Source organism: Choloepus didactylus, chromosome 1, assembly GCF_015220235.1.
Source record: "Choloepus didactylus isolate mChoDid1 chromosome 1, mChoDid1.pri, whole genome shotgun sequence".
NCBI classification, from domain to species: domain Eukaryota; kingdom Metazoa; phylum Chordata; class Mammalia; order Pilosa; family Megalonychidae; genus Choloepus; species Choloepus didactylus.
Genome location: NC_051307.1, coordinates 83,553,547 through 83,625,635, shown reverse-complemented (window position 1 = coordinate 83,625,635; position 72,089 = coordinate 83,553,547). Strand labels below are relative to the sequence as shown.

The 72,089-nt window shown below is 36.7% G+C and overlaps 1 long non-coding RNA gene and 1 other non-coding gene across 2 annotated transcripts; one reads left to right on the top strand and one right to left on the bottom strand.

Annotated features, from left to right (window-relative positions):
• Positions 1-17,951: 17,951 nt before the first annotated feature.
• LOC119533964 lies at positions 17,952-42,394 on the bottom strand. The gene is made up of 3 exons (XR_005216933.1): positions 42,335-42,394; positions 40,425-40,576; positions 17,952-23,439 (listed from the first exon to the last, which is right to left on the bottom strand). It is a non-coding gene; the product is annotated as an uncharacterized LOC119533964 (long non-coding RNA).
• Positions 40,417-40,579, top strand: LOC119510495. Its single transcript, XR_005211950.1, has one exon. It is a non-coding gene; the product is annotated as a U1 spliceosomal RNA (small nuclear RNA).
• Positions 42,395-72,089: the final 29,695 nt, after the last annotated feature.

Here is a 72,089-nt window from a genome sequence, read left to right as displayed (position 1 = left end):
CAGAAGGTTTAAACAGGATACAAAGTCTTAAATTGTAATACCCCAAGTTTCTAGTTTCCAATCACTAATCATATGAGGAAGAACCAAGAAAATCTCAACTGGAATTTCTTTAAAAAAGCAATCAATGGATGCCAATACCAAGATGATGGAGGTGTAAAAATCATCTGACAAAAATTTTAAAGCAGCCATAATAAAAATACTTCAATAATCAATTAGAAAGAAACTTGAAACCCATGGAAAACTAGAAAGTCTCAGCAAAGAAATGGAAGATTTAAATAAGATCCAGAAGATATACAAAGAACCAAATGGAAATTTTAGAACTCAAAGACACAATAACCAAAATTGAAAAAAAAGAACAAAAATCAGTGAGTGAGCTCAACAGCGGAATATAGTGGAATGGAGGAAAGAATCAGTGAATTGAAGATTGGACAATAAAAGTTGCCTAGTCTGAACAATAGAAAGAAAATACACCAGAGAAAAAGATAAAAGAAAAAAAAAAAAAAGAAAAGAGTCTCAGATGCCTGTAGGACTGGCTTTAATAGTCATGCCATTAGGGTCCCAGAATGAAAAGATCTAGGTGGCATGGCAGAAAAAGTACTCAAAGAAATAGGACTGGAAACTTACCAAATTTGGCAAAAAATATAAATATTAAGATTAAAAAAATATGAAAAATCCATAGGATAAACCCACAGAAATCAACACTAAGGCACATCATGGTCCAACTTCAGAAAACTTAAAAGAAAAAATCTGTAAAGCAGTGAGAGAGAAATGACCCCTTATGTGGAAGGGAAAACAAATCAAATTACAGTGAATTTTTCACTAGAAACCACAGAGGCCAGAAAGAAGTAGCATACAATTTTTAAAGTGCTAAATAAAAGAAAAAGAAAAAAAAAAACCTGTCAAATAATAATTTAATATATAGTGAAAATATCCTCAGGGATGAAACAAAATTCTACATTTTTCCAGTTGAAGGAAAAATAAGAGAATTTGTGGCCAAAAGACCTACCCTAAAATACTGACTAAAGAAGTTTCTTTAAACAGAAAAGAAATGATAAAAGAAGGGATTTGGGGACATAAGGAAGGGAAAATAAACAACAGAAGAAAGAGTAAAAATATGGATAAATACAATATATTTTCCTCCTCCTCTCACATTTTCAAAATCATGTTTAATGGTTGAAGCAAAAATTATAACACTATATGATGTGGTTCAAAATGTATGTGAGGGAAATATTTATAATACCTATATTATTAATGGGAAGGGTAAAAGGATGTAAAAAAGTCTGTACTTCACTAAAACAGGTGAAATATCAGCAACAGTAGACTGTGGTAACTTATGCATAAATTATAAAATACCTAGAGCAACCAATAAAATAGTTCTACAAAGAGATAAACTCAAAACCCCTATGGATAAATCAAAATTGAATTCTCAAAAATTGATTCAGTAACCCAACAGGAAGACAAAAATGAAAGAAAGCAAAACAAAACAAAACATAGAAACAAAAAGAGAGAACAAAAAGAAACAAACAAACAAAAATAATAAAATAGCACATTTAAACCCTAACATATTAACAATTACATTAAGTGTAAATGGTCTAAATTTACTAATTAAAAGACAGATATTGGCAGAGTGGACTAAGAAATATGAGCCAAATATATGCTGTCTAAAAGAAACTCACTGCAAATATAATGATACAGAAAGAATGAAAGTAAAACAATGGAAAAAAGATATGCAAATATTAATCAAAAGAAGCTATGAGTAGCTATATTAATATTAAATAAGGCAGACTCTAAAACAAAGAAAAGTACAGAGACAGGGAGGGACATTATATAATGTTAAAAGGGTTATCCACCAAGAAGACATAGCAATTCTAAATGTGTTTGCACCCCCCCCCAAAAGGTGCAAAATATGTGAAGTAAAACTTGATAGTAGTGAAAGGAGAAATAGACAAATCCACAGTTATAATTGGAGACTTCAACATCCCTCACCCAACAATTGGAAGAACAATCAGCCTAAGAAATCAGCAGTGATATAGAACTCAGAAACACCATCAATCAACAGGATCTAAATGACATGCATAGCACACTCCATTCAAGAAAAGTAAAATACACACTCTTTTTAAGTGCCCACAGGACACTTACCAATATGAAGCATATCTTGGACTACAAAATGAACTTCAACAATTTTAAAATAATTGAAATCATGCAGAGTGTGTTCTCTGACCACAGAAGAATCAAATTAGAGACTTAAAAAAGCAAAGATAATGGGAAAACCTCCAAACACTTGGACACAAAACATTTCTAAATTATCCATGAGTCAAAGAGGATGTCTTAAAAGAAATGCTTTAAAAATTACATTGAATTGAATAGAAATGAAAATGCAGCATATATAAATTTGTGGAACATGGATAAAGCAGCGCTGAAAAGGAAATTTATAACACTACATGCTTATATTAGACAATGGTAAAAAATCTGAAGTCAATAATCTAAGTTCCCATCTCAAGAACCTAGTAAAAGAGGAGCAAAATAAACCTAAAGCAAACAGAAAGAAGGAAATAATAAAGAGAAGAACAGAAATCAATGAAATTGATTACAAGAACAATAAAGAAAATCAATGAAGCAAAAGCTGTTTTTTTTGACAAACACCTAGTAAGACTGACCAAAAATAACAAGAGAGAGAAGAAACAAATTTTCTACAACACAAATGAAACAGAAGACTGAATACCCTGCATATATCAAAAGGATAATAAAGAAATACCCTGAAAACTCTACACATGAAAATTTAACAACTTAGATGAAATGAACCAATCTCTGATAGTGCTGAAACTACCACAATTCACCCAATAGATAATTTGAATAGAAAATTTGAATAGACCTATAGCTATTAAATTTGAATTTGTAATTTTTAAAAATCTTCCAAATAAATCTCCAGGACAAGATGGTTTCATAGGAAAATTCTATACTTGTTTAAAGAAGAATTAGCACCAATTTTACACAATCTCTTCTGGAAATCAGAAGAGGAAGGAATAATACTTAATTCATTTTATGAAACTAGTATTACCCCAGTACCAAAGCCAAACAAAAACAGTATAAAAATGAAAACTACAGAACAATATCCCTTATGAATTCAGCAATATAAAAAGAATTATAATCTTGACCAAGTGGGGTTATTCCAGGGATACAAAGTCAGTTCCATATTTGAAAATCAATTTATGTAATCCACCATATTAACAGGCTAAAGAAGAAAAATCATATGATCATATCAATTGCAGTAAAATGATTTAACAAAGTTCCATACCCATTTATGATAAAAACTCTTAGATAACTAACAATAGAGAGGAATTTCCTCAACTTAATTAATGGCATCTACAGAAAGCCTTACAACTAACATTATGTTAGTTGAAAAACTGAATGGTTTCCCCCAAATATTGAGAACAAGACAAGGATGTCTACTCTTACCAATGTTATTTGAATAGTACTAGAAACTATAACCAGTGCAAAAGCAAAAAAAAAAAAAAAAAAAAGAAAGAAAAGGAAACAAAGGCACAAAGGAAGAAATAAAACTCTCTATGTTGGCAGATGACATGATTGTATGCAGAACCAAAGAATCTACAAGAAAACTCCTAGAACTAATGAACAGGTACAGCAAGGTAGAAGGATACAAGGTAAACATTAAAAAATAAATAATATTTCTATATATTAGCAATGTATACATGGATACCAAAAGTAAAAATTTAATACCATTTATAATTGCTCAAAAATTCAATACTTACATGTAAATATAACAAAACATGTACATAATTTATATGCTGAAAACTACAAAACACAGCATAGTGAAGTTAAAGAATACCTAAATAAATAGACATGTTCATGGATTAGAAGACTCAACACAATAAAGATGTTAATTCTCCCCAAATTCATACACTAATTTATTGCAAGTCCTAGAAAATTCCCAGAAAGATATTTTTTGTAGAGATAGACATGATTATTTAAAAATTTATATGGAAAATCAAAGTACCTAGAGTCCCTAAAACAATTTTGAAAAAGAATAAAGTGGCAGGATTCAGCCTACCTATTTTCATGACTCATTATATAACTACGTTTATCAGGACTATTTGGTATTGACTTAGCAGTAAAAAAAAAAAGATAAACTGGACTTCATCAAAATTAGGACGTTTTTTCTGCAAATGACCCTTTTAAGAGGATGAAAAGTCAGGTTACCCAGATGGCAAAAAATTTTTCAAAGCATATATTCTACCAAGGAATGCTGTCTAGAATAAATACAGAACTTCCCCAAATTCAAAAGTAAAAAAATAAAAAAATCCTATTAGAGAATGGACAAAAAACATGGGCAGACATTTCACAGAAGAAAATATGCAGATGGAACATAAGTACATGTTCAATATAATCAACCATTAAAGAAATGCAAATAAAAATCATTATACACCTATAAGAATGGCCTTTTAATTTACTGTTATTATTTTTTAATGTGACAATACCAAATGGTCATGAGGATGTGGAGAAACTGGATCACTCATATCTGACTGGTAGGAATGCAAAATGGTACTGCCTCCTCCCCTCTATGTGGGATCAGACACCCAGGGGAGTGAATCTCCCTGGCAACATGGAATATGACTCCCAGGGAGGAATCTAGACCCAGCATCATGGGATGGAGAACATATTCTTGACCAAAAGCGGGATGTGAATGGAAATGAAATAAGCTTCAGTGGCAGAGAGATTCCAAAAGGAGCCGAGAGGTCACTCTGGTGGGCACTCTTATGCACAATATAGACAACCCTTTTTAGGTTCTAATGAATTGGGGTATCTGGTGGTAGATACCTGAAAACTATCAAACTACAACCCAGAACCCATGAATCTTGAAGGCAATTGTATAAAAATGTAGCTTACGAGGGGGGACAGTGGGATTGGGGGGGCCATGGGGATCACACTCCCCTTTGTCTAGTTTGTGGATGGATGAGTGGAAAGGTGGGGGAAGGAAACAAACAAACAAACAAACAGACAAGGGCACCCAGTGTTCTTTTTTACTTTAGTTGCTCTTTTTCACTTTAATTATTATTCTGGTTATTTTTGTGAGTGTGGTAATAAGGGTGTTGGGGATTGATTTTGGTGATGAATGTACAACTATGTAATGGTACTGTGAACAATCGAATGTATGATTTGTTTTGTATGACTGATGGTATGTGAATATATATCAATAAAATGAATATAAAAAAAAATGGTACGGCCTCTCTGGAAAGCAGTTTGATAGGTTTTTGTTTCTATTTTTGCTTTTTAAACTAAATATAAAAGTATCATATGACACAGTAATTGCACTTATCCCAGAGAAGTAAAATCTTATATTCACACAAAAACCAGTACACAGTGCAGTAGCTTCATTTGTAATAGCCAAAAACTGGAAATGATTCAGATGTTCTTCAATGGGTGAAAGATACATCCATGCCATGGAATACTTAGTCAGGATGCAACAACCCAGATGAATCTGCGGAGAATTATGTGGCATGAAAGGAGCTAATCCCAGGAGATTACATACTATATGATTCCATTATATGACGTTCTTAAAATGGCAACATTATTGAAATGGGCATAAGGACAGTGTGTTGGGGGCAGGAGAGTACAGGAAGGAGGTGGGTGTGGTTATAAAAGGGAATCATGGTTTACCCTTGTGGTGATGCAAATGTATCATGATTTTATCAATGTCGATATCCTGGTTGTGATATTGTATTATAATTTTTCAAGTTTAACCATTGGAGAAAACTGGGTAAAGTGTACACAGAATCTCTTTGAATTCTTTTTTACAACTGTAGGTGAATCTACAAGTACTTCAAAATTTAAAAAAAAAATAGTAATTTAATATAGGATACAGTAATTCAAAGTAAAACAATTATTTAAACATATAATTATCAAAATAAAAAGTTATGATATGCACATAAATTTGCCCTTTATTAAATTGAACTACTAAATAAGATCTAGAAGTAAGGTCAATTATAGTACAGCTTCAAAGTAGGGAGGACTGTTAATTATATTTTGAGAAACCTGCAACATCTAAAGTAATATAATATGAAAATATCAATTATTCCTGTTGGGGATATCATAGGTCTTTTTAATATTACCCATGGTTTGTTGCATACTTTCATAATTGAAGGAAATGCTAAATTCAGTTAGAGTTTAGTGTACTGTTTTCTATGTATATTATGTCCCCCAGAAAAAGCCATATTCTTTAATGCAATCTTATGTGGGCAGACATATTAGTGTTGATTAGATTGTAATTCTTTGAGTTTTTCCATGGAGATGCAACCCACCCAACTGTAGGTGATAACTCCAGATAATTTCCATGGAGGTGTGGCCCTGTCCATTCAGCATGGGCCTTGATTAGTTTACTAGAGCACTATATAAGCTCAGACAGGAGTGAGCTTGCTACAGCCAAGAGGGACACTTTGAAGAATGCACAGGAGCTGAGAGAGGAGCTGCAGCTTATAGAGCAACATTTGGAGATGGCCTTTGAAAGCAGACTTTTGCTCTGGAGAAGCCAAGAGAGGACAAACGCCCCAAGAGCAAGTGAGAGTGACATTTTGGAGCAGCTGCAGCTAAGAGAGGACAAATGCCCCAAGAGCAACATTTTGGAGAATGCCATTTTGAAATGCAACCTGGGAGCAAGCAGATGCCAGCTATGTGCCTTCCCAGCTGACAGAGGTTTTCCAGAAACCAATGGCCATCTTCCAGCAAAGGTACCTGATTGTTGTGCATTACCTTGGACACTTTATGGCCTTAAGACTGTAACTGTGTAACCAAATAACCCCCCTTTTATAAAAGCCAATCCATTTCTGGTGTTTTACAAACAAGCAGCATTAGCAAACCAGAACAGTTAGTGAAAACAATGGTCTCCTTTTTTTTCCCTACCCAGGTCCAAAGATCTCCAGTTAAAAACTCAAGTGTAGAAGGCATTTCAGTAGACCAGGAAACTTCCTGGAAGACCTATTGCTCCATTCATAGTGTTTATTTAGCAATCCAATTTAGTTGTCCCAGTCTGTCTCTATTATTTGGATGCTGTAGGATTTTGTTTCCTTTTGTGAAAGTTTATTTCCACAAACTTAGGAAATAAGCTTTGCCTGAATGGCCCCTTCTCTTCCCAAGACCAGTATCTTATACTCATCTCCCCACTCTCTGTTCCTATGTTGAAGTGTGCGGCACATTTTCTAGAATGATGGTGGCTGCTTCATGTGTGATTTTATCATCTCCCAGGCAAGGACTGAGGCCTGATTCAATTGGGTCCTGACCAGCTTGATTATTATATTAATAGATTCTAAACTTGAATGAAGAAAAGTTGGTAATATTTTGGCAATGAGAGGATACTTTTTTGTTAGTGTTGTTGTTATCATTATTATTATTATTAATGGGGACTGACTTAATCATATTTAAAAGCTGATATGTGGATTCAAATAAAAGGAAGAGGGTGGGTGTACATGCATTACATCGTGGAAAAATCACTGGAATAGTTAAGTCAGAAGACTAGGTTCAAATCACAGCTACTCCTCCACTAATATATGGCATGACTTTGGGCAAATTCTCTAACGCCCCTGGGCTTCATTTTTCACAAAAGTAAAAGGAGGGGATTGAGTGTTCTCTGAAGGCTCTCCACTTCTAACTTTCTAAATTCTACAATTTAAATTTTAGTGGTAGAAATATTGCAACAACATTTGTAATGCTTCACATCTGTAGTTATTCTTTTCATCTTTTTGAGCACATAAACATTATGTCAAAAACTCCCACTTTTCATTTTGAATTTGGAATTGGCTTATTTTTCTTCTAATACTTCAGGACTTTGGATTATCTCCTTTCAAAAGGTTTGTGACTGTACCTGTCATAGATTATACTGGTCTTCTGAAAAACGATAGAATCAATACCTTCCTTTATAATTGATTCATTCCACCCACTATTTTTGTCCATAGTCTTAGCATTAGATGGATGCTTTCCTCTGATTATCAGCTAGTGTTTGATATTTGGCTTTGACTTAACTATAAGATTATTGTGCATATAAAGATAACTACTGTGAGTGTGTGTGTATTTAAGTTTTCTTATCGATCCATGTGGCGTTACTTGTGTGATAGAGATTCTCTAGCATAGTTAGAAGGAGAAGTGGTTTAGCATATTATACCAGGTGTATCTCTCAGTACCAGTTTCCAAAGCATTTTCTAATTACATAAGAATTCAAATAGGAATCATCAAATTTTAGAGGCAGTAACAGATGGGCAAAGCATATCACAGAACTTCAGAAACCAGAGGTGTCATTGCTGCCACACATTTTCAGCTGGATTAGCTATTTTGTCTCATTTTCTACCTGTGTGTTTCACACCATTTGAGAGACTTTCCATTTTGAGGAAATTGGAAGCAATAAGAAATCCCCTTCCTCAGTCAGAGCATTACCTGACCCACACTTCCTTGTTTGTTCTCCTCCTATCTTATTAATGCAGCTGTGAGTACATTTCCAGAACTCTTCACCTGCCACAGTGATGAGGGATCAGGTGCCAGGTAGGATAATCAATCTGGAGGGCTTTTAGCAGCGCATCCTGCCACTGTTTGACAGCACGTCTCCGTCAAGGAGAATGTCTTCCTTAGATCAATAAATCAATCTGTTCTTTTTACATCTTATGAAGCACTCCTCACACCCTGTGTCACTCACACTGCACCACACACCGATGGAGAAGCAGCATTGAAGTCGGCCCAGCCATCCCCATTCACAATCTATTCCATAATCGCATATCCTTCCCCAAAATCAATTCCCAGCACAGTGGTAATGGATCAAAGTCCAGTTCTTCATTCTGCTGAAGAGTAAATCTGTCTAAAGCGCTGGATATTTTAGTATGTTTAAAACCTGTAATTCAAAGGAGACTAATTGCAAAGTTTATGATTCGAACGGTTCAAAGGCGACAACAGAGATACTGCTTTTTAAAAAAGTATATTCCTTACAATTGCTCAGAGAAATCTAAGAGCTGCCGTAGGCTATTAAAGTAGTGAAGCGCCTAAGACTAAGAGATCATGTAGTGGAGCTAAGCCAGTTGTTTGCTCCTGTGCTTTGAGAAGTCCCCATCTGCCTTGTTGGCATGGGGTGGGATGAAGAGTGGTAGTGAATTCCCTGTCAGCCAGAGCAAGCCATCTGCATGTGTTTCATATGTTGGGTTTCTGCCTAAGATATTATTTAAACAATGGATTCTACTGGTTAGGCAAAAAAAAAATTGAAAAAAAAAATTGAAAAACAATCATTTAACTCATGTATTATGCTCTCATATTACAAATGCAGAAATTGAAACTGAGCTATGTTGTGTAGTTCAGTCGAGACCACGCAGCTGCTAAGCAGCAGAGCTGGGATGAGACATCCCAACACCCACCCATGCTAATTCCCTTTTAGAAAGTGACTTTGGCTGTTCTGCGAGTTTTTCTAAGCAGAAATGTTTTCCCTTTCAGAGACACATCACAGCCATGGTTGTTCAACAGTTCTGGGTGTAGAGTGGGGTATGTCAGGAGGAGGGATTTGGCTCGTGTTTATGGTTATTCTGTGCCCAAACATCCCATTTCTTCATTATTGGAAGGAAGCTTGACCTAATGGGTAAAAGCATGAGTGTTGGAGCCAAACAGATATAGAACTCAAGCCTGTCGCCCCTCCAATACAAACATCTTTACAATAGGAGAAGTTAATGGTTAATAGAATCAGCTGGAGTCAGGCTGTTGAAGCACACATTTGGCCTCACACTTAACTGGGCAACCTTGGGAAAATTGCTTACTTTCTTGGTCTGTTTCTTCATCTGCCAAGCTGTGAGGATTACAAAAGCTAATGTGCATAAAGATAGCACAGAGCCACCCCCATGGCAGGCTCTGAATTAATGCTACTTCCCTTTGCCTCATCCTTGTTGTCTGTGAGTGCTGTTATTTCCTCAATATCTCTAACTTGGTGCCAAGATGCCAGTTATGAGCTGAGGCTTTCGTATCAGCCTCACGTTTCTTAAACCCCAAATCTCCAAGTTGCAAATTCGAAAATTAAAAGAAAATACAAACTTAAACACAATCTCTTCCCCTATCATCTATAAGCCAGGCCATCCTTTCTCCCAAAGAAAAAATGCAGCTTCAGGCTTGCACTGAAAGCAGTAAGAAATAGCCAGTGAATTGGATGACTACAGGTAGCTTATAATTAATCAAGCTACTGATGCACAATTCCAGCCAATTGCTGTTCTTTATTAATAGTTGTGAGACCCTGAAAGAGATACAGATAACTCAGCATTACAGAGACTCAGAACTCATCTCGTCCTACCCCCTTTGGGAAAAAAACAAAAACAAAACAAAACAAAACCAACCAACCAAACAAACAAAAAAAACAAGAGAAGTATTACATTAAAAATACTTAGCATGTTTGTTTAAAAGTTTACTTGAAACTTATTTTCTTTAGGCAGTTTCCTTGCTCCTTTTGTAATAGGTTGTGGTATATCATGAAGGTTAAAACCAGAGCTGGAAAAGGGAAGAAGATGACTTGCTATCCCTTTCATTCAGGAGAAAGCAGTTAGATCTGGACTAAAAATCCAGAAACAAGACAAGGGGTTATTTGCGTAATAACCTGGGGGGAAATAAAGATGCAGTTCCTATCGAAAAGGGTAAAAGTAACTTTCCTACAGAGGATACTACCGAACTTCAGGACTAGAAGGGATTTTGGAGGTCATCTGATCCCTTCCTTTTCTCCCTGCCCACCTCTGCCCAGAATGGAGACGCGCATATTACTTACGTATTAAAGACAGAACTAGACCTTGATTCCCCTGATTCTCAGCCAAGGGTTCTTTTCAATATTCTATTTTATCTCTTCAAGGAGACATTTGTCCACATATCCATTAAGGCTATCGAATTCCCTACTGTGGAGACAGACCTGCTGGAATTGGCATCAAAACTGATAACAATAGTTCATTTCATATGGTTCATAAAGTAACAGTGATTGTCTTTAGCTTCTTGGTTGAAGCTGGACCGATTATCTCAAGATGAATAGCTTTGTGTGAGTTTTACCAATCTCCCGAGCAAACCATTCTCCTTTGTTCCTCCACTCAGGAACAGCATATGCTTAATTTACAGACTAATGAAATGATTTCAAGGAGCTAAGTATGTATGGTGTATTTAGTCAATTGTTATTAAGTGGCTCCGTACAATCCTGATGTTACATATCTGCCTCCCTATGTTTCAATTTCTAAATGCACATCCTTAATAAATCACACCTGGTCAACATTGCATCAGGTTTCCATTGTATTCCCCTTGCATACCACAACTGCTAAATAAATTATTTTATCAATCCTCCAAACACCTTTTATAAAACAAATGATATATAGGTTTTGGCACCCAGTTCCTCTATAGTTAAAAGTAGGCAAATCACAGTCAATACTTGGAGTACTTTGACATATAGAATATTAGATCTATGTAGACACATGTTCATGGAACAAATTCCCTGCAATACTATTAAACATAGGTTAAAGTTATTTAGTTTTAGTTTCTTCAGCCACTTTAAGGAGGTGTCTTCAGCTTAATTGTTCCATAGGTCGTTATTTTGATCACTTTGTATTTCTACCTGTCTTTATAAGGGTTTGAAAGGTAACCTGAAAATTCTGTTTCTTAAAACAATGACAATATTTACTTTACTATATAATATTAAATTTATTTTTGTGTGTGTTTTATGATATTATAACATGATTTTCATGTGCTTAAATGCAAACAGGCTTAAAAATAAATTGTTTTAATAAGTACCTAGAGGGCAATGTCTTGTTTTTACTTACCTTGATTAAAAACTAACACATGCCAGGGATGAGTAATTTTTGAAGCCATTCAACAGGGACAACTTAAGGCTTTACTACTCCACATGTCTAAGAGAGCTGTATACTGTGTGCATGTACAAGGACGAGATTTCAAACATGGTTCCTGCCTTCGGAGAACTTACCAATGAACAAAAAATAGAATGAGAAAAAGTAAATGCAACAAGCAGGAAATTATTTTAAAATATTGCAAGATAATATGTTACAAAAAATTGCTTTATGCATAGTCTAGGAAAACCATGCTAAAGAATATTAAAAAAGTTAGTGAGGTTGCAATGAGCAAAATTAATAGTGGAACTTCGGCTGAGAGTTTCTAAGTGCGTAAGGTTGATAGAGAGGAGTAGACTGTACTGTGTTCCCAAAATATTCACTGTCCTTTGCTGGAGGACTGTATTATCCTGGCCTATTGGCATCAGCTTGGCCATATGGTTTACTGTGGCCAATGAAACTTGTGCAGAGAAAACTTTATGGATCAGTGCATGCTTTATTATGACCTCCTTTCTTTCTGCCACACACCTTACAATATTCCAGATAAAGGCTTCTCTGTGGAATAGAACCACAGCCAACTCATAATGGACTTTTACCAAAAGAAGAAATAAACCTTTGCTGTTGTAAGCCACTGAAATTTGAAGTCATTTGTTAATGCAATATAAGGCTAATCTACCCTGACTGATATAGATAGGCAGAAGCAGGCATTCAAGAAAAGGGAAAAAATGAGAGTTAAGCAATTAGCATAGTACTCTTTGAGTAGAATGAAGAGACACATCTAACTTTAGGGAGGGTGTTTCTTCAAAAATAATGGTAAATAATATTTAATAGCTAAAATAGGACCACTAAAGACAGAGACTAATTTTTACTTTGAAACCAAGATAGAGCCTGTTCTGGTTTGCTAAGGCTGCCGTTATGCAAAATGCTGGAAATGGACTGGCTTTTATAAAGGGGATTTATTAAGTTACAAATTTGCAGTTCTAAGGCCATAAAAGTGTCCAAACTAAGATGTCAATAAGAGGATACTTTCACTGAAGAAAGGCCAATAGCTTCTGGAACACCTCTGTCAGCTGGGAAGGCACATGGCTGCCATCTGCAGGTCCTTTTCTCCCAGGATGCATTTCAAAATGGCTTTCTCCAAAATGTCTCTGGGCTTCTGTCTCTCTTAGCTTTACTCAGTACTCTGCCTGTTTCTCCTGGGGTGCTTCTCTCTAAGCATCTGGGAGTCCTCTCTTAGCTTCTCTGGGGCAAACCCTGGGCTTCATCTCTTAGCTTAGCAACTCCAAACAACTCTCTGTCTGTATCTCCAAGTGTCTGGGTCTGTGTCAGCAATTCTTCTGGGGGCAAACTCTAGATTACATATCTTACCTCTTCTCCCGAACATCTCTCTCAGCTTCTCTGAGTTCCTTCTCTCCGTGAGCTCTCTTAAAGGATTCCAGTCATCTAATGAAGGCCCACCCTGAATGGGCACGGTAACACCTCCATGGAAATAATCTAATCAAAAGGTTTCACCCATAGTTGGGTGAGTCACATCTCCTTGGAAACAGTCAATCAAAAGTTCCATACTAATCACAAAACTAGTAAGTCTGCCCCCACAAGATTGCATTAAAGAGCATGGCTTTTGTGGGGGGCATAATAAATACAAACCAGCACAGAGTCCAAGTCTTAAAGGCCAAGACTGTTGTTTTTCTTTTTCACTTTCCCATTCCATGGAATATGCTGGCTATTCAGCAATCTCTTGCTGAATTTATAGGCTAGACTCAACTGACACAGTCACCTGCAGTTAAAACTGAGTTTGTAAAAGACCATGAAGGGGGAAAAAAAAATACAAAACTGTGGCCTTACATTGCAGCCTAAGGAAAAGAGTGGTAACAATTTGTAGAATGACAATCGTAGGTTATAATTAGTAAGATTTTATAAGTGAATATGCTGGAATTCCCATCTGTATGAGAGTTTGTAATTATTATTAGACTGTAAAATTTCTACTGACAATAAGTAAAATAATTCCACCTTTGCTGAGTGATTTATTATATCATTTCTTGGCAAAAATGGCAAATATAAGTATAGTACAAAGATTTGTCTCCATTATAGAATTTAAAGAGTTATCAAGCCTATTAAGAGACAATCCTAATCAAAATATGACACATACTTAAATGAGGTTCTCCAACTGGCTAATCTGTCAGTCTTCAATGCCAAGCCATTGAGCTTCCAGCTGTCATTCCCTACTCCTTGTGGTTTATGGTCATTTCTGCTATGTGGTAAGAATGGTTAGGAATCACTCAGTCCTTCTTCCTCTAGTCTTTTCAAATCTATACTTTGACCTTACAACTATGGTAAAAATTCTGGGTAATATTCACCCAATCCCAACTTTTTTTCCCTTCAATCTGTCACTTAACTTAATAAATTCTGATGCTCTGGTTCTGGCCTGCATAAGTTCTGAGCACACACAAATATAATTTCCTTTATGTTCACAGTGCATTCCTTATTAAGGAGATATTAGACTCAGGAACTCATAACATTGCACTTAAGTCAGCATCTGCTTCATTTCACACTGTGCCGTGCTGGCATGTCAAAAGTAAATTAATGCAATTTAGAATTCAATTCAGTAGCCAACAGCTACGTTACATGAACTCCATTAGCAGCAAGAAATGCCACTCCAGCTCAGACACTGCTTTGCCAGAGAGTACTAATATCAAACAGCCAGGCAGATTTCTGGTGTGTGCCTATGTGCTGTTTCTGCTATTGATTCCTTTCATCCCTGCATTAGTTTCTTCCTTGAACACATAGGGGAAACAAATGGATTGAGTTCTTCAGAGAAGGATCCTGATTTATTAATATTACATGTTGCACAGGTACAAGTCTTAAGGGCAGGAAGTATGTTTTCATATGGGGTGGCGTGGGGAATAGGGAATTGAGTACAAACTGTCCTTTAGCACCAAAAGAGAAATGCAAGCAACGGCTTTCAGCCTGCACCTGGAACATCTACCTGTGGGATGATTGCTAAGTGTCCCTGTAAAAAGGTCACGTGGCTGAGGATGGAAACCCTGATGCTGATTGGCTGGATAGTCATGTGAGGATGCAGAAGCCTTGGCTTGGAATTCTCCTTTTAGACTTGAGATATTGTGTTGGTGTGTGCTTTCTCCAATTTCTGGCAGCCTGGTCTTTAATAGCAATGGTTTAGGTTTCTTTGCTTTTCTTTGTGCTGACCAGCTCAGAGAATGAAATGGGTATTCATGATGTTCAGGGAAATGCATCTGGGATTCCAGACAGTTCTCCAGAGGCTGTGGCGGTGCCCATAAGCCACACTTGGAATGTGAGCAGGACAGTGAGAAAGAGTGCCTAAAAAGTCTCCTTTCCTTCCCCCTTAAACCTCTATTTGGTGCCTTCAGCAAATAAAATCTTATAGTTGAGAGACAATGAGAAGAGAAGAAAGGAGGAAGAAACACGTATTAGGTCTGTGCATCCCAGACCTGTTGTTAGATCTATCTATGTTCTACAGTCATATTTTTATTTGTTTACTTGTAGAAATTCATCTGTAGTGTCCAGCACAAAAACAAAACAAAACAACAAAACAGTGTTCTGTAGTGCCCTTGATCTTTGAAAAGAGCAGTAAACTTAGACAAATCCTGATTATGGTTTCTGCTTTATCGTTCAGTAGCAATGTTGCTTAAGTTATAGTATCTATTTTTGATCCTGTAGTTGTAAACATTTTATCTCCACCACTTAAATAAAGGGTTATTGTCAAAAGTAATTGTCATGCTGTACATGTTGTAAATGCTGTGTAAGTATAGCTCATAAAGACGAGACTATGTATACATATTGGGGTGGGGACACTTTGTAGAGTGTAAATTGTCTACTAGCACCAAAAAAAAAAAAAAATGCAAGCAGCTACACAAGTAACATTGCAGATTAGTTGGGTATTAGTGTGAAGCTATGCTGAAGGGCCTCTCTAGTGTTGGACACACAGTAGGTGCACAAAAATACTAATTTTCTTCCCTTTTTTAAAATGTTTTTTCCTAATTTTCCATCACAGCCCTTTTTATCCTCCAAAAGCCACTTTGTTTAACCAACATTTCCCTTTTGTTAACCCTAAGAAAAATATAGGAAAGTTCACAGAATGATATTTTCAAGAAAACAGCATTGCCTTTTTATTTTAGAAAGCTTCCTCCTTTAAAGAGAACAATGCTAACTTTTAGTTTAATTTTATATATCATTGCTCATATTCCTGACAAGCCAACATGAAGCAAAACCACTCTGATAAGCACATAAACAGTAGGATTTTATTAAAATTATGAAAAGTGTGTGGGCTAGGGATAGGGAAGATGATGATAAAACATATTCAATAATTCAGTTTTTCAAAAATGTTTCTCCTCTAAGAAATGGAAACTATGGTGTTTAATATGAGCATTTAAAAGTTATCCAGTGAGCATTTCATAATGTTCTGCACTGCTGACAGGCAGTACAATATAGAGCAGTGGTTTTTAAAGTGTGGTCCTCAGCCAGCAGCAGCAACATCACCTGGGAACTTGCAAATTCCCAGATCCCATCCACACTAGATCTTTGGAATCACAAACTCTGGGGACAAGTCCCAGCAATCTGTGTTTCAATAAGCCTTCCAAGTTTTTATGATACAACTTAAAATCTGAGAACCACTGATGCAGAGGAAGGTGTGCTTGGCACTAACTTAACTCGGTTAATCAGGCCTTCTTTCCCTACTGGTAAATGAGAAATTTGGACTAGATGTTGAATCTATTGTCTTGTTAGCACTCTGTGATCCTCTGCAGTATGTGGATATTAAATATATGGTTCATGAGTGGTGGAAAGATTCCTCCAGGCTGTGGAAATGTTCTGTACATGTGTACCTCCACCCCTAGAAAATATCTGGACTTTTAAAAGGTCATTATGAGTATTTGTGCCATGGATTAAATCCTGCGTAGGCCAGTAAAGGCGACTCAAGTCCTTCCCACCAACTATGTTCCTGACCCCACCAGATGTGTCCCCAAAGAAAACCAGTTTACTTATGAATGAATGAGGACATACATGCATGCTTTTAGCTACCAGGAACTCGATGGAGAGGCAGTCAGCTAAAGCCTGTCTTAGTTTCTCCAGGAAAGCTCTATCAATGTCCCCTGGAGAGTTAGTAACAACTAGAAAGCTCTAGACCACCTGGAGTTTAAAGACAGTTTATGAAGTAGTTCGGGTGTTTGGGGTCCTGTTTTTCCCCTTCTCTTTAGTTGAAAGGATATTTCTGTGGGCTGTTTGGATGGGTATTATAGCAGGAAAGAGTAATGGGAACACTTGTTTGCTTAGAGGAGAGGAAGCAGAAGGGAAAGGCAGAAGAGGCTAGGAAGGGAAACTGGAGGGGTAAAGCTGGGCTGAAACTCACAAGAGAGTCAACAAAACGGAGTCAGAAGCCATAGCCTTTCCCACATATGAGTTCTTGTATCAGCATGTCACTGAACGCATGTTAACATTTGTGGAGCACAACTGCACAACTTCAGTGAAACACTGGCCTTTTCTTTTTTATTTTCTTTATTTGAAAGGCCTTCGACTTTACAACTAAATCACTACAGAAACTTGGTTTGGTGTAAAACCAGAGCTATATTCTCAAACTTAAAATGAGTTTGGTAATATGTATACCTTGGGTTTGAGTCTCTCATAAAGGCCATTATAATGAGGAGGAGGAGGGCGATGATCAAGGTGTTAATGATGCACCTATTTTCAGGATCCAACTATGTTCAGGCCTTGTGCCAACAGTTCTGTGTAATGGGTAATTTACAGATAAAGAAACGGAATCAGAGACCTTAAGCCACCCGGCCAGTGTCACATACCACCGATGTCTGGCCAGATAGTGCCACAGCCAGATTTCAAATGGAAGGCTGGCTCCATAGCTTAAGATTTTACTGGTACAGCATGCTGCCTCACTCGAAGAAAAGGTGCTTCCTAAATTAAAATATGAGGCTTTACATTCATTTTTGTTGTTTTGGTTACAACAGAACATGGGAATAAAATGGTCCATAACAAGCGCATGGGTTTCAGCTGAATGAATTGAGCAGAAATGTAGTAGTGCCATTAAGCAACATTTTTAGAAACTTTATTTCAATGAAAGAGCTTCTTAATTGAGACAAATTCAAATCAGCATAGTCATTGTGATACAGTGGTTTGACTATATTAGTCTTTTACATATAATTATTGTTTTTAAGGTCTTTGCTTGTCTTCTACTGAACAGACATTATTCAAGGCATCTGATCCCATGCTAAGGATATTTATAGCCTGTATCATTTGGGCATTTTTCCCTGCAATTTCTCCTTAACTCCCACGGGTCCAGAGCAATCATTCTCAAACATATAGTTTTACCAACTCAATTTTGCAAATGCTGAACATTTAGTATGTAGGAGAGACTGGGTTCTACTTATGTGATTTCCTAGTCCACATATTATCAGTGATGGTATATATTTCCTCTGGTAGAAAAGGTCAATTCCTCTGCTTGACTACCAAAACTGACCCACACTTTCCACAAGTCCCCAGCATGCATCGTTCGCTCTAATTAAGCAAGTTTTCTCTACATTTATTTAAGATGCATGTTTATTTCTATCTTCCCTTTGTATTTGCCTAAAAATCATCACCACACTCCAAGATGATGGCTTGCTTCTGTCTCCTAATTCTAGATAATTTTTAACAGACAGTTCAAATCATACTTCCTTCATTTGACCTGCTCCGACCTTTTTTGAAGATCATTGATTATCTTGTTTAAATTAATATCCTACCATTTATACTGCCTACTACCACTAGTTTTTGCTTCATGGTTTTAATATCAGTATTATTTCCAAACTAGGTTGTTAAGCTATTTGAAGACAGATCCTACATCTTATAATATAGCATCATATGAATCACCTTAAAAAAGCACACTCTCATTCATTCAGTCTAGGGCGAGGCCAAAGATTATACATTTCTAACAACTTCCCAGGTGATACCGAGGCTACTTGTCCACAGACCACACGTTGAGTCTCAGGATCTGGTACCATTTTGTATCCGTGAACATGGCGAACGCAAACTGCCTTTGTGAATAGTAGGTGCTATTGTGATCAGACACCTGTGAGGGTTTTCCTCTTAAAAACAAACTGGTAGACAAGAACTAGTATTGTGATTTCATGTTAGGGAAATCAATGACACAGAAGGCTCCAGAAAATTTGCTTCTCAGAATAAATTTGGCTCCAGTTGTCAAAAATGGCAATGTGACAATGAGTTGACACATAATAAATAAATCTTGTGTCTCCTCTCCCTCCTAAAGAAGGCACTTTAAAGCAAACTTTGGAAAAAGCACATGGCAAACTCTCAGCAACTCACCACACCAAAATCAGTCAAGTTAGAAAGAATTGGGGGAATGCCTCCTTGCTTGCTCATCATCCAACAGCTCCTTAGTACCCCCTTCTGTTGCTGCTGCTTTTCTGCATTGCCATTTCCCGCCACTTAGCCACCTGAATGCTCTCTAGGACCAGCCTCTTCAGTCATTTTTTTAAAAGAATTAGACATTTCCTCCTTCGTCTTCCCACCTGTGGCTTCCGTGAAACATCGTTCCCTAAGGTCCTAGTGTGCGCCAAATCTTTGACGCAGAAATTGAACCCACTATGCATACAGATACTGAGAGCTAAGGAGCAATGCATCTGTTCTCCTTATCATCCCTCAAAGCAAAACAAAGAGGCCCTTCAAATTATGCTATGCTTTTATTATTTCTACCATATTACCTTGCATTATTATGCAGTTAATAATTCCTTTAAATAGACTATTTTTTACTTAAATGTATTTTTAAGAAACATGTTATTACCACCATGAATAAAAAACCAATATAATGTGCCATAATAGAGGAAAATGTTAAAAAACAATGAAGTCTATGAAAACAAAATGTTACTAATTTTTATTTACATCTGGGTTCCCTCAGAAGACTCTGAGCCTAAGGACTGCTTTATTTGTTAAAAAGGAAGATTGGCAACTGGAAGTGATGTTAAACCTGTAAGGTACCGAAAAGACTTTCTCCTGGACTCCATCAAAGGATTCAAAGAGACATAAAAAGAGAATAAGTTTCACACTATATGATTCAATGATGTTTTAGGCTGTGATGTTGCATCATCTTCAGTCATCTCTCTTACAGGTATTACACTTTGGGAAACACACTACTAGATCCCAGGGATCAGCTAGTCTGTGGGAAATAATAAAGAGGAATAAACAATGGATATACTTGCTAGGGGATATCTGATCTAGAATTAAAAAAAAAATACTCCTCTTGTAAATTCAGGTTTAGCCAGGTTGATGGCTTACCAGGCCTAATAATATTATAGGTTCAGTCACATTCTATAGTAGGAAGCAAAATATACATTAAAAGTTACATAATGTCAGTAGTACACAAAAATAGAAAGATGACCTACCTCCATTACTCTTGGGAATATATTTCTCCTGAAATGTGTAAAATATAAAGAATAGAAAATTTAAAATCCTACAAAAAGTTTTGCTCTGGTATCAGTCATAAATGAATATTCCACAGGAAAAAGGAATCAGAGCAAAGGGGATGCAGTCTCAGGCTTTCTTTCCTTACTTTTCTGAATAGTTTCTATCCCATTATTTCCCAGTGGATACGTATTTAAATTTCTGCCTCTGTTTTCCTGGTTCCTATTTGTGTCCATGACTTCATTAACACTTAAAATACTAAGGATTCTGCTTTTGTTTCAGTCTTGACCAACTACTTATGGAATGCTTATTTAAAGAGGCAGGCTTGTTTCCTTTTCCTTTTCTTCTCTTCCTTCTTTTTTTTCCCTTGCAGGCATAGCCAGACAGGTTTTGAAGTACTAATGATGATTAGTTCATTTAAGCCAGCACAGACCAACAATGGGTTTGAAATGTTAATCAGATGAAGGGCTTATTGCTAAACAGCCTACAGAATAGCAAATGAACCAGGAAAGGAAAGCAAGGAGAAAGAGGCTGAGTGGAGATTTGACACAAGCATTTTCAGCTGCTGGGGCTCTTTGATGTGTGAGTGGGACAGATGCACTGCTCTTCTCCTGAGAGAACCCTCTTGGTACACAATAGTGTGCTGATTAATATCACTCCACTCTTCCCTTGAGAGGAGCAAGGCTGGCTCTTCGTCATTCTCTCATTGGGCATCATCGGACCCTCTTCTACTTCCTGCTGGTAGGGAACTGACATTCAGTTTCTCTCCTCTTTTTCTAAAAGCCGAGACTCACAGAAAAACCATCTCCCTCCTGTCGTTACAGCTCCAAGCGTGTATCGCATGATGAGGTCATTAAAATCCTCCTTATATGTGAGGGATGCAGCAGATTAAACGATTGATGCCAAGTGGACGCAGCTATGGGAATACCACTTTAGAACCCACAGGGGTGAGGGGAAACCTGTTAGGTCCAGACAACATGTTTTCTATCCCCTCCTGAATTTTTCTGCTGAGCTCTATTGCAGGGTTGTCCAACAGAGCTTTCTGTAATGATGGGGATGTTCTAGGTCTGCATTAATGAGCACTTGAAATATGGATAGTGCAACATAATAAATGAACTTTTAATTTTATTTAACTTGAATTAATTTAAACTTAAATAGCCACATGTTGGAGCCATCATATTGGATAATGCACCTGTAGAGTGTCTAAAGGCTTCCTACTCAAAGTTTGGCCCAAAGACCAGTAGCACTGACGTTATCTGGGAGCTTGTCAGTCATGCCAAATCTCAGGATCCACCCCAGACTTACTGTGTAAGAGTCTGTATTAAGAATATTCCTCTCCAGTGATTTGTGGACACATTAAATTTTGAGAAGCCTTACTTTAGAGCATAAGTTGAAAGCTGGATATACTACATCTGATGTTTTTCACCAAATTGCACAACAGTGATTCTAAACTGTCTGGTTTTCTACTTCCTTAAAAATGCTTTTCTTAAAATATGGTGAAGTGATTCCTGGTTTCTGGGTTCATGCAAACCTTAGATGACAAATGGGGTCTGGTGTCTGAGGAAGCAGTTGTGTTGGCACTCCAAAGAAAATGGAAATCTGTTAGGGAAAGTGTGGTATGTTGAGGATTTGTTAAGCCCCTGAAATCACATCAGTCAACTAACATTTCTAACAGTCCTTTACCATTTACAAAGTACTTTCATGTTATGTTAGATGCATATATATTTTTTATGCCCGTTTGATGTGTGAGGAAAATGGTCTCTGAGAGTTTACCAATTGAGGATCATTACTGAGCACAGTTACAGAACTAGTAAACACCAGATTTATGGTCCAACTCCAGAACTTCTGCTTCCTGTATCTTTTCACTTATAGCAAAATAAGACAAGCCCACATTTCTTTGAGAAACTCATGGTGACAGAATTTAGGAACTATTTGCATGTGAGAATTTTAAGCCTGTGTCTAGGCCATAAAACAAAACAAAAGACTATTGGTCTGTCTTTCTTCTCTCAAGATAAAGTATCTTCTGTGAAATAGCTGCTATAGACATTTGGGATTCATATCTCATTTACATATAATCAATTATATGTCACTTTTCTCTCTCTTATTAAAAGAATAATATATAGTGATTTTTTTAACAACACTAAATGTTATTGCAAAAGTCAATTGTATTTTATTCAACAGATATTTCAATTATTTTCCAATCAAGAAAAACTCAGGCGGCTATAATTCTAGTTTACCAAGTCATGAAAGGTCAGTGTTAATGCATTAAATTTCAGGAAAATGAGAGCTGGACAGTCTTCTTAAGTATAAAAGGGGAAATTTATAGGTCTATACTTACATAAATATTAATAAGTTTACAAAATGTATTACCTCAAGAGAATATATAGGCTGATATGATAATAGCAATTATACATGTTTGTATAAATTCATGGATGACAAATCAGGATTTACTTTAAATGAGTCTGGCAGTATTTGGAAACATGCCTCACATTCAAATGCTAATGTGATAGGGCAAGAATTCTTTTCTATAAATCCTGTATCGCCTCTGGCAAGTTTAAATATTTGGCCAAATATACCACAGATCTGACACTGCCATACTTCTTATGGTCTCAGTAAAGATCTATGAAAATTAGCTATTTTATTATTTTTATTTATGCCAGAGAATTACATTTATTAAGCTCATGAAACAGTTGCTGATTTTTATTCCTGCCATCAAAATTCATGTTGGCAAGCACAGAGTTCTCAATATTTTTCCATACCATTGAAGTCCTACATCAGATTGGGATAGGGATGTGGAAATTGATGAGAATTATTTCATTTTTATTTATGGACTTTCTTAAATCTCTCACTGACCTTCTTTTGTTTCCATACCACCTTTTGATTAACTTATCACTCACTGCCATGCGTAGGGGTTCCCTCACCCCAGTACAGAGAAGGTATCACCCACCAACACAGCAGGATTTCAACGAAGCAGAATGAGGCCTTAATTACAGATTTAATGAGGAGAAAGCCCGATCTTCATTCCTTGCTGATTTTCCAGCTGTAGGATGATGTCTGATTATTTCCAATGTGCCAATGGTTTACTATCCATCTGCTGCTGTCACCATCATCACTTTTCTTGGGCAGCTCTCTGCTGGTCATCATTTTTGGCATGCCGACTCTAAGAAAATGAAAATGTCAAACTCAGGTATCCTTTCTGTTTTTGCTAGAGAAAAGTATCCCAAGAGATATGGCAAATGACTCACTGGATAATTGGGGTTAAAAATGAAATCTATTTCTGATTTCCTAAAGGAACACTGATGTATCTATTACTCATTTCTCTTGGAGTATCAAAGGGGGTTACATTCAGCTTTTTATGTTCCTCTGTTTTCACCTGGTTATAAATTTTGAAAAGATTTCAGGGGATTAAAATTAGCATTTCCTTTCTTTCTCTACAATACAAAAAATCAGGCATCTTTAAGGTTTGAAGTTGGGTTAATAAAGCAAAAGTAAAATAGCTGTGCAAACAGGTAATTGACTTAACCTTACTGTGCCTCAGTTTCCTCATCTGTAAAATGGAGACAATAGTAGTGTCTACCACATAGGTATGTTGGGAGGATTAAATGAAATTAATCCATAGAAATTGCTTGTCATAGTTCCTACCATATAGCAAGTCCCCAGTAAATTCATTTATCATTATTTAGAGTATTACTAAATACTATTCTCTAGTAATAGATTGTTCATTCAATTTTGGAGAACATGAATTTTATGCCTAAGTTACTGTGGGAAGTTTTGTTAAAAAAAAAAAATCCTAAAGGGACTGAAAGAAATTGTATTTTAGCATGTTCAGTTGGTAAATAATCAGACTTTGAAAAACCTTAAGAAAACCATGTCTCACCAAGAGAATCAGCTGAGGAGCAGAAGCAGAAGCTGCAATTCCAGGCTTTATATGGAACACAATGACCTTCAAGCCAACAAATGCATTTTTTGAGACAAACATTTTACACTAGCTATCTCTTATATTAGTAAATACCTGGATAGAGTACAGCAAAATAAAATCTAATACTGGATCAGGGTTATAATTTCAGAACGTAAGTCTTAAATGGATGTTTACAAAGCCAATGTATTCTGTTGTTCTTGAATTCAATAAGGTGATAAACAGTGAATTTCTATGACTTGTTTTATAAATTAAATATACTGGGTTTTCAAATGCTCCAGTTTTGAAATATTATTATTCTTGAAATCCTAAACACTTGAGATCAGAGACTGGAATCCTATTTATCCTTTTATTGAAACCCCACCAAGCACAGATGCATGGACATGCACACACATGCACGCACACATGTGAGTACAACACTGCATAATACATGCATTTGGTGCTGAGGAAATATTTATTGAATGTTGGGATTATCTTTTGCATTAGTGAGTATGTTTTTCATTACTTTTATTTAATCAATCTCTTCCGTTTTCCTTATTGTTCATTCAATAAACATTTACTCAGCACCTACCATATGTAATGTAGATAGCCAAACTGTTTTCTTGTTCTTTTATTTTTTAATTAAATAATACTAGAATAGACCATACACTCACGTCTGCCTTTGGTCTTGACCCTTTTTGAGTTTGCCAAAAGTGGCTTCAGCACTTCTGTCTGACCTTGCCACTTAAGGCACTGGTAAGAATAGACCCTCCTGCTATTTGGCTTCTATATTCTGTCCTTTTCTCACTCTCAACCCTGTCTTCTTTTTCCTGATAACTAAGAGTTCTAGAAGTACCTCCCACTGACCATCCTGCCTTGTTCTGTTAGGCTCAAATATTCAGTGAGGCCTTGCCTGGATCAATAATGTACCTCTTGTGGCCCAAGTTACTTTCTACTTCTGCTCTTTCTCAGGATCTAATGCATTGTAGGCACCCAACTGCTGTTAACAAGAATGAAACTCGCAAAGCAAACAAAAATTGTTCAATCTTTGTGTATTTCATCCTTTCCACATTATTTGACTAAATAGTTGGTTTCACTTTATTTTCAAAAGAACTTTCCATTTGTTTTTTGGACCTAGTGCGCTACTTAGATTCACAAAGCTGACAAGAAAGAATCATCAAGAACCAATTACCTTTAATTAAAAAAATAAAAACAGAAGAAATTTGATTCTTAATATATATAGCAAATATTTTTAATTCTTGCACTCTTTCTATGAACTAGGGTCTTTACAAAAAAGCAGATTATTTCATTCAATCTTGACAACAACTCCATAAAGCAGATATTATTAATCCCATTTTACAGATGAGGAAGTCAAAGCTCAGGGAATGGAGCCGAGATGCAGCTTGAATTTTAGCCAATTCTAGCTTCAAAACTCTATTCCAGTGGTTCTCAAAGTTTAGTGTCTTAGTCTCCTAAGGTCCATTTGAAATTGTAGACTCTCAGTCCCCACCTGTAGGAGATTATGATTCAACATGTCTTGAGTAAAATCTTAGGACTTTGAGAAGCCCAACTCCCTTTTTTAGATTATGAGTTTGAAGAAAAACCCAAGGAATTTGACTGAATATGTATTTGACAAATATGTATATTTGACTGTAATATAATTTGAGAATGTTCAGCTCCTCACCCAGTAATTCCTGTAATGTACTATGTTAAACAAGTCCAAAAATATCATCCTGTTGAAGAATATGTGTTCTTGCCATTTACCCAGTCAAGCACGGAGAATCATTCTGCATGTCATTGCCTAAGCTCTGTTCAGTTTTAAAAGTGCATTTTAAAAAGTATGCCTGTTATCTCTACTAATGATTTATTTTAATATATACCAATAACAAAGGGCATAGATAGAATATCATATTGTAATGCCACTCATGTAAATGGGAAAGTCAAAAGTGGCCAGTATTAGGGTTATAGTATAAAAGAGGAAAGAAAGATGAAATAAAGTGAGAAGTTGTAAGCCCCCCTCTCCCAGAAAAAGGTATTTTGCCTTTAGCAAAAGAAGAATTAAAAAAGTCATTATGTATCAGGTTAAGGATGAACAAATGGGTCAGAACACCAAAAACAAACAAACAAGCAAACACACACGAGGTATTAACCCATGCTTGCCAAGCTCCTAGCTTTATGTCTGGCATATAGACATAAATTCATTTCATGAATGAATGAATTAAGGCAAATTTTGAAAGAAGATGAAAGGAGAGGCAGAATGACTGGGAATCTAAAAAGAAAAGAAGGTATCATGGAGGGGTTTAAGATACTTGGTGGTCATGGAAGAAGGGATTACCTTGAGTGGACAGAGAGAAGGAAGCAAAATAAAAGTCCTGGTAGAGATGCTTCCTTTTTGGATGTGCTATGGACAGGATGCTTTTACATTCTATAGCAGCACTTCAGTAACAGTGTTTTGCATATGAAAATCTAGTTAAGCTAACGAGGTCCTTAATTAGGGCTTTTATTATCCTTTAATTCCTTGCTTAAAGGAAAATGATTACAAAGCTCATCTTTATGATTTAGGAAACTAATCTTTCATTTCTGAAGTGTTTCTTTCCTTCCCTCGTCACCCACATTAGAAGAAAGAGCAAACACAGGGAATGCTGCAAAACCATGCAGTAGTAATAAAGAGAAGTAGTGGAGCCTGTGTATTAGAGTGATCAGGCACTACATTCAGAGCCACCTCCTGTTTTAGAAGTGACTTATTCTCTAGTTCTTAAATTGATAAGGACCTATAATGACTCTGCATTAAAAAAACAAAACAAACAAACACTACTACTAAAAATGTCTCTGCAAACCTAGCTTCTTCTACATGTATTCTTAAATATGTAATTGCAGGAATGCCCATGGGTCTCTCTGTCATCCTAATGGAAAACACTTTTGTTCTTCTATATCTGAAGCAGAGAATCTACATTTATCCAATTGAGGACCAACCCTGTCCATCATTTGGGGGCATGAGTCAGATCATATAACCCTTATGACACCCATCTCACCCAGCAGTATTATCCAGATAAAGGTCAAATCAAAATAAACACCAAAGGATGGCCTGGAAGGGAAAAATGATCCCAAAGCATAATTTAATTGGTATATATAGCAGCAGTTTGAGGATTGCCTGTTAAAAGTACGGACAATTATAACACCTTTGCTTTTTTAATTCATTAGATAAGTTATGAGCATCTAATAGATATCAGCCAATCTACTAAAATTTTGGGGTAAAACTATGAATAAAAATTATTTGGGGAAACATAAATAAATAATTGCCAAACAGTGGGAGTAAGGGCGTTGGTTAGGAGCACTGAGGAGTCCAGTCAGAGGGTTTAAGGAAGCCTTCCTGGAGGAGTTGGTGCCCAGGTAGTAGGGAACCTGATGGATTTAAGAAGAGCAAAACTGGACATCAGGAAGGCTGGCTAAGGAAATACCAGCTCTGACTACTAAGGAGAGATTTGAATCCTAAAAGTAGTTTGGGACAATAAAGTTTCAGAGGAGGTGATGGATACAAAGGATCAGCAGGTGCCACTGGCAAGAATTAGTGTTACTTATATGCAGATGTGGAGGACGAAGAGGCTAGCAGAGATTCCAGGTTTTCTGGTTTGTATGGCTGGATAGAACGCAATGAGCTTATGAATATATAGGAACTTCTGAATGTTCTGCATATTGATCAGGATGTCGGTTACATAGATATTGTCAACTTCTTAAAATTCAAGCCATGCACTTCTGATTTGTACGGTTTTCTCCATGAATACTTAAATTAAAACATTAATAAAATAAAGAGCTCCAAGAGGAAGAGCTTTGATAATGTTAGATGGCTTGTGTGTGTGTGTGTGTGTGTGTGTGTGCGTGCACGTGCACATGTGTTGTATTTTAATAGTGATTTGCTCTTTTTGAGCCCCAGGACACTTTCACTATCTTCCTCCCTGAATCACCATGAAGGAACAGTTACTAGGGATGGTTAGTACTGGACCTTCATTCACATTTTTAAAAAACTGACTATGTTGCATAACATAATTATAGTTAATGAGTTTTCAAACTTTCTTCAAAGAATATTGGTCAAATGAATAAATGATGACTCTGGAGCTTGCCTAAGAGAGTAACCATGGATGTCCAGATGGTTCCCATTCAGCAAGATCAACATGCAAAAATGGATTGTGTTCCTATACACCAACAATAGCCAATTGAAAATGTAGTCGATTAAAAAGATAACATTCACAATCAAAACAAAAAGCAAGTCTACTGGAAATAATTAGAAATAAACACAATGTTTACGAAGAAAAATTTCCAAAGGACATAAAAGACAACCTAAAATGGTGCAATAAGCCATGTTTGTGGTTAGGAAATCTCAAAATCTTAAGTTTTTTAAAAAAGCTCTCCATAAAAATTTAAATTCAATGCAATTTAAATTAAAATCCCAGTATGTCTTGAACGCTGACAAACTGGTGTAACATTGAAACTAATGGTCAGGTTTTAAACAAAACCACACTCAAAAAATGTTTGTTTGATTATACCACTCAATACTTAACAGCCACTATTTTCCTTTGTGAAATGTAATTTTTTTTTTTTTAAATAAGTATACTTGTAGAACTGTTTACTGACTATGTAACTCTGGGAAAGTGACTTGGCTTCTTTTGCCTTCATTTCCTCAAAGGAGGGGAAACGTACCTACTGTAAAGGGTTGGTAAAAAAACTCACATGAGAGAAAACTGGAAAGTACTCATTAAGTACAAGTTACTATAATTGAAGAAATAAAAATGTATTGATCCTAAAGTCTTCATTCCTTTCAATGGAATGCAAATTCCTATTTCATCTTTACTTCATCAGTAGTTTTACACAAATTATACCAAACAAATGCATGTTGATTGGAAGCATATTGTTGTTAGCACAAACTTCCAGTTTACAAAATTGGATACATTTTTTAACCACCCCTTTCTCCCAGACCCATGTCTAGATGATTCCTTTCTTCCTTTATTTTACAGTTTAGTTGACAGACTTCTATTTCCTTAACCAAAACCATCTTGGCCCATAATCTCATCTTCTTATTCTTGCACTACTGTTTAATTTCTTTGGATTTTTTGCTTTGTTTTGTTTTCATTTGTTTTACCATTTGCCCTGCTTCCTAGTATTTGTTCAAGCTTCTGCTTTTCCAATCAATGTAAAATTTCAGATCATGAACTGTCAGTCTTCCTAACAGATTTTCCTTAAGTAATTTCCATTTCCTCTTATCTCCAAGTTCAGGCAAACAAAATGACCTGTTGTCCCCTTGCTTGTTTATAAGCATAGAGTTCATTCAAATTTGAAAAGTAAGTGCCACAGACCAGACGTTTACTTTAATTGTCACCACTGCATTTGTAATAGTGCTATAAGGGAAAAAGAATGATGTATGATAAAACGATGGGATTAATTAAAGTGATGCCCAGGGTCCAACCCATTACGATATTTTGCAAAAGAAAGGCAGGTTTTGCCTTGAAGTAGTATATATTAGATTTAATATCAGAATGAGATGAGTTAATATGTCAAAATTTGCCAATCCATTGCAGTTTATGAGGCACTCTCATTCCACATTATTACTTCAGTACACTTAGACAATTTTGATTTCTCTTCAGCAGTTACCAATTATTACTTAATATAATCAAACCCTTGGATTCCTTCCCAGGCCTAAATTACAATTTACTCTTAAATTTATGTGAAAGCCAACAGCCACTGGACTATGTCATTGACAGTGAGACATCCAACCTAGTTCACGTTTTACTTGGAAATCCACACCAGCTGTTCTGGTTGATGCCGGGTTAACTGCCTTAATTACCTTTCTTACAATAGCCTTCTTAATCAGTCCTTACGAGGATGTCTTAAACTCTTAAGGTGGTTGCTTTCTCAGTAAGTACTGACCTTTAAAAAATATCCATTCAGTCTTTTTGCACAACTGCTCTTGAGGTCTAAAATGAAAGATATAAAAAAGCAAAGGAGGGAGGTGACACACCTCCGCTCATTGGTTTTTCTGTATTCCTCCCCCAAAACTGTGTTCTTTAACTTCTAATCAGGACAGGTTATTCTGACTTTCTGAATTACTAACAGGGCTAGATGTTCCTCTTTCTCCTTTCTTCTGCCACAGCTCTCTTAGCCTTCTTTTCTAATGAATGCTTAATTAACATTGATAGCCGTTCTTGCTGATGAAGCTTGCAGTTTTCACATTTTGCAGCCTGCTGCAATCCTCCCCTTAAAGAGGCTCAACTTTCAGTTATGAAACTTGAAAACTTTTGGATATTGTTAAAAGGATAGAGCAAGGTAATTTTAAATTTTAGTTTTCTTTGTAGATTTTCATGCAAGCCAAGATCTTGACCATACCAAGAGAGCTCATCTCTGCCACTCTCCTGTAACACTGATTTGTCATTCATTGAAAATGATTAAATTAATCCCACAAGACTTGATTTTCATAAACAAGCCATTCTTGCTATTTACCAGTAATGCCTTTTGCCCTGCAAGATGCATGTTATTTGATATTTTGATTTATTCTAAATCTTTATACTGCTTCAACAATATTTGAGTAACCTATATAAATAATGCTGGTTTGTGTGTGTGTGTTTTTACTGTATGTGTATGTGTTTGTGTGTGCACACTATTCTGGATGTATGTAAGGAATATGGATAAATAAAAACAGCATTACCCTGTGTCAGTTAACTGAGAAAAAGAAAGAGACAGAAAGAGTGAAAAAGTTGACAGTAAGCATGCATATAAATTAATCTCTGGGTAAATAATTATACTGGTGTTAATTACATGTGATGCTTTGACTTCATTGAAATATATCACTTTTTATTATTTATTTGATCGATTTCCAGGATCATGGAACTATTCACCAATATTTGTCATAATCAGTCTTTTTTCTCCCTACCTACTCTTCATTACTTTCTAAAGAAAAAAGTTTGATTTGATATAGAGTGGGTTAGTTTTTTAGCAATCCCTAGGGCAGAGGAGCTGAGGGGTTACAGGTCTATGGAAAAAATAAGGTGGAGGATAGCTTTTTGAGGACAAGGTGGGAAAGAGAGGTAGGAAGTATTACAAATTACAATGAGGAACCGTGAGGAAGTTAAAATTTGCATTCCTTGGCTCTGACTGTTTCAATATATACTAGACTTCAAACAAGTTCTAGATTCTATGTAGTACTCTTGAAAGCCACAGACTTTATGATTCATTAAACTTGAAAGAGTAAATCAAAGTACACCATTCATATTTCCTCCAAAATTTGCTTAGAATTTTGCAAAGTCCAAGAGTCAGCCTCATGATTGATACATGTGAATAAGGGAAGAAACAACTAGAAACAAATGAAGCGAAGCCATTGAGGAAGCAGGAAGATCCTGATACTTTGCATCATCATTATTATTATTGCATGTTATTTATGGTTTGCTGTGTATCCTCTTGTTCCCCTCTGAATTGCAAATTAAATTTAAAAACTCAGAAGCTTGAACTTAAAACAGTTTTTTCTATTTTTTTAAAATACATGTTAATATATGTAAATATAGCTCTTATCTAAAACATCACCTATCCATAAAGAAAGCAAAAATAAAATCTAAGAAAAACAACTAATTGTACTACCTAGGGGACTGATACGAACATTCCTTGTTAACTTGTGTATACCATAAGAGGTGATTATACTCCTCCTACCCTCTTTGCACACCAGAGTGTTAACTATAATTGTCATTTAGGATCCCCCTAGCTCAGTCATTGACAATAGTGTTATAATAATACCTGGTGGGAACCCTCAATTTAGGTACTTACAGAGAATAAATGCACACTATGGAATGAAGTTTCAATATAATTTACTACACCATTAATTTAAGCATAATGGAATGCGATAAGCAATATATAATATGCAGTGGGTTTTGATATTCTAATTTCTTCTCACTCAATCTGACATGGCTACAGGGAACTGTGTCTGTTGTGTTCCTGCCTTCCCTGTTCTTTTCATCATGTCAGTTGTGCTGATTCTCTTTCTTTTCTCCTGGAATATGGCCAGGACTATTGCTAGCTTGAGTTAGGAATCTTATTATTAATGGCAGAAAAATCTAATCCTTAGCTTGAGCAATTACTCAAGAGTTCCAATCTTTTAAAGAGTCATCACCAGATGTAGAGAAAGAAGGGTTACTTTGTGCTTAGATATCATTGATGATTTCCCTTTATTTGGTGGAGCAGCAATTCTCTGACTCCTTTGGAACATTCTCTGAGATATATCTTTGTTGCACAAAATATTTTGTTCAGCATTGCTTCTTTCTGATCTGTTTATGAAACTCTCCCCTAGTGTTTCATTTTACCCATGAGAGTGATGGGGTAGGAGTAGCCACACTGTCAGTGCAAAAGTTGATTATCCCTTTGAGTACAGGCTGAACAGGATTTCCCATTGACTCTGTGATATCTGAGGAACAATATGGCCATTTTAGCTGTTAACTACAAGGATCTTTTTCATACACATAGTCATACATGCTACCCATGTATCAAAGTGCAGGGTCTTTTCCCCCTCAAACTCTGTTTCAGAGCTTATTACTTTTACTTAGAATGATTTGTTTAGTCTTAGTTACCAGGTTTTTCAGCCCATGGCTTTTCCCTTGCTGTCAGGTCACTTACTGTCAACAGAAACAAGCACTTAAAGTTCGTCATAGTGCAGACCCATTTGGAATAGATCTAGTCACCTTACATACCACTGCAGACCTGGTTCTTAAAATGGTTAAACTTCAATACTGCAGAAAATTTCATTTATGTATAATACCTCCTTTTCTGATGATGTCGAATAAGTGAGTTTTCGGCAAATGGTAATATTTTAAAAATTATGTTGGCTTTTGGCAAGAATAACCTGTAGTAGATAAGTTAACCTGTACCTATTGTTGAAAATTTGTACTGACAACCAGAATTATCCCTCCAGAAATATCCCTAAGGAACTCCATGGCCCATTTCAAGAAACAGTTATTGTGTAAGGGGATTCCCAGAAGACTGGATGTGTCATTTTAATTATTTAAATATTTTCTATTCAGAAGGTCACAGAGAGCCAGGACTGACCCCTGCTCTTCTACCTCTATGTCTCTGTGAATCTTATTTCTGTTTGCTCCTGTTCAATATAACCACAAAGTCTCCAAGAGTCATTCCAGCCATCTGTACTTGTTTTTCTACTACCCAAGATCCACTTTGTAAAGATGTTTCCTTAGTTTTAAGGGTGGTAATTAAATGGGATCTAGGTATCTGAGGGATTACTACAAGATCCTCTTTGTGAAAACAGAGTTAAGTCTAGTTATAGTAGTTTAAATCTTAAATATGAAATTCCCTGCCCTTTTAGTATTAGATAATCCTACACATCCAATATCCCACAAGGAAATGAAAATATTTTATGAAGAAGCCTAAAATATTAAATATGTTAATGATTACACCTTAGTTCTTTAGTGATTCGTGGTGATGCACACACACAGACAACACATGTGTGTGTGTATGATTTATTTGACATTCTTGGGAATTCTGTCAGGTACACACACATGGTAGGTATTAGTTACACTTGAAAGATAAGGGAAAAAACATATTTCTGCACTTTAAATAACTTGCCTAAGGTGTTCACATTCCAACTTAAATATGCCCAAACATTCCCAATCTCTAGCATGTATACTATTGTGCATTAATATTCTTGAAAAATTTAAGAGAATTTTTAGGATATCAGAAATCATTGCTCTCTTTACACAATGAGCGCTACTAAAAGTAGTGGAGTTAGAAGAAATAGTTTACAATAAGGAATTGGATTAGAAGCAAGAGGAAGGAGGAGGAGGAAGAGGAAAAAGAGGAAAAAGAGGAGGAGGGAAAGGAGAAAGAAAAGGTGAAAGTGAGAAGAAAAAAGACAGGAATAGGTTTCTCATCAACCAAGATGGTGCTGTAAGATTCTCCAGGGTGCTGTTTCCCCACAGAATCTTTGAACAACTAGGAAAAATTGGCAGACCCATCTTCCTCAAAACTTTGGAAAACTGTTAAAAGTTTGCAGTAACTGGACAAGTGTTAAATCAAGAACTCGGCTTTAAAAATGGTAGGAGAAGCTCCTGGCACTCTTGCTGACACAGCCCCCATGCCCTTCCAGCACAGTGTAGAGCCAGTCTGTGCAACCATTATGAGTTCTTGGCCATGATCTGGAAGGAGCAGAGGAATCCCTATGTGCATGCTTAGATGTGCTAGTTGTTCAACGATTCTGTGGGGAAACAACACTGGAGAATCTTACAGCACCATCTTGGTTGATGAGAAACCTATTCCTGTCTTTTTCCTTCTCACTTTCACCTTTTCTTTCTCCTTTCCCTCCTCCTCTTCTTCCTCTTTTTCCTTTTCCTCCTCCTCCTTCTTCTTGCTTCTAATCCAATTCCTTATTGTAAACTATTTCTTCTAACTCCACTACTTTTAGTAGTGCTCATTGTGTAAAGAGATCAATGATTTCTGATCTCCCTATGTGCATGCTTGGATGCCTTGCCTGTTGGTCAGTGCCAATCTATTGGGTGGCAGCGTGAAAGACTAACCAGGAAACTTGCCTGGGTTTGCCCTCCCAGAACTAGCCCTGCAAGCAGAAGCAGTGTAAGAAACAATTAATTCAAAGAGGCCTGGAGAAAAGGATTACCTGCATTAGGTCATAAAATAGAGTGGCAGTGGGGAGGGGTGAAGTGTTAATATATTTCATAGGTGGCATTAAAATTCCTGTAAATGGGTGAATTCATCAGGCAAAAGAAAGCACAAGCCCAAGATAAGATGCATGCTCAGGAAAGACAGAGAAGACCCTACACTTCATAATCGCCTCAGGCTTATCTTTTTGATGGGAGTCCTAAACTCTGAAGGAGAGCAACAGTCAACGCAGAGCCAATTTAAAAAGACTGAAAGATGTTTTGTTTTTTGGTTTTGTTGGTTTGTTTGTTTGCTTGCTTGCTTGTTTTACACTGGCTTGTTTGTTTTTTTACCTCCTAGCACTCAAGGAAATCTCTGTCATAACACTAGCTGGATACAATTTTAAAGAACAGATAGCTCAGGGACTAAATCCCAGTTACCACTTTAAAATATTCAAATGTAAAATATGCAAGCAAAAAGTCTCAAGACAAATAAATAAATAGGAAATGATGGCCCATACAAAGAAACAAGACACACATCAAGAAAAAATCAACAAAAAAGACCAGACTTTGAAAATGCCAGGTAAAGACTTAAAAAAAAAAAAAAAAAAAGGACTCTCAGTATGCTGAAGGAGATAAGGAAAAACACAGGAAATAAATAAAGACTATTAGGAAAGCAATGAATGAACAATATGAGAATCTCAATAAAGAGATAGAACTTTTAAAAGGAACCACACAGAATTACTTGAACTTAAGACCACAAAAGCTGAAATGAAAAATTCCCTAGGGGCTTTCAGCAGCAGATTGAAGTTGGCAGAAAAAAGAACAAGTGAACTCAAAGACAATACAATTGAAATGATTCAGGCTGAGGAATAGAAAGAGAAAAACAAATCAAAAAGACTTTGAAGGATTTTAATTGCATAAAAAAAAATAAAACAGAGCTTGAGACCTGTGGGACACCATCAAGTATACCAATATATACATTATGGAAGCCTTAGAGGAGGAAGGAAGAGAGAGAAGAGCAGAGGGAATATTCAAAGAAATAATAACAAAAAACTACCCAAATTAAAAAAAAAGATATGCATATGCAAATTAAAGTATCTCAATGAATCCTGAAAAGGAAAAATTCAAAGAGAACTGTGCCTAGACATACAATAGACAAACTGTTCAATGCCAAGGACAAGAAGAGAGTTCTGAAGGCTGCAAGAGAAAAACAATGTGTCAGTCAGGTGCTGGGGAGTCTCAATAATATTAAGTTCCAAGTTCCCATCGGAAGCCATGAAGGAAAGAAGGCATTGGGATGAAATATTTAAAGTGCTGGAGAAAAAAATAAAAATAAAAAATAAAACAAATGCCAACAAACAACTTTTTATCCAGTGAGGTCTTTCAAAAATGAGGGCAATACTTTGATCAGGGGGCTTTCCCCTGTGGGGCTGTTTGCTGCAGGAGAGGGGCTACACCCACTTATAATTGTGCATTGGAGCCCCCCTTCCCCCACCAGAGAGCCTCTGTTGCTCAGATGTGGCCCCCTCTCTCTCTCTAAGCCTCCTCAGCAGGTGAACTCACTACCCTCCCCCCTACGTGGGATGTGACTCCCAAGGGTGTAAATTCCTCTGACAACGCGGGAAATGACTCCTGGAGATGAACTGGACTCACACTGTGGGATTGAGAAGATCTTCTTGACCAAAAGGGTGAAGAGAGATGCAACAGGATAGGGGGTCAGTGGCTGAGAGATTTCAAGTGGAGTTGCGAGTTCACTCTGGAGGGTATTCCTATGAGCTATATAGATGTCACCTTTTAGTCTTTAGTGTGTTGGAATGGCTGGAAGGAAATACCTGAAGCTGTCAAACTGCAACCCAGTGACCTTGATTCTTGAGGACGATTGTATGTCTAGGAAGATTGTGTAGTGTGACTATGTGGCTGTGGGGACCTTGTGGCTCGCACTCCCTTTGTCCAGTGTGTGGATGGATGGGTGGGTGGAGAAATGGCAAACAAAATTGGATGAAGGATAGGGTGGGATGGAGGGGATGGAAAGAGTTAGCGGTTCTTTTTTGCTTTTATTTTTATTTTGGAGTGGGAAGGAGGTTCGAAGATTGATTCTGGTGATGGATGTACAGCTGTGTGGTGGTGCTGTGGATAGTTAATCATACGCTGTGGATGACTGTAGGATGTGTGAGTGTATTTCAATAAACTGTATTTAAAAAAGCAAATGAACAATAGGGGGAAGAGAGAAATGGGAAGTTTGGGATGTTCTTTTTTTATTTTAATTTTTATTTTACTTTATGAGGTAATGAAAAATGTTCAGAGTTTGTGGTGATGAAAGCACAACTATATGATGATATTGTGAACAACTGATGGTACACTTTGACTGTATATTATGTCATTGTATCTCAATAAGATCGCATTTTAAAAATGAGGGCAATAGTAAGGCATTCTCAGATTGAAGGAAAAAAAAAAAAAGCTAAGGGTGTTTGTCATCAATAGACCTGCCCTATAAGCAATGCTAAAAGGAGTTCTTTAGACTGCAAGGAAAGGAGTCTAGATAGTGGATCAAAGCTGCATAAAGAAATAAAGACCTCTGGTAAAGGTAACCAGATGGGTAATTATAAATGCCAGCACTATTATATTGCATTTTTTGGTATGTACTTCCACTTCTTACTTCTTACAGGTGCTAAAATACAAATGCATAAAAATTAATGATAAGTATATTGTTTTGGACATTCATGTATAAAGATATAATGTGCAACAAGTACGACAAAAAGGTGGGGGAACAGAGGGATATAGGAAAAGTGCATGAGTATGCTATTGAAAGTGTATAAAATTTTTATAGACTTAGGATGTTAAATTTTAGCCACATTGTAACCAAAAAGAAGATATTTGAAACTTATACAGAAAGAAATGAGAAGGGATTCAAAATGGTACAAGACAAAGAAAAAAAAAAAAAGCAAACAAAAAAAACTCCTTCCAAGAATAATTAACACCCATCTTACTCAAACTCTTCCAAAATAATTGAAGAGAAGGAACACCCCCTAACTCATTCTCTAAGGCCAGCATCACCCTCATACCAAAGTCAGCTAAAGATATGACAAGAAAAGAAAATTACAAATAAATATCTGTTGTAAATGTAGATGCAAAAATCCTTAAAATGCTAGCAAACTGAATCCAACAGCACATTCAGAGAATTACACCTTGATCATGTGGGATTTATACCAGGTATGCAAAGTGGTGTAACATAAGAAAGTGAATTCATATATTACACCACATTAATAGAACAAAGAAACAAAAACACAAATGATGATCTCAAGTGACAAATAAAATCTACAACAAAGGTACTAGAGCTAATAAACATTTCACTGAAGTGGCAGGGTACAGGATCAACATGCAAAAAAATCTGTAGTAGAGCCCTACCTCATTTTATTATGCTTCACTTTATTATGGTTCACAGATATGATGTTTTTAACAAATTGGAGGTCTGTGGCAACCCTGAATTGAGCAAATCTATTGGCACTGTTCTTCAAACAACATGTGCTCAATTTGTGTCTCTGTGTCACATTTCAATTAAGGTATGTCCATTTTTTTTTAGACATAATGTTACTGCACATTTAATAGACCACAGTATAATGTAAACATAACTTTTATATGCACCGGAAAACCAAAAAAATTGTGTGACTCACTTTATTGCACTAATTCACTTTCTTGTGGTGGTCAAGAACTGAACTTACAATATCTCCAAGGTATGCCTGTATTTCTATAAACCAGTAATGAACAATCTGAAGAGGAAATCAAGACCACTTAAAAAGTGACTACTATAACCAAATATAAAGGAATAAATCTAACCAATGATGTAAAGGACTTATACATGGAAAACTTCAAAATATTACTGAAAGAAATCAAAGAAGACCTAATTAAGTGGAATGATATTCCATGATCAAGGATTGAAAGACTAAATATTGTTAAGATGTCAGCACTATCCAATGCAATTTATAAATTCAACAAAATCCCAATAAAAATTCTAACCACCTTCTTTGGGGAAATGGAAAAGCCAATAAATTTATAAATTCCATAAAATTATGTGCCCCTGAATTGCCAAAGCCATCTTGGAAAACAAGAACAAAGTTGGAGATTTCACACGTCCCAATTTTAAAGCTTATTACAAAACCATAGTGGTTAAAATATCATGGTACTGGCACAGGACAGTCGTATTGGCTGATAGAATTGAATTGAGAGTTCAGAAATAAATCCTGACATCTATGGCCAATTTATTTTTGATAAGAGTTTCATCCACTCACTGGGGAAGGAATAGTATCTTCAACAAATGATGCAAGGAAAACCAGAAATCCAATTGCAGGAGAATGAAGGTGGACCCCCTACCTCATTCCACATACAAAATTAACCAAAATGGACCAAGACCTAAACAGAGGAACCAAAACTATAAAATTCCTAGAAGAAAACACAGGGAAGCATCTTAGGAACCTTGTGCTCTGCAATGGTTACTTAGATTTTACACCAAAAGTGTGATTAAGTAAAAGAAAAAGAAAGAAAAAAGAAACAGATAAATGGGACTTTTTGGATCAAAGTGCTTCATCATTAAAGTATAAAGGCAACCCACAGAATAGGAGAAAATATTTGGAAACCACATATCCAATAAGGGTTTAATATCCGGAATATAAAAAGAAATCCTACAACTCAACAACAGAAAGTCAAACAACCTACCTAATTAAATTAAGGAACAAAAGATTTGAATACACATTTCTTCAAAGAAGATATACAAACGGCCAAAAACACATGAAAAGATGTTTGACATCATTAGCCATTAGAGAAATGCAAATCAAAACCACAACGAGAAACAATCTCACAATCACTAGAATGGCAATTATTTAAAAAAAATGGAAAATAAGTCTTAGAGAAGATGTGGAGAATCTGGAACACTCATTTCACTGTGGGAATGTGAAATGGTGCAGCTGCTGTGGAAAAGAGTCTGTGCTTCTTCAGAAAGTTAAGTATAGAATTATCATATGACTTGGCAATCCCACTTCAAGGTATATACCCAAATGTATTAAAAACAGGGACTCGAACAGTTATGTTCATGGTGACATTATTCACAAGTGCCAAAAGATGGAAACAACAGAAATGTCCATCAATAGATGAATGACTAAATAAAATGTGTTATATACATACTATGGAATATTATTCAACCATCAAAAAGAATGAAGTTGTGTTGCATATGACAACATGGACGAACCTGGAAGTGGAATAAGGACAGATATTGTATGATCTCACTAATTTGAAATAATTAAAATAAAAAAGTTTGTAAAGTAAGAAAATAAAATAACAGATTACTAGGGATCGGGGTGGGGTAGGGAATGTGGAGTTAATGCTAAATTGATACAGAGTTTTTGGTTAAGGTGATGGAAAATTTTTTTAATGGATTGTGGTGATGGTGGCACGACATTGTGAACATAATTAACATCACTAAAATATATTTGAATATGGTTTAAAAGGGAAATTTTAAGTTGTATTTCTGTTAAAAAAAAAAAAACCCTCAAGGCTGTCCAATACAAATAGTGAACATGTATGTAAACTCTGGACTATGTAATAGTACAATTATATACTTACCTGGCAGGAGAGACACCATTGTCACCAAGGTGATTTTCCCAGGGGGAGTCTGATTCATTGCACTCCGGGCATGCTGACCCCTGTAATTTCCCCAAATGTGGGAAACTCAACTGCATAATTTGTGTTGGAGGGGACTGCATTCACACTCTCCCCTGAAAAAAAATAGTACAATTATAATAATATTGTTTCATCAATTGTAACAAAGGTACCACTCTAACATAAAGTGTTAATAATAGGGAAAACTATGCTGAGTGGGACTATATGAGAAATCCGTGTTTTCTGCATGATTTTTCTGTAAATCTACAACTTCTCCAATAAAAAAATATAGGTTGTAATTTCTGTCTTCTAATTTATATATTCATTTTGTAATAAAATAGTATCCTACAAATGTAAGATAGGTGAGCCTGCCCTTTTAATTGAAAATTGTTTGGGATATTTGGATTACTAAGGTTACCACTGGTGTGCTACAGCAGCTAAAAAAGAGATTATAATTGAAGTTGCCTAAATAACATTAGAGTTTCAAATGGTGGTGTGTCACAAAGCTGTAGACCTACTTGGTAGTGGGGTATTCAGTTACAGGGACCACATTTCACTAAGAAGTACAACATGTGTAATTCAGAGGATGCGGAATAATCCTATAAAGAAAAGTTGTAATTGGTTGAGATATGTAGCCCCCAGAATTGACAATTTGGGGATGTGACGAGGATGAGCAAGAATAACCGTACTCAAATATTTGGAGGATAACAGAATGAAATACATTTTTATTATCTCTGTAGAGCTTTAGTTAGAAGACTAGAATAAATGGGCAGAAGATTCAGTAAAGAAAATATTCAGAATTTTCTAACACTTAGAAAACTGTGTAGTGGGCTACATTGGAAATAAATATACTCCCCATCATGGGTGGGTCTTCTTGGATCCTCTCATGCAAATGACTGAAAATCCAGCCCAAAACTATGTTAATAGTAAGGGAATTTATTGGCTTAGTCTAGCCTCAGTCACTCAGGGGCAACATGCATGAGCTCTGGTGATGCCCACAGGACCCTCTTCCCCTATTTTCTTTTGGTTTCACTCGCAGAGGATTTGGGTTTCATGGTGACAAAATGGCTACAGCCAATTCAGAACACACATTCTCTAATTCACATTCGGGGAGGAATTTTATCATCAATAGTAGAATGAAAATTTCAGGCCTGTTTCTCTTTACCCATTGGCCCTTATTCTCACCAATTACTGTGGCCAGGTGGGATAGGATAGTTATATTATTACTTAAGCCAATCAGAACTCCCCACTCCACTAGCTGAGGCGGGTCAAACTCAGGCAAACCTCCTGGGCTGATGACATGCAGAAGTGGTTCCTTAAAGGTAATTCAAGCTAATCTTTACCAGGAAAAGTGTGATAGCCAATGGACTGCAAAAAGGACAGATGTCTATTAAAACTAGAGTGACAAGTATAACTAAATGATTTCCTCGGGTCCTTCCAATCAAGTTTTTCTGAGGTTAGGATTCAAAGTTGCAGTTGGCACTGATATTTTAAGGAAGAGAAAAACCAAAGAAAATGCAGAAGGAGCCATTAATGAACCTCAGGAAGATATTACCAGTCTACAAGAGGATATCAGAAAACAATGCTGTGGACAAGTAAAGGCATTGAAAGGGGAAATCCCTCCATGATTGTGAGATTCTGAATTAAAAAAAAAAAATAAATTGAGATTCCATCAGTTAACCAGTTATCTCTCCCCCAAATTATTCTAAGAGTTCTCTGTCTTTACTTAATCAAGTATGCAGTTCATGCATCCTCAATGCCAGATCTGTGTATTTCTCTGCTTACATTCTACTCCCCTGTATTAGTTAGGGTTCTCCTTGGAAACAGAAACAATGAGAGATGTCTCTTATTATCAAATTGCAAAAGTGACTCACGCAACTGCGGGAGTGCACGAGTCCAAATTCTGCAGAGCTGTCAACAAGCTGTCAACTCCAAGGAAGACGTCCGACGAACTCCTTGGGAAACGAACCGACAACTTTGACGAACTCCTCAGGAAACGAACCGGCAACTTCGACGAGCTCCCCAGGAAAAGCTTCACCGAGCAGCTGAAGAAGTGAAGGTGTCTCTAACCGTCCGGCTTATAAGCCTCCAACTGATCACCCAGACCAAATCCAGACAATTGCATTCTCTCACTGTGGAAGACACGCCCCTTGATGAGTCATCAGTCAGCTGCAATCAACTGACTGATGATCCGACAAACCATCCCGTTGGTTTATTAACCAGCCTCAAATAGCCTCACAGCAATCGTCAGGCCAGTGCCCGCTTGACCAGACAGCTAGGCCACCTAGCCAAGTTGACACATGAACCCAACCATCACATCCCCTAACTCTCCTTCTCCCCGCACCCTTCCTGACAATATGCATAAAAAGAGAAAGAAGCTATAATTCCAACCAGAGCCTTCCCCCAGCCCCCACCAACCCACCAACACACACACACACACACACAAATCCACATGTAGTTAGGCATACTCAAAGCTCCTAAAAATGTGGTCAATCATGGATTATTTGGGTTTGACAAACATCTTTCAAGATTCATATGATCCCTGAAAGGGTTAAGATTCATTCACACTCAGAGTAAATTGCTTTAATGAGATAATCAGATGACTAGTTCTTTAGGGCTGCCAGCTCAGCAAAATTTCTCCTAAAAAATTTGCAGTTTTCCTTTGAGTGGGGAGGGAGATGGGGAGTACAAGGATTTGGGAGCACGTGGTGATTTGGGTTAAACTTTGGACAGCCAATAGACCACTGAAGGGAGGGATGGAACACAAGAAAGGGGAAAGATGCTGACAATTCTGCCAAAAACACTGTCAGCTGCTATATGGGCCAGCTGGAGAAAATGAACCTCTCTGCTTCCCCAAGTCACTGTGTCTCCTAATGTCCCTTAAGATGCAAAGAGGGAGAAAAAAACAAACAGGATAATACAGAGAAGAGCAAGGGTTTTTATTCACGTTTCCATATCCCTCTCCCTTTTTCTATTTTCAATACTATTTCAAGTTGTATACATGGGAATTTGTCTTTTTAGGATAACAACGTTGCATGTTCTGAATACCAAGGGGCCACGCCTTGTACAAAACCTGAATTCATTTGCACTATATGTGGTTCTGGTTGATGAACCTTCAAAGAGAGGAAATGGAGCTAGAAAAGATTTAGAGAAGGGCAGATAAAATGATCAAAGGACTAGAAAAGGGTGCTGTATAAGAGCAGATTAAAACGTTTACTTTTCTTCATTCTGACCTCTACAAAAATATGAAGGGTGCAGATAAGATAAACTCAGATTGGATTGCCAGACCTTAAGTACCACAACCATGGGAAAGCCACAGAGGCCGGGGGTGGGGGGGGTGGGGTGTGGGGGGTGGGGGGGGGTGGGTAGAGAAGGAACGAATAGACAATAGTAACTCTTTACATAACTGAGAATACATTTATGCAATTCCTCATCCTTAATTAGTAGTATAAGCTAAGTAAATTTAAATAGGCTTGGATAAGGTTGTACTTGAAAAACTCATAATGTGTTATCAAAACAAACCAGATCATGCTTAGCAGTGTATTTTTTTTTACATGGAGACCTAAAAATAGTAGTCTTCCAAAATGTTTGATCATCAGTCTCACCTAGGATTACTTTTGAAATGCATATGGTTTCCGTAACTCTACTTCAGACTTACTAAGTTAAAAATTCTGAAACTATGATCCCAGAATTTGTATTTTTAAAGGATTTCCTAACTGACTCTGATAGTCCAAGGAATTTGGAATACTGTCTAAAAGGTGGTCCTCTTGCCCTGGAAGGCAGTGCCATGTGGTAGGAAAGTAGCAAGGCCTATGGAATCAGGAAGAGCTGGATTTAAATTCTGGCTCTGTTGTTTGTCAGGGCATGACTCAGACACCTGAGCCTGTTCTTGCTTCCGAGGGTAGTATATAAAGGATCAGATGCTTACTGGTGCTGAGTAAATGTTAGCCTGTACATCCCTACCCCAACTTCCAACTGGATCCTGTGGATTATCAAGTGCAGAATCCTGGGCTCATGAGACTATGGGTTTAAAAGCATTGGTGGTTCTTAGACATCCACCTTCTTTTGTCTCTGAGACAGGAAGAAGACAAGTGTATAGAAAGGTGTGAATATAGACATTCCATCTTTTTCTCTATACTCTGGTCCTCCACACTTCCAATATCAAGTAGAACAAGGATAAAAAGAAAACTAAATTTCAGAACTACCAGATTTTACCTACTGGACTCCTGGTGTTTTCAGATCATTTGTCAATATTTTGGGTTTCTGCTTCCTGTTGAAGCCTTACCTTTCAAGGTAATTTATTGACATTTCTGTTGAAACTAAACAAAGTTGAAACTAAAGGGAAAACAACTTAGTGAGGACCTCAAAATGTGTATGAACTCCTACTGAGCTATGGTGTGCATTGAAGCAGCTGGTGAGGGAATAGAAAATTCCCCACCAAGTTGAAGTTCAGATCTAGGGAGATGAATAGAGAGATGAAAACTAAGGAATCTGATGAGAAGAATGGGGAAGGGGCAAAGGTAAGAAGGGGCTTCCTTCAAGAGTCAGGTGCAAGTAGGCCAAATGCAGCTGCATGGTGGAAAGAGAAAGAAATTGTCGAGCTGTTTGGAGATGTAAGTGGGTAATCTGAGATGTGGGCAGGAGCTAGACTAGGACTCGGCTCCAGTGCCCAGCTCGTCCCAAGCCTGCTACTGAGTCTGGAAGACACATAGGCGTTTTCAGCCCTATTTCCTTGAATGGAAACACCAACCTTCCCAAATGTGATTCCATGGACTGTGGTGTCCATTTTCCCAACTCTCTCTTCTGTCAGACACCATCTCATTTGCTGCCTCTCAGGGATCCCATACTCAGATCTCCATTGTTCATTCACTTTTGCTCTGGGTCCATAGCTAGTTACTAAGGAAGATACATGCCTGAAAGTGGGAAGTTTCCTATTACACCGGAGTTACGGCCACAACCCAAAGTTCAAGTCAAAAGATGCCAAGTTCCCATATTCCAGAATCAGACAGTTACCAGCTAATTGTGACTTGATCCTACAGCAAGGAACCAACTGAGAGGAAACTCTCTGATAAGGGGTACTCTCAATCCAGTCCCCACTCCTCCTCCTTGGACAAACAAGTCACTGTAAGCATAAGAAGATCAGGAATCCCATGTGGGAGGAGGTGACTGGCCTTTTAAAGACACAGATTTATTTTAGTCTGCAGTTGGTTGTCCCTTGGCCAGCTGTTTTGACAGTCTGACCTTGATAACCTGAAGCAGTGGTAACTGGAGGGAGAGGGCAGCCCTGAGCGGTAACCTCAGAGGGGCACCTGTGCTCCCTGTGTTTGGGAGGACAATGATATGTGGGTTTCCCACATATTGACTTCTTCCCTGAGAAGAAATTGGGCTTGAGCCATCTTGCTGGCACACTACTTAAGGTCCTGATGAGGAGATCTCATGTTAGAAGGTTGTATGGCAGAGTCCTGGTGATGGGAAATGAAGATGTGGGGTGTTTGAGGCAGAGATGTATTTCCCATCTCAGGGAACTGAATAAAGGGGGGTTGTAGGGGGAGAACATGCAAGGTTGTCCAAAGGCATATGCAGGAATTCCATCAGGTAATCAGCTTTTGGTCCCTTGCCACACAGTAGGTTTTTGACCACCAGTGATAATAGCCAGAAAAATAATAATAAGCACCATAAAAAGGATTGCAAGGAGTCACATGTCCCTCCCCATCCCTCTTGGGGAGAGTCAGGAAGGAGAGGGAGAAAAGATGTGCAAGGAGAGAGTGGTTTCTTTTCTCCCTTCTCCCTCCCTCATTGTCTACACATACAAAATCAACCACTAATCTGTGCTGGGCTAGGAAGGAGAATTTTTAATTGAGTTTGAGACTGAATAGAAAAGTCCTATGCCAGCACAGGACTGTCTTAATAACCACAAGTGACTGAAAAAATAATAGAATTTGGATTTGTTATTAGCCAAGATTTCAATTCAGGAGGACAAAGCATATTTGGAGGGCCATAATTGTAAAAAAACAAAACCATTTTTCAACTCACTGAGGTTCCTTAACAAAATGAGTTATACAAAAAGGAACCAACACAGAGCTGGTCTTCAAGAATGTTATATTTCAACATGTAAAATAAATTCCATATAAGTGCTTTTAAAAAGCCATTGGGTGGCTTGAAAGAAGACTGACTCACAGACACCCAGTTGAGGACTTTTCTGAAGAGATGGCATTTGAGATGGGACTTAGAACATGGATTGGCTTTCATCAAAGCAAAATTTGGAGAGAGAGCAATTTTGATAAATGGAAGAAGATGAGTAGAAACCCAGAGTTAGAAAATGCAGCACATATTTGAAAAACAGTTTCTGATTTGAGTAGCAGGGGGTGGTGATGAGAAGGAGGATACAGAAAATGGGGAGGGTCTGTAAGGAGTTTACAGTTAATTTGGAAAAGAAGAAAAGGGTGCTTTTTCAACTCTTTTCTGTTCAGGGAAAAGGATTCTACATTTGTATTAAATCTGCTTGATTTTAACTACTATTAATTTTATAAATGATACATGGATGCATCCTTAATTTAAAAATTAGAATATTAAAGAGAAAGATAAACCACTTTTACCAGACCTGAATCATATGAAATCTACACAGTCTGAGATACATCAGAGATTATAAAGCATTTCATTAAAAGCCTGGATTATGGAGTTAAGAGCCTGAGTCCATTTATTAGCTATGTGACCTTAGGCAACTTACTAAGGTTTCTGTGCCCCAGTTCTTCATCCATAAAATTGGGATGCTAATAGGATCTACCTCATGAATTTGTTGTGATAATTTAAAAAGTTAAAACATGTAAACCACTTAGAAAGGTGTCTGACACATTGTAAAAGCTATACAGGTATTAAAAATAGATCAGGGTCATTCTTCAACTGCTACAGTAAATTATAACATATAAATATACCATATTTTATTTAGCTATTCCTCCATGGATTGACATATTGTCTGCTTTCTAATTTTGCATTATTACAAATAATCCTACAATAAATATTTGATCAATTTATAATTCTGAAAACATGTTACAGCTGATATGGCAAAGGCAACTATTGTAACAGATGCTTTTGAAATTACATTGATATTAAGAACTTAATGTATCTTCTTTCTGATTTCCACACTTGAGATCATTTTTCCCATCTCTGAAATGAGTTGAGAGAAGCTGTATCCCAAAGATTTAATGAGGTTATGTCCCTTTTAACTGTCAAGAGCTCTCCATTCTCTACAATGATATTCTTTAGAATGGCTGATAATTAATCAGGAACATCAGTGGTGAAATGTCACATAGATATCACTGCAACTCTTCGATCTGTGGCTTTAAAGGGAGGTTTTTCTCCCAGTTTGCCCCTGTCATTGCCAAGCCTTCCTCTTATTAACCTTGAAGTCACACAGAGCAACCTCTTCTGTGATTTCATCATATTTCCCATCTGAAGAGATGCTATCACACTCCAAATAAAATAAATTAAAAGTATCAGTAGTCCCCTCCCCCACACACAGAGGCAGGTTACAGATTTTTTTAACTTTTTGCCCAATGGGACTTTCTGCCCCATTTGTCAAGACCAGCCTTCTTAGACTTCTTTTTGCATCTTATATCACATCAGTTTGCCTATAGCATTTTTATATTAAATTTATTCATGAAGTTCTCTTTCTGAACTTTTTATGGAAATCGAGTTATTTGCTTATTTAAATTTTCATTCAATTTCACAATGGTGAGACCTTGATTAACAAGTAATGGTAAAACAAAAACTTTAAAAGCTTCTCAACATTTTTGGAAACTACACAAAGCAGAAACTCCTCTTTGTCAAGCATATATGAAAAAAACATTTCATGCACAGTGTGCTTGGATTTACCAAAGATGATGGCTCATGGTGCTGCCCTCGGCAACATGGCAGAGGCCATGAAGTTGTACTTCATGAAACGAGGCTTTCTCTTCAAAATTCGGTAATGCCTTGGCTGCTTCAGGTTACGGATGTTCTTGTTTTCTATAACCCCTCTCTCCACAACTAGAAAAAGCAGAGTACTGAGACAGTGGGAACACTTCCCAGGAAAGGGCAATAATTCATAAAGAAAGGGAGCAGGGGAGACAGAAAGGCCAAAGTATGACCTGGCAGGGGCAGGGAAGAGTTCACTTGAGTTGACAAAGCTAAGTATTCATTAGCAAGAAACATCCAAGTAAATGCAGGGTGCTAGTTTATTTCCAAAGCATCAGACTCTAGGTTTGCCCAAAGCTGAGTGTCAAAGCAGACTGGGGAACAGCTTTCAAGATATGTTTGTTGAAACTGCAAATTAGAAGCTTCCAAATTTGGCTTGGAATGGAATGAACTTGATCCAGCAGGTATCAAATCTGCAAGGGGTATAAACTTCCGGGATACTTAAGTGTCAGGCCACAAGAGCAGGCAGATTGGTTGTGCCAGGACAAGTGACACCGACAATTTTTTTTTTTTTTTTTTTTTTTTTACTGGTTAGTGATAGGGAATCCCTTTCACTCAATTGTATCAAATTCCTGGGTCTTATGTGTCCTAGAGAATTGGAAACAGACTTCTCATCTTTAGTCTTCCTGGTCATTGCCATCACTAGCACAGCTCCCTCTGCAATGCATTGTCTCAGGCAAACTCTGGCCCTTTCTGTATGCTGGATACTGGTATATCAGGAAGGAGGCCCAGATGCTCCTTGGAGCAGTCCTTCAGTCCTGCCTGGCACACAGGCCCCTGAACCCACCCCCCAAAAACTTCTAACCTTTCTGAGATGCTGACTCATGCTATCATACCACCCCTCAGTGTACTCTTTCTGTCAGAATAAAGCCACTACAAGCACAGACCGTTTCCAATTGAAGTGGCCTCCTAGGTCCCCTCCCTGTCTTGTAGGATTCCTTGGTTATCTTTTATTTCCTTTCAGGGTCTAACTTTCCAAAACACGTTATACCCTAACATCTTAAAAGCTATCAATTTTCACCTTGGTCAAAAACATCTAGAGTTAGGAGCAGATGTTAGGTCCTCCCGAAAAAAGGAGAAAACCCCTTTTCATTATTTTTATTAATTATTCCACAGCAGAAAGATAGCAATTAATCAGTTAATCTAGCAACAACTTCCCGTATATATATATATATATATTTTTTTTTTTTTTTTTTCCTTTTCAGCATTTTCTGCTTGTGAAATAGGGTAATTCCATCTCTATTAATGTTTTAGAACCAGGGAAAAGGTAGGGCCAGTCTGTGGGGTTTTATTTGCTTGTCTGTTTTGAAATGACACACACTATGTCATTTAATATCTCCATGACTAGCCCATCATGGAAAGTCAACGTGATGTAGTCATTAAGGTTCCCAGGGAGAACATGATGAATGACAGTGTGTTTAGAGGCTCTGAGAGGTCTAATCCTATGACCTCCTAAAAGTGGAAGGGTTTTCATCACCAGCTTCTTCCTATATCAGGAGACTTTTTGCCCGATCATAATTTTGTCAATAAGCCCCCTCTCCCTTGCTAGATTTAATCTTTTCCTGCCTCATCTGTGTTTGAAATCTCCCCCTACGTAAACTTCCTCTCTCCACCCCCTGACCGGCCACTTTGACAAATCTTGATCTTTCAATTCTCTCCCGCCACTTGTGGGTGCGTATTTTGTGTTTTAATGACACATTTTTATATTAATGATTTTTAAACAATCATCTGCAAGTTCTGGTATCCCAGAACATTTGTTTTCTAGATTCTTTCTTCCTTTAATTGTGGAGTTCCTGTCAAAAAGAAGAATTAGAATTTATTTTCCACATTAATGAAGGTGTCTAAACCAACTTGGAACCTAATTAAAATGAGGAGGATGCTCCTTTATTTGAAAAATGAAAAGGTAAGCCACTAGGGCACCATAGACAAATTTTAAAATTGTGTGTATAGAAAACACCTGCAGATTAGGTCTCAGCCCAGGATCAGCATTTCAACCATCATCTCAGGTAATTCTGACCAGGTGCTACTTGGATTACACTTTGTAAAACATCACAGTGTTTTCAATTTTCATGCAAGTGTCGTTGTTTAGATCAGTGGGCATTTAAGCTAATTTACTCTTTTCTCAGCAAGGCAGTATAGTATTAGATGAGGCATGCTATTATAATGTCCTATTAGGTAAAACTTCAAAAAGGAGATTCTTGACACTGTATTAAGAGCCAAATGTAGGAAAATACCAGACTTTGGTGTCTGGAAGAACTGGGCTCTAAATTCCTGCTCTACTTGTAATTCTATGTGTTTTTAGCAGGTCACATAATTTCTTTTGAAGTCTTTTTCCTCATTTGTGAAATTGTGATGATAACAATTCTTAACTCAAAGGGCTGCTGAGAAGATAAGATAAAATGAATTAAGGTATTGAAATCACTTTGTATACTTTTTAGCACATAGTAGGAGTTCCTCAAGATAATCTGTATCTTGAACTTTGTTACTTGTTTCCTAACTCCTTCAGTGTAGGTATCACTTTGTATGCATGTATGCAAACTTGCATGCACATGCACACACAAGCACACACACACACAAACAGAGGTTGGCTAAGATTATGTGCTTTGGGGTACTCTCTAGCTTCAGAGTTTACATGTCTTCTCTATCAGGCAAAAAACTCTAGATAATTATTTTAGGCACATAAAGCAAATAAATGTGTATGAGTCTAATTTGAGAAAGAATGGGCAAAAAAAGAGCTAGAGATATTCTATCATTTGGCTCACCCTCTGGAAAGGAAAGGAGCTCCTTCCGTTTTTTACCAGTTTGGGTATATTATATCCCCCAAAAAGCCACGTTCTTTAATGCAATCTTGTGGGGGCAAATTTATTAGTCTTTTGATTAGGGTGGAATATTTTGATTGAGTGTTTCCATGGAGTATCACTCTGGGTGATACTTTTCATTAGATGATTTCCATGGAAGTGTGGCCCCATCCATTCAGGGTAGATCTTGATTAGTTCACTGGAGTATTTAAGAGAGAAGGTAAGTGCCGGCAGAGACCCAGATGCTTGCTGATGCTTGGAGATGTGGACAGAAGGATGTTTGGAGATGCTAAAAGATGAGGCCCAGAATTTGCTCCAGAGAAGCTAAGAGAGGACCCCCAGCTCTTACAGAGAAACACCCTGGGAGAACAAGCAAGGATGCACAGGAGCTGAGAGGGAGGGGCTAGGAGAAAGCCAGAGACGTTTTGGAGAACACAACCTGGGAGCAAAGGAACAGCATATGCCAGCCATATGCCTTCGCAGGTGACAGAGGTGTTCCAGATGCAATCAGCTGTTCTTCAATGAAGGTATCTTCTTGTTAATACCTTAGTTTGGACACTTTTATGGCCATAAAACTGTAAATTTGTAGCCAAATAAATTCCTTTTATAAAAGCCAATCCATTTCTCCTATTTTGCATAATGGCAGCATTTGCAAACCAGAACACCACTGCAGCTTTCTTTGGAGGGAGTCCTGCAACTGCCTATTTTCCACCACAAGATTGCTCCAACTTGAATATGTGGAGTCCTTTTAAATTAAAACAGAAATGGAAAAATATCCCATATTTCTAAGAATGCAACTTCGGGATAATACAAAGTTGAGAAATATTTCTCTGAATTTTGGGGAAATATTGTTAACATCAATGCTCCATAATATAATTTGATCTTTATGACTTGTAAAAGATGAAAATATGGACATGGAATTGAGTTAGCAAAGTTTAGGTAAAACTGATCTAAATGACCCAAAATATGCATATATGGATTATTTTTTACTTTGTTTCATTTTATGAAATCAAAGATAGTACATTTAAAATTTATTATAGATGCTTTACACCATAAGAAAGATAGTTATAAAAAGAAAAATATATAAGAGTGTTCTGGGAAGATCCTTCTGAAACCCTACCGGGCTGAGTTTTAAGGTCAGCCCTTGTCTTCATAACAGAGGGCTGGCAAGGAATTTCTGTTCACCCCATTTCTAAGCTGATCCTTTTCCATGCCTTTTTTTTAGGTAAATGCTCTCAGAGCCTTTCAGAGAACAAAATAGGCCTGTCCATATGGTCCTCAGAAAGAGAAGAGACCAGCCAGCTATCAATTTATCATTTTGTTCCTGGTCAAAACAGTCTGGAAGCTAAACATAGTCTCATCATACAATCCAGCAATCATGCTCCTAGGAGTTTTTCCAACTGATCTGAAAACTTATGTCCACACAGAAAAACTTCACACATATGTTTATTGCAGCTTTATTTAGACTCTCAAAAAACTGGAAGCAATGAAGAAATCCTTCAATAAGTTAATGGATAAGCAAATGGGGGTGCATCCATACAATGGAATATTATTCAACAGTACAAATAAATGATCAAGCCCATAAAAGAAATGGAGGACCTTAAATGCATATTACTAAGAGAAATAAGCCAGTCTGAAATGGGTATATACCGCTTGATCCAATTATATGACATGCAGGAAAAGGCGAACCTATAGAGAAGGTTTATTAGATCATTGGTAGTCAGGGATTTGGGGAAGGGAAAGGATTGAAAAGGTGAAGCATGGGAGACTTTTTAGAGTAGTGAAAATACTCTCTATGATAATGGAATGGTGGATACGTGACACTATGCTTTTAAATTAAAAACCATAAAACTTTGCCGTAAAAGAATGAACCTTAATGTATGAACACACACACACAAATCAGTTAGGAAGTTGGAGGATTCCAAGATGGAATACAGACTGTGACAAGGAATCTATCTTACAAATATAGTTTTATCCAAAACTAAGGAAATATGAATAAAATTTGACCTTTGATTAATAATAATGTATCAGTATTGGTTAATAAATTAGGACAAGTGTACCCAACTAATGCAAAATGTTCTCCTTCATCCAGGAGAAACTGGATGAAGAGTAAATGGGAACTGTACTCTCTTAGAAAATATTCTGTAAATATAAAACTATTCTGAGACAGAAGGTTTATTTTAAAATGTCTGAAATAAAAAAATATATACTGTTTTCGAAGTTTAGCTGGCCTATATGAGCGTCATGTACTTTTTCTCCTCCTTGTTAGTGAATGCCACTCCCACACTAAGAAAAAGAAAGAAAGGAAGAAAATATGCACTGCAGCAATGAAACCTCAGACCTCACACTTCAAGTTAGAGTAAAGCTCTCTGAAATCCGAGTTTCAGTGACCAGTTATTTCTCTCAGTTCTCCTAACCAAAGATCGTTTCCAGCATTTCCACTGCTACCTGTTCTCTTTGTTATTCTTCTCATTTCATCAATTCAGGATATTCCAGTGAGAATGGTAAATTGAAAGTCCTAGACTGGCATCTCATTTACCTGTAAGAGAGGTAGTGTTGGAAGGGCCCCTGTGGCCCGAGCCATTCCCCTGTGTGCTTCAGTCCTGACCCATAAGAGGCCGAGCTCTTAATGAGAAGAAGTTTGAGTTTCCCTGGCTCATTCAGCCCTTATGCTCTCTCCTGAGACTGCCAACAAGAGAAGCAATTAGGGCCAGTTGTGGTGGTAGGCTGTCTTTTAAAATAGAAACCATCTCAAAATCCATCTAAGAGCTTGTTTTACTTTCGGCTTCCTAACAGACCACAGACATTCAGTGACAGTGCTGTGAATTACCCAGTTATCCATGGAAGCCTGTAATAGTCCAATTACTAACACTTGTTTGTGTCTTATTGTGAACTTTCTTTGACATGAGGAAAGGATACACTCTCATAGGGATGGAGGTGGGGGGAAATTTGGGGGCTGGGGAGAAAACTCTTCTGGGAATGAAATTATTTTCATCAGTAACTCAAGACTCTTAGCAGATTAAGTGACTGCCAGGGGCTCTGATGTGTTTTACTGTTGTGGGGAATGGCTTTTCCACAGATTACACAAACTCAAACCCAAGCCTATGTCTTTTATGTGCTTGCTATGTTGACTTGAGGAAAGCTAGTTTTGTTTTGTTTTTGTAATAAAACCCTACATTTTCTCCTCATGAGTAAGATAATACCAAAGCCTTCTAGGAAGCTGTAAACAAAAGCTAAAAATGAATGTGCTTATCTGTCACCTATTTTAACACTTTGAACAGGATTTCCCTGCTTTGCATTTAGAGGAATGATGACCCAATTCAGAATTAACCAGAAAGTAAGGAGGCCCTTGTTGAACAGTCACAGGCTATTGTTAAAAGTTCTATCCTTCAGGGAAAATAAGAAGATTAGGAAAAAAAAAAAAAAAATTATCTTCCTTCTGAGCAGTTTCCCTTGTCAATTCAAACAAGGATTATATAGATATCTTCTAAATGCTTGATTTCCATAATAAAGTAATAAGTGATGCTTTGATTTTTTTTTCCTTAAGTGGTGTATTAATATGCTGTTATTTGGAGTCTATGATCTTGCTTACCTCTAGCATCAGATAATTAATCAAAAGCTATCCTTCATGGAATGAAAGGAGATGACTACTCAATTTCACTCCTTCTTCTTGAATCCTAAGTTTTATCTATCAATTTCAACAGTGATAAAAGTACCATATGGGGGGGCTTTCTAGTTTTTCCTTCTATCAGGCCCTGTTTACATTCAACCCTCACCTTTCTCTAACATTTCTAATTATATCTTTTCTTACAGTTAGTATTTTTCAAATTACAATATAAACATATATTCAGACCATTATAGCTATATTTTCGGAGTACTGGAAATTGAGTAATTATGTGCCTAACCATTCGCTCTTTCTTCCTTTTAAAAGCATCTGGGTTTTTCCATGACATCTTGTTTCTGTAGTTTCTGATATTCATTTTGGAACATTCTGTACCTTATTTATACTGGACAATAGCTGCATATCCTCAGGTGGGATTATATTTTAAAATCTTATGTTCTGCCAGCAAATGTCTTGGATGGAAGGTATAGGGGTGTGTGTGTGTATGTATGTGTGTGTGTGTGCGCATGTTAATGGAGGAGGGTGTTTATGTGTCAATCAGGTTATCTCTCTGTCCCCATTAAGCCAGTTTGAGTTTATCATCTTTTTGCTGGCTCAAGATCCCTCTGGCTCACCTGACACTGCACTTTAGAATAGGCATAGAGATGGATCTGGAATGAATGCATTCATTGTTCATGTAGAAGTAGCCCCTGTGCTGAAATACCAACCTGCATGCTAAAGAGGCAGAGAAAATAGGGTTTGACTGGTTGTAGTAGGTTGAATAATGGCCACCCAAATATAGAGAAAGATATTAAGATATTGTCTATCCAAGATATCCCCAGAACTTGTAAATGGTACCTTATCTGGAAACCAGTCTTGGAAGATGTGATTAAGTTAAAGATCCTGAGATGAGATTACCCTGGATCATCCAGGTGAGCCTTAAGTGCCATCACAGGGGTCCTTATATGACAGAGATAAAGGGACATAAACCAGACACACAGAGGGAAAGGTGCTGTGCAGACAGAGACAGAGATTAGATTAATGCAGCTACAAGCTTAGGAATTCCAGGACCACCACCAGAAGCTCGAAGAGGCAGGAGAGATTTTCCTCAGAGCCAATGGAGGGAGTATGGCCCTGTGGATCTAGGGCTTCTAGCTTCCAGAATGGCGAGAGAATAAATTTCTGTTGTTTTAAGCTATGGTGTTTGTGGTAATTTGTTACAGTGGCCTCAGGAAATGTATACACAGGCAAAAAAATCCACAGGATACAATATTTCATAAATACTATGTCTCCTACACTTATTAAATGATTAGCATTCTTTAGGATCGTCTTCAGTACCACTTTCAAACATTATCACCCTTTTCCTTCTTGTATAGCTGCACGCTGTTCAATACTATAGCTGCTGGGACTGAGGAATTGAAGTTTCATATTTTAGTAAATCTTAATTAAATTTAAAAAATATACTTGATTCAGTTATTAGAAAAGAATTAAGTATACTTGGAATAATTTAGGGATGTGGAGTTACTTTTTAACTGTACATTTTATGAAATATAAATATACATCAAATATGTCCAATGGTAATTTAGCAGCCAAATTGAGACGTGCTGTGAGTATTAAATACTCACAGACTTACTATGAAAAAATAACATAAAACATCTTATTAATGTATTTTATATTGATCACATGTTAATATGATAATATTTTGGATATGTCGTATTACATAAATTATATTATTATAGTTGATTCTACCTATTTCTTTTTACTTTTTGAAATGTGGCCAGCAGAAAATTTTAAATTACAGGTATGTGTCAAGTGACTCACATTATATCCATTATATTTCTTTTGGGTAGTGCAGCCCTAGAGTCTTCCTTCTGAGTAACCCAGGAGACTGATCCTACTATAAAGCTGGTGTCTTGTTGCTTATGGCCCCAAACATTCACCCAAATTGCCATATCTTGGTTATGAATAGAACAATATTCCACTCTCATGGATGGTCAGTTTATTAGTCTTTTATTAATGAAAACAATCACCTTTGAAACTGGAAATCAAAAATCAACCTTTAATTCTGCCTCTCCTTGTTACACCATGTGAAAGGCAAATATTCCAAGGTTATAACTGTTGTCCTAAAGGAGACAGTGTTCTTGAGAGTTGTTGCTTGGGAATGTTTACAGGGTCTGGAAATTAGTCATCCTGTCTTAAACCAGCTCAGTTCCCAGGGCTTTGGCAGAGATATTCCACTCCCATTCCTTGTGTCTCTTAATAGTTCTGTGTGAAACAGCAAGATTTTTATTCTTGCTTTGCCCAATGAATGTATTTTAAATAATTTTAAAAAGTATAACATTGTTGAAAACTTGTGTAAATAAATGACGCTATTTTAATTAAATTGATTTAAAATGTCATTTTACTTGAGGACTACAATAATGTTTCTAATTTCTTTGTTATTACACTAAATTGTCCTTGGTTTAAAGAGTTACTGGTTTTAGGCACTTAGCATAGTGAAAAATATCTCAGTAAAACCAAAAGAGTAAGTAGAAAGATTTGTATCTACTAATCTCTGCTGGACTGATTGGAGCTAAAAGCTATAACCAAAAAATAAAGCAAGACGAAACAAAAAACCTAAATGTAGAAAACCTCTCATTTGATATTTGGATGTGGTTCAATTTTGGTTTGCTTCTTTGTCTTCTTGACAGGTGAATTAATGTACGTCCTCTAAGTGGCCCCTCCCACATTGCCCTACCTATCCCATAATCTGCTGACTTTAAAGAAGACATAAAATGAGAACTGACAAATCTATCACTTAAATTACAAAAGCTGTGGGAGCCAGGAAGGCCTTCATGGCCTCTCATTTCAGATGAGGGGCACATTTAGAGTCACAGTCAGGATGAGAACAACGCGTCTTCTGACATCAAATTTAATTTTCTTTTTGCTAAATCATACTTTTCCACAAAATACGACCTGAAAGCATCCTGAATGGCATCCTGAAAGTATCCTTGATCTCCCAACTCCCGAAAGAGCATGATTTAAAAAAAGAAGAAGAAGAAAGGCCAACCCTTGTGAAAATTATAAATTGGTGGGATTGGTGGGAGGTTGTTCTAACACCGGGACTTCAATGTTGTGGGACTTTTGCTGAATCACCAACATGCTCTCTGGTCACTCATACCCCTCATACTTTACACAGACTCATTGTATGTTTGCTGCTAAAATAGGGTTATTTTTGTATGGCAGGCACCCTAGCCACAAGTAGTTCCCACAATTTGAATAGTTGTGTTCAATGGTGTTTAAAAAGTTCCATGTGTAGTTTCCAAAAGGAAAACTAAACTCTTATTCATGTACATGAGTGTTCTGGACTAGGAGACTAATATACATATTCCAGTTTTTTGTTTTAAATTAAAATTATTATTTTATAATATAGCTTTCCAACTTTTAAAGCTAAATATCAATTATTTCATTTTATGGATTCTGACATAATAGCAATGTTCACAGTGCATTCTGGAGAAAAATTAATACCTTAGCTCATACTGGCCTACTTTTAGAAGCATTTGAAGTGTGGTTTATTTAATATTTTTTTGTTTTGCAATGCTAATACTGACAAACTTAAACCTATACACTGCCCATCTTAAAATGCATAATGATGCTTTTGCACTTGAAGTCTTCCTGGATGATATGTGAGTTCTACATTCGGAGAGATTGTGACACTGGACCCAATAACTCGATTGAAGTAGTGTGTGTGGTCATGACGACACAGTCAGGAAAAGCACACAGAGCTAGCATGTATGGGATGGCTCCTAACACTGGTGTGCAATGTGCTGTGGCTGCATTCTTGGACTTTTCTCCTCTCTGGGCCATAGATTTTCAGTCTGGGAAACCAGGATTGTTCCAGGACTATCTACCTCACGGAGGTGTGAGAAAATTTAGGATAGAATATATTCATGCACATTGTAAAACATTTTAACTGTGAAGCACAAATATTTGCATCAGGTTACTTTAAGGACTCTGTTCTAATAGGGTATTGAGAACAAAGGTAAGGAAAGGAGGAATGGAGAGAGAGAAGGATACAATACCAAAGAGGAAAAGAAGATTTGGGGCTTAGAATAAGCCAGGTTCAGAGGTGCAGCATTAATGTGGTAATCTTATTTCACCTTACAAACTTGTGGTTTCAAACCACTGTGTATGACTGAGAAAAATGTATCTGATCTTCTCACATATTGCGGTAGCAGATTTTGATAGATTGATTGGTCAGTGACATTAATTTTATTCTTGGAATTATTCCAAAAGATTATGTATGCTTGCACAAGTGCTTTGTAAACTGCAAACATGCATTACAATTGCAAGGTATTACTATTATTATTGTCAAATGATGTGTGTGGGAGTCACCATTGTTGAGTGAAGCTTGCATTCATTGGAGACAAGGGGGTTTTGTTGATTAAAATGAAGGGCTGCCTGCAGTGGGTGAATCTGGAAAGCTTGTGTCTTGCCTTTAAAAGACCTTTGTTTTTATATATAAGGTTGGGGTAGGGAGAGTTAAAAACAGGAAGAATTAATTCCTTTAGTTAGAGAGTAGATATCCCGTGAAAAACATTTGTAGGATTTTTCTTAGTGTTTCTTTAAATTCTGACAGTTTAGTGACTTTTACATAAGTTTTTGCATTTTTACTGCTATCATTAACCTGTTGTATTATTTTCCTCCTCTTTTCTTTTTAAAGCATATTTCAGGTTATTCTCCATTGTAATCAGTTCCCTATTTAGTCATTATAGCAGATGACCTCTGAAAGCAGCCCTACTCAGACATGTAAATATGATATAAGAAAGCAAGTAGTTCTGTCTGATATTTCCTTTGTACACAAAGTTTCCTCCAAAGCAATAGATAAAGCATTTGCCCTTTTCAAACCCTCCAATCCTCAGGAGGTTATTTTCAGTTAAGTGGTGAGGCAGAAGAGTTCAAATGGGATTGATTTAATAGAGCTATGGGGTGAAAAACATCTCACAACACGGTTGTCTGCTTGTGATGGCCAATCATGGAAGCATTAAAATCAGAGTGGGAATGAGGCCCAGGCATTCCAAAAGAGTCACCTGAATTAAAGTATGACAGCACCTTGCCACTCCTGTGTGGCGAAGTGGACGTATTTAAGAAAGAGAAACAGCTGAAGAGACACTTTGAAGGAGTTGTCATCTGTGCGTTGCAAACAGCCTCAATCATAAATTTAGCGCAAGAAAATGTCCCCACTGCCTTCCCCCTACAATGACCTAAGAAATTAAAAGAAAATCTTGATATTTCTTTTGCTTATTTTCCTCCATAAGATTCACTTTCTCTTCCTTACTTGTATTTTATTCCAATCTTCATAAAACTTTGTCACTTTAATATTTTAATACCATTATTTGTTTGTTTTTTTTCCACTTGTGTTATTAACTTCTCAAAGAGTATCATTCAACTACCTTCTCTTTAAAGTTGCCTATCAGGGCATTACAAATATAGCTTGAGGGCAGAGACTAAGAGATAATTGTCTAAGAAGGATGACAACAATGGCAACAAGCATATGGGATTACAGATCATTGAAATGCAATATGGAATAAATGGATTAAGTGTTAGCAGTAAGTCTTGCTAGAACTGTGCAAGTCAGCAGTACTGAATACTTGGGTGGATGCTTCTGTCCCAAACTCACTTAACTCCATAAAGCAAATCCAGAAACTTTGTTATTAGTGCCATGACATGTTTTCAAGAATAATTAAAACAACAGCAAAAAATATCCGTGGAACTGCCTTACATCAACAGAGGACCCTAAGTTAAATCATGGACTATAGTTAGTACAATTATAAAATGTACTTTCATCAATTGTAACAAATGTACCACAACAATGCAAGGTGTTAATAATAGGGTATATTTAGGAATCCTGTATTTTATGCCTGTTTGTTGTGTAAACCCACAACTTCTCTAATAAAAAAAAATCCCTTATAATGAAAAATATTGCTTTGAAACCAGAATTCCTATTAAAACTATATCTTTATTATTACAAAAATGTGTGTGTGTACACAAACATAGAAAATTCCTATTAAGTATAAAGAAGAAAGTAAGTGGGTATAATCCCATCACTTAGAGAGAACTATAGCTTTTCTGATATTTGATCTTCTCACCTATGCATATATATGTATTTATAAAACAGCATCATGATATGCACTTTGGCTTTTAACCTGCTTTGACTGGAGTAGATTCAGAATGAAGAAAGAAATCAGAGGAAACATGCACACAAATCTTTTAAGAGGTTTGACAGGACAGCTGAGAAATGGGTGGGAGAAAGAGGGAATAACTGAAGGACTAGTGTCTTTGAAATAGTGAGAATGAGTGGGATACACAGAAATCAGGAACTGGCCTTTTATAGAATGAGGGCAACCTCCTCTCTTACAACAGGGGGAAGAAGAGGGCTTGAATGCAGGTTGGTGTATAGAGACCATGATGAGAAAAAGCAAGTCAGGGTTGATGACTTGTCTTTTCTAATGAAGTCTGAGGTGACGTCTTCAGCTGACTGAAAATCGAAAAAGTGATGTAGAGGTGTTGAGGGGAGAGGCAAATGCATGAAAGTTTTCTTGGTGAAAAAAGAAATGAACTTTCCAGCACACTGTGGTGGGATTACCATACAGTATTGAGTTCCTATTTGAGGTTTGTGATCATGTAATTAAATTGAAACCAGCTGACTTAGGTGGTGCCTTTTTTTTTTTTTTTTTTTTGCAGGAATGTTTAGCTGTTTAAGTGCAAGTACAGAAAAGGTTAATACTCTCAGAGTCGGGGTTTTACCAGGTGACTATAGCAGAAGGAGCTGAGAGCATTTTCAGGAGAGTGTAAAATTTATAGTTAAGCAGGGAAGCAGAGCAGAAGTAGGATAAATAGTGAGAAAGCAAAGATATTTGGGAAACCATGAATTGTGGCAGTAGGAGTACTGGAGCAAATCAGGCAGAATGCATAGAAGTAGTAGTCAAACATCAGAATGTTGAAAATTGAGTTTCTAGTGAGCACAAGGTCCAGAGTATGCCCTTTGGTCACGTGCTTGGGCAGTGGAAGGGTGTGGAGGAAAACGAAGACTTGAAGGCAGGGAGAAGCAAGTTGAGTGATCGATTAGTGTGGACACTGAATGCACTGGGACTAGTGACAGCAGTTGTGGTGGAGAGGAGCTACGCTGTCAAGTTTTTGATGAAGTGATGGAAGTGACTAGGAGATAGGGAGGTAACTGGAGCAAGTAGGGAGGGAGTGTGATTTATTGTGTCTTAAAGGAGTAGTAGTTTTTGTAAGAGGGAGTGGGTTGAAATGATCTGGAAGCCATAAGGGGAAGCAAGGCGGTCATCACCTCCACTTTCTGGACTTGAAGTAACAGCGTATATAAGAGGGAAGAAAATCACTACTTCAGAAGGTTGAAGAGGAAATGGCATCCTCAGAGAAGAATCAGATTTCAGCTAAGGTAAGGAAATGAAGAGGTGGAAGAAGAAATAAACAGTAGAAAGAAGCTTGGGGAAATGAGGAGAGAGTGGGTATTAGGTCAGACTAGGAGATGAGCGGAAAAAGAAGATGTGTCTGGGTTAAAGAGAGGGGCCAAGGAGGTCTAAGTTACTGGTGGTGAAGGAAGCAAACATGAGTCAGAGACCTGGTTGAGATAGTCCTGATGGTTCTGAGATGGAGTATTTATAGGACTGTAGCTCTGTGAGTCTCGTTTCCATGTGATGGAACATTTCACATCTTAGAATACCTACTAGAAAAGGGAAAGGACTGAATCAATGCAGCTTCATTTCGTTTGTTTTATATATGGGCTTCCTCATACGGTTTTGTTTGACTGAAGTGTCATATTGCCTTACAAAATTGAAAACTATTCTTACAGGTTATCCGTCATCAAGACTAATTTAGACAAATCCCTGGGTAATAAAAGAAAGGGACAGAGGAACATTTTTTTTTTCACCATCTTCCCTTTCACACTGAAATGGTAGATTTGTTCATAATTTGATTTGTGGGTGGGAATTGGAGCAGAGAAAGCAAGAATTATTAGGAAACAAGGAGGCAGGTTGAATGAGCAGAGTTCTGATTTTGTTTTTCTTGTCAGACCAGATGTCTGATCTCTTATGAGGGAAGAGTGTGGTAGATTGTGGCCAACCCTATCCATTCGGGGAGATTTAAACCCATCAGCTTCCATTCCAGGCTGAGAAGAGGTTTGAGAATCAGGACAGACATATCCTAATAGCCCCAATTCACATGTAAGTTAAAAAATGCCCCTTTCCTCTCCCTCTCCACTCCATAAAGCAGATGACAGCAGCTTCTGTTTGCTAACCTCTCATTCAGTGGACACAGTTTAGGCAGTAAGATAGGCCATTTTATTCTTCCCTACACTAGCTATTTTCTAGCATAGAGACTGTGCTGCCAATTACATCAGGTCTTTTAGCTTCTCCCAACCTTTTTCTTCTTTTTCTTCTCTTCCTCCTTCTCCTTCTCCTCCTTCTTTTAACCTAAAGGAACAACATCTGGATAATTAGAACGATTAGTGTTTTTTTTATAGCTAGCATTCTTGAACAATTGTGTTGGCTCAAAAACATAATTTTTGTATTATTCCAAGAACTCTGTCCTGAGGTGAGAATCCATGCAATTGCTGACCATAGATGAGAAGAAATGATTTCCTAAATCAACACCTATCAGAGAAGGTTTCTCTTTCAGAAGTTTTATAGAAATGACTCTGATTGCTATCACCATGATTTAGTGTATGATCATACACTTTAGCCTGATAAAATTCTGATGTTCCCCATTTAGCCTGATATAATTGCAATGTTCTCTCTTTATCCCTTATATTGGATTGACTTATTCATCCTTATCCTTCAGTAATTTCTCAGGGAAGCCTTCTGTGATAACACCTGTGATATGTGCTGTTGCTCTGTGCTCCCAGAACACTGTATTTTTAAAAAAAAATATCTTACAACTTACGTAGTTTTGGTCATTGCTTATTTAATTACCTGTATCTCTGTTTCTCTCAGGAAGGAGTACCTATCTCGTTCACCTTTGTATCCCAAGTAGCTAGCATAGAACCTGGCTCAAATGTATGCTAAATAAATATTCACTGAATAAATAAATACCAACTTTTCACATTTTTATGAGTCCACCATGAAATTGTCCCTGAACTTCCTTTAAACTATATTGTCATAAATTCAGTGGGTTAATTATTTTCTAAATCTAGGCTGATTTCAGTGCCAGGTATTCAGAAGGTGCCCTATATTTATTGAATTGAATGGTAGGCATCCTTTGGCTGCAGCCATCCCAAGTTGAGAAAGGTGAATTGTGGAAAGCTAATCAAAGATACAGTTCTTTTTGAGGTTTAGACATGTCTCTGTATTTATAAGAAACCATTCCAGGACTCCACTTCTGGTTCCTTTAGCTCCAGCCTCTTCATCCTCCATTATCTGAAGACAGTAAAGATTTTGCTTTTGGGGACCTATTTTTATCATTTTTCTCTGTTCATGCAATGATTCTTTATTAGAATCATTCTAATAAAGAAAGACAATGTTTAGGAAATAGGCCGCTTTCCTACTTTCCATAAACTATCCATTGAATTTCAAGGTCAGGATCTAGCACTAATGATAAGGAAAGGAAATCTGACACTGCTGTGCAAAAGAAGAATCAAAACTTGTAAGCTATAATAAAGGAGCTCTTCCACAAAAGGAGCAGGATTTTAAGTGCCAAAATTGTGTCTTGTGGCAAGCCAGATCTTAGAAAAAGGCTGACATTTAATCAAATGATCCAACATAAATTTAGCAGATGCCATAGTGGAAATGGGTCAATAAGTAAGGAACAAAAACAGGTAAACAGTTCAGATTAAAAAAAAAAAGGAACAAAGTGGTTGCCTCCAAATGAATGCCAGCCTTCATCTGCCTTCCACTTTATAAGATAAAACTCATGGTAATTAATGAATCAGGTATGGTTTGGCAACAGATTCTGTTTGCCATACTCTGGTACCTGCCATCTTGTAGAATTCACTCAGAGAAGAATATAACAAAATGCATCCAGAGAAGAATGCAAAGACCTAAATTTGGGTTTTAGGTTCAGAGCAGGTTTTGGTAATTTCAAAATGTCACTGTATTTTAAATTTAAGTTGCACAGTATGCTTATACGTCGGATCTTAAATTCTCTTGGGAGCTATATTACTCTCGTTTTAACATTTATTCAGGGCCACTATCTATGGAGTGCTGAGATAGCCACTGGCTCCATAACCCTTGAACTAAAAAATATTATATTTTTGTAGAGGGGGAACAGATATGCAAACAGAAATTTCAATACACCGTTTAAAAAGAACATGGAGAAAAAGCACTAAACCCTAGTCTAAAGCTTTAGAACAGGCTGCTTGAGCATGGGGCCTAGCATGTTTTTTTAAGGATGAATATGATTTAATCTTGTGAAGAATAAGAGGGAGCTATTCTAGGTAGAGAGAACATTATGACCAGGGTATGGAAGTATGTGTGTATTCTAGGGGCAGGGTAACTAAAAGCAGCTCCAAGGACTATAGGAGAAGAAAAGGAAAGCTAATCAGGGCATAGATTATGGAAGGTCTTTTATGCTATATTAAAGAGCTTGGAATTCATCCTGAGTCAAGAATTAAATGTGATGAGACTATAATGTCTGATTTTCACTAAGGAGAATTTGATGAGTAGATATTCGAAGAAAACAAGGCAAAGCAGAATACTAGTTTAAGGCAGTAATCTGGGTCAGAGCTGTAAGACCTGAGGGGACTTAAAAGAGGCTGGGGAGTGGGGGGATGAATATAGATATTCAGAGAAGTACGGGAATTTTTGCCACCAAAAACATGATTATTCTGCCAGTACTACTAATGAGGCTTATTACAAGAGATGTAAAATGGAAAGCATTGAAAATATATTTAGATAAATTGCATAACAGGTATATTCTTGGTCCTTAAAATAACTAAGGTGTTTGAGTAATTTTCAATTCAAATTTATCTGGGAATTGGGTCAAGATCAACAATTATGTAACCTGAACTGGGCTTGGATCTGTGTGTATGGAAGGGGATAAGGGTGGAGTAAAGAATCTTTTTTCTTCCTTTCCACAGAAAGCTTCAATTGACAGTTATTGTGTGCAATAACCTTCACTACAAAACAACCACTAATATTCCTATTAGGAGTAATTTACACCTATCCTAATGTAAGATTAACAGTCTTAACCTTGATATATAGTATTCCATGGTGGAAGTTTATATTTTCTTTAGTATTTCAAAGATGCCATTCATCTCATCTTCCATTATTTCTGTTATAACTCACTGTCATTCTTTTACTGTTTCTTTCTGACTGCTTTTTTTTTTTTTATTGTCTTTTGTTTTCAGTAATGTTGGTATGCTCTGCATAGCTGGAGCTTTCTTTGTATTAATCCTATTTGGGGTTTGTATAACTTTTTTTTAATTTTTTTTGTTATTTTTAGCACAATTTTATTGCGATATATTCACAAACCTTACAATCCATCTGAATTATACAATTTATGGCGATATTATCATCACATAGTTGTGCATTCATCACCATGACCAAATTTAGAACATTTTCATTACTCCAGAAAAAGAAATAGAAAGAAAACAAAAACACAAAACATCTCATACCCTTATTGCATAAGTTTTTGAATCAGTGGCTTGATGTATTTGATCTAATTTAGAACATTCTTAGCCAGTATGACTTCAAATATTACTTCTGCTTCCATTATCTCCCTACTATATGTATGTTAGAATTCCATTCTGCTCTATCTAGTCTGCTGTTAAACCATCTACTAAGTTCATAAATTGTTATTGTATTTGTCAGTTCTAGAATTCCTATGTCATTGTTTTAGTCTCAATTCCACTTCATAGGTGAGATTCTCAATTTTGTCATTTATTTTCTGAATATATTAGTCAGAGTTATTTTGCATCCATGTCTTACAATCCCAGTATTTGTTATCATCTGTATCATCTGTGGGTATGTTTCTATTATCTGTTCATTTTCTTGTTTTTCTTTTCTTGGTCTTTAGTCATATTTTCCCATTTCCTGACATAATGGCTAATTTTTTTTTTTTTTTTTTTTTTGCTTAGTTACAGACGTAGTACATGATAAATTATAGAGGTTCTGGATGATATTAGAAAAAAATGGTATCTTCCCCTAAAAGGAAATTTAATTTTCTCCAGAAAGACAGTTAGATTACAGCAGTGTTTCTTAAACTTTTAAAAATGATTGTCAAAATCCAGCACCCTTCTTGACAAAAACACTTTGAAAACTAGTAATAGAAGGAAATTTCCTAACATGGTAAAGGCACATATGAAAAACAAAATTTAACATCATATTCAATAGTGAAAGATTGAAAGCTTCCCCTCTAACATCAGGAAAAGCAACAGCAAGGAATCCCACTGTAACCACATTATTCAACATTGTACTGGAAGTTTTAGCCAGGGCAATTAGAAAAGAAAAGAAAGAAAAGGCTCTGAATTGGATAGGAAGGAATAAAAGTTTTCCAATTTCCAGATGATGTGATCTTATATCTAGAAAATCCTGAAAATCCACAACAAAGCTGCTAGAGCTAATAAACAAATTCAGCATAGTAGCAGGGTATAAAATGAACATGCAAAACATCAGTAGTGTTTCTATAAAATAATAAGGAAGAGTCTGAAAACAGAATCAAGAAAAAAGTTCCATATACAAAAGCAACTAACACAAGTATCTAAGAATAAACTTGACTAAGGATGTAAAGGACTTGTACATAGAAAACTATAAAATGTTGCTAAAAGAAATTAAAAAAAAACCTTAATGAGTAGAAAATCATTCTGTGTTTGCAGATTGGAAGACTAAATATCATTAAGGTGTCACTTCTACCCAAAGTTACTTACAGATTCAATGCAATATCAATCCAGATTCCAACAGCCTTCTTTGCAAAATGTAAAAGTCAATCATCACATTTATATGGAAGCATAAGTGGCCCCAAATAGCAAAAACCATCATAAACAAGAATAAAATTGAAGGACTCACAGTTACAAATTTTAAAACTTATTACAAAGCTACTGTAATCAAACCAGCATGGAACTGGCACCAGGACAGACATATAGACCAATGGAATCTAATTAAGAGTTCAGAAATAAACCCTCACATCTACAGCCGATCAATTTTTTACAAGGGTGTTAAATCCACTCGATGGAGAAAGAATAGTCTCTTCAAATAATGGTGCTGGGAAAACTAGAGATCCATACACAAAAGAATGAAGGTGAATTCCTACCTCACACCATATACAAAAGTTTCCTCAAAATATATCAAAGATATATATACCAAAACTTTGAAAACACCAGAATGAAACATAGGGAATAAACTCGACAATCTTGTATTACATAATGTATTCTTAAACTTTACACCAAAGGTATGAGCAACAAAAGAAAAAAAAGAAAGATAAATGAGACCCATCAAAATAAAAAAACACAAACTTGTACCTCACAGGTTTTCATCATGAAAGTAAAAATACAACCTACAGAATGGAAAATAATATTTAGGAACCACATATTCAATAAGGGTTTAATATCCAGAATATATAAACAAACACTTCAACAACAACAAAAAGACAAACAACACAATTTAAAAATGAGGAATGACTTGACTAGACGTTTCTCCAAAGAAGATATACAAGTGGACAAAGAGCATATGAAAGTGTGATCAATGTCATTAAATGTTAGGGGAATGCAAATCAAAACCACTATGGGATACCATTCCATACCGATTAGAATGGCTACTATTTTTTTTTTCAAAAAAGGGATAACAACATGTGCTGGAGAGGATATAGAGAAATAGGAAAAGTCATTTATTATTTGTGCAAATGTAAAATGATGCAACCACTGTGGAAAATAGTTTGGCAGTTCCTCAGATAGTTAAGTGTAAAATTACCACAAGGCCTGGCAATCCTACTTCTAGTTATACATATAAAACAACTGAAGACAGAGTCTTGAACAGATATTTACACACCACTATTCATAATGGCAGTATTTACAATTGTCAAAAGATGAGAGCAACTCTGGTTTCCATCAGTAGATGAAAGACTAAACAAAATGTGTTGTATGCATACAATGGAATATTATTCAGCTGTAAAAAAGGAGTGAAGTTCTGACACACATGACAGCATGGATGAACCTTGAAGACATCATATTGAGTGAAATAAGCCAGTCACAAAAGGATAGGTATTGTATTATCTCATTGACATGAAATAATTAGAATAAGCAAATTCATAGTTATAAACTAGAATACAGGTTATAAGAGGCCAGGGTTGGCATAGGGAATGGGGAGTTAATGCTTCAATTGTACAGAGTTTCTATTTGGGGTGATAGAAAACTTTGGTAATAGCTGGTGGTGGTGATAGCACAACATTATGAGCCATAACACCACTGAATTATATATTTGTATGTGGCTAAAAGGGGAAAATTTAGGTTGTGTATGTGTTACTAGAATTAAAAAACAACAAAAAAGGACTGCACAATACAGTGAACCCTAATGTATACTATGGATCATAGTTAATAATTTAATTATAATTATATTATTTCATCAGTTGTAACAAGGTACCAAATTAATGCACCGTGTTATTAATAGGGAAAACTGTCTGTATAGGCAGGGTATATAGAACTCTATTTTTGGCATGATTTTTCTAAAACCCTATAATTTCTCTAATAAAAAATATTATTGCTCTACTAATGAGACTTTTTAGACATTTTCCCTATCAAAAAATAAGTTTCTGTCAAAAAATTAAAAAAAAAAAAAATGATTGTTTTAGCTTCCTTGGCTTCTCAAGCAAATACCAGGCAATGGGTTGACTTAGACAATGGGAATTTATTGGGTCACAGTTTTGTGGCTAGGATAAGTCCAAATCAAGACCTCATCAAGGCAATACTTTCTTTCCTAAGATTGGCATTCTGATGCTGGCTGCCAGTGATCCTCTGTCCTTGGCTCCTCTGTCACATGGCAATGGCCTCTTCCTTCTCTTCTGGGTTCTGTTGACTTCCAGCTACTGGCTGCTTCCTCTGTTGCTTTCTCTGTCTCTCTCTGAATTTCATTCTGCTTATAAAGGACTCCAGTAACAGGATAATGACATATCTTGATTTAGTTGGGCCACAACTTAACTGAAATAACCTCATCATAAGATCCTACTTACAATGGGTTCACACCCACAGGAAGGATTAAGTTTAAGCACATGTCTTTCTGAGGTAATAGTTCCAAACCACCACAGGAATTAACATATAACTTAACTTTATGACTGTATTGGCTGAGAATCTTTTAATGTATTAAAGTATCCATGCAAATTATAATAGAATAGAAATGCAATCAATATATTTTTTAAAAATCATTAGAGCCTAATATTTTCGAGCAAAAACAAAATAACTGAAAAAATTAAATTCATTTCTTCAAATTATTTTTATGAAGTTAAATTTTAACTTTTGTTTGATATGAGAAAAATAAATTTTATCTTAAGTAGCTGCTAGATATTCATTCATATGTTTTTGGCATTTGTTTTTCTAAGCATCAAACGTAATTAGTGATTGGCTGAATAACTTTTATAAAATGATATAATAAAATATACTGGTTTTATTTAATTCTCAAATCCCAAGTCACACATGAAAGCACTGAGTATCAAACATAAACAACATCCATAAGTTATTCAATGGTATCCAACGGGCAAATGCAGGACATCTCCGGCAATTTGACTTTTGAGATTCAACAACTGATTGAGAGAAAATCCTACAATCACAGACATCACCTATTCACCATGGTCTTGTAGCACTAGTCTTGCATACATTTTGTGAATTTTCCATGAATTCAATGTCAATGTTGCCCATGCTATACCCAAAAAAAACCAGTGAGAGAAACTAAATATTAAGTGATAAGATTCCATTAGGTAGAGTTGAGCTTTGGAGGGTCACAAAGTATTGTAGTGTAAGTTGTTGTTGTTTTACTGTGAAACACAGTAAATGGGATGCACCCTTGGATGCAGTATTACCCCTTTTGAGAATGTGATGGATTAGGGATTTGACTGCCTTGATCCAGTCAGGTGTTGATATAATTTGAAGATAATTTTCAGTCATTGTTAGATCCTCACTTTGGGAGGGATTGCCCTTAATCCCAGGGTGTAGATCTTCAGAGCTCCCAACAGAAAGCCTGGGTGTTTACCACTGACCCCTCTTTGGTGGCCCTGAACCCCAATGTTTGTCTTACTGGTAACTTAATTCTGTTGAAACCCCTGCTTAGCTTTGTATTTAGTTGCCATTTTCTTTTTGAATTCTGGATTTCTTTACTAGAACAATTTAGGAATTTTCAAATGTCTGGAAGGGAAAAGTGGTGTAGAAAGCTGGACTCATTTCTATGAAGTTTCCTTTTTCCTTCAATCTCAGCCCCTCATATCTTGATCACCTTGCTAATCCCAACGTTCAATTTCTGTCTTTCCAGTCTCACAAGCTGTCAAAGTATGAGCTGCTACTTTTCTGCTGTGTTCTCAGCTCTGCATATCTTACAACTGGCAAGAGCTTTAAGGAGCAAAGCAGTGGAGAAGGTTTGATTCACCTCAATGTGTTTTCTTTCTCAGATCTTGGATCATTATTTCCCAGCAGCCTTGGTTACTCTCTGATCCATTCATATGTGTGTGTGTGTGTACATACATACACATATACATATACACATACACACATACATATACATACATATAGAATATATATGTATTTTATCTAGCTTATATAGTTGTTCTCATTGAGAGGGTTAGTCTGTTACAAGCTACTTTATCATGGCTAGGAGCAGAAATCTCAATCCAATGATGCTGATAAGCTTCTGGCGGAGGAGCCTGGGAAGAGGTCAAATCTGGATAGGCAGATAGCGTATCAGCAAAGGTTGAATGTCTTAAGTTTATTTTTCCCCCTAAGGTGAACCTCAAATGCTGTCCATGGGTCTATGTGTGTGCTTCATTTTAATTTAAATAAATGGGGAAATGGAATTAATTTAAAAATGTTTGCTTTATACACACCTTTAACAATCTATTGAGCACATGAAGTGATACTGTTCTTTGTCTGGTCAGAATGATAGCTCTATTTTCATGACCACCCCTGGAAGGCTAAAGTTTTCTTGAATCCTTGGAGTGGAACTGCTCAGAGATAGTGTATTTATGTTTGATATCTTTTTGATATCTTTTTTCTAATAATTTGGATCAGTTCTACTCTAAGACCTTTCAAATTCTACCATTTATTTGTTTTTGTTTTTATTTTCTTTTATGCCTTGTCGTCTAATT